Below are 72,089 nucleotides of genomic sequence, written 5' to 3'. Positions count from 1 at the left end.
GTTGGGTTCTGCTTTTACTGGATGAGACACTTGTGCTATGATGCACATAGTGAAGATCTATCTTCCACATACACAGTGCACCAGGGAAAGTGCATTTGGAGACTTTCAATCTGACTGCTTGCATTAATGTGTGGACAGTGGACTTTTGGATTCTAGGAAAACATCACAGGGCTAAATTTAAAAAATGAAAAATTATTTGTAATGTTTAATGCTTTCTTATGTTTATCCCTAGAAACTACTGTGTGTTTGATATTTGAAGTCCTTTTTTCTCTCGCTCTTCTCTGGCCCAACTTCAGATGTTTTAAGGGGGTGGTAAGGAAAAGACTGTCTCCTGTTTAAGCAGCACTAAACAAAGGAATTTATGATAATGCAATCAGTACCTGGTTATACTAGATCCAAAAAGAAAAGTATGAGTTCTACTCACTTTGGACCAGCAGTTTATTTCATATGTGTCCTTCAGAGTCGTGTTTCGGAATAAGCTTTCTTTTCTATAGTCACAATGAACTTGCGTAAAAATTATGTGACCAAGCAGTTTCTCCCTTGAAAAACAGGAATTCCTCTTCTCCCTGGCCTCTGCAGCAATCCTCCCCTCCTTGCCATACTATGTCTTCAAGAATTAAATTAATACTGGTTAATAGTCACTCATTACTAAAATAGTGGAAGTAGAATAGCATCACAACGCTTTTGTGCAGGACTGAACATACATATCTTCAGTCTATACATAGCCTTTGGAAGGCATATGTTTAGCTTTCCACAGATTAGCACTCTCTTCTCCCCACCAGATCATCAAAATTTGAAGGGGGGGAGGGGGAGATATTTTCACTATCATTTACTGCTCTATTATTTTAAGAGGTACTTAGTGTAATGATTAGAGAGTGAATGACTCAGGTTCATTGAAACTGCTGAGGAAAACGTTCAGAGAACACATCTATGTTTCAAAACCAAGACCCTAAATAAGTGTTTTAAGTAAATGTTGATAGATAAACAACAGGTAGATAGACAGACAGACTGAGGTATGGGATCTGTCTGATGCCACAGGTGCCATACATACATAAATATATGTGGGTGTAGATATGTAGATATCTACTTATAACTATATGTAGATATGTAGATATCTAGAGATATAGGCATAGATAAAGAAATAGATAGATAGATAGATAGATAGATAGATAGATAGATAGATAATGACATAAATATATAGGGCCAAATCACACGTCAAGTCAGCTGGCGCATTTATCCTCACAAATTCTCAGAGGTAGAAGAAACATTTTCACTGATGTAGATTTTCATACATTCATGCAAACTGTCAAAGAAGCATGCAAAGTTTTAACATTTCCACTTGCCAAAATGAGCCTATGATTGCAAGGATGCTGCTGCCTTGGAAATCCAGCATACGCTTTGCCCCTAGGTTGCTCTATCAGCCCACAAGTTATATCCTGAGAATTGGGTACCAGTCTCGCCACAGATCAGACTTACAGTGAGACAATTAGCCAAGAGCATAGCCATAAGGCCTGACATATATGGACAATGACTCATTTTAGGTTGAAGGAAAATTTTGTGCTCTACAACGAAGTGCTTTACTTAGTTTCAGACCAGAGCATCAATAAACACTGCAAAGCCTCCCATCTTCTAAAACGCTGACCTTTTTTCAGCTATGTAGATGCACCTTGCTGGCTTTCAAGGTCTTCCGACACACATCCCTGAAAGAAAAGGAGAGCTGTAATTAAGATTTAGTATAAATTTTACTGCAGAGGCATTCAGTCACTTTGAAGGCTTAAAAAAAAGGCTTTACATTTTGAAGGTCGGGAGAACTATCAAGAACCATCGTTCAGTGAGTTTTATATATTTATACAGTGCAAATTGAGAAATAAAATGAAGTGTCTTATTCTCTCTTTGTTCTTGTGAATCTTTCCGTGTGATAGCTCCTCTTTGGTGCATGTTATCCATTCTTGGTAATACAGTGCTTGCACATTAAGCTTCTGAAGGAAGAGAAGGCAGTCAGCAGGCAGTTCTGGAGGGGAGAGATTGATTACACCCTGATAACGACACAAATGATTCAGGGGTCTGAAGTAATGAGAACCTGAGGGCTGATGCCGAGAAAGTATGTGGGGGAACCCTCAAGCAAAGCTTATATTTCATTACTTCCTCACCCACTGATAAAGTAAGCTGAATATCTCTCTTAATCTGGTAGATCAACTCTCCCACTTCATCAACCTAGAGTTTGCTGTAGCTCCAAAGAATGTCACAGGGCAGTTTTATTTTTAAGGCCAAAAAAAAAAAAAATAAAAAGGCAGATTTCAACCTAGAGACTATGCGTGAACTCTTTTGACAAAATGACCTGGGAATTGACCTACGTCTCAAGTGACATACCTCAATAAACTACAGAGAAGAAAATAAAACAGAGCTTGACCATTACTTCTGTGGGTTTTGGTAATTCTGTTGCCACAACTTGTCTTCCATCTCAGTCAATGAGGTATTAAGAGTTATGAGGAAGACAACTGATGAAGAGGCCTATCAATTAATTTCTCACAACCTTTGAAAAGTTACATATTAGGAATTTTCAGGCCATGATTCCTAAAAATGTTTTCTTGGTTACAGCAGTGGAGATTAAGGAGTTACTGGAATGTCTGTCTGTCTGACAGGAGTGTTGGGATGGATCTTGGTACCTCCCCAGTGCACCCGGTCAGTTTGGTATCTTCATACTTATTCTAAGCACAGAATACAAGAAGATGACAGGAACATCATCAGATTGACTGGAAAGATAATTCAAATTACTGAGATAGTATTCTAGATAACAATTAATGAGTCATTGAAATTATTCCACACATCAGCAAATGAGACTATATTCATTGTAGGAAAGTGGTTAATGGGAGGGAATACTTCTTAGATAAATAATTTTATATTCCTCCCCAAATCCATTATGCAGGTTTACCTTTTGAAGCAAATCTTGGTAAAATTGAAGGAAAACACATACGAGTGTGAACAGATGATGGACCAGTTGTGACAGAGGATCGTTTACAGCTGAGTTGGTAGAACGGAAAAGAGATAACAATGTGGGCTGATTATCAGAAAATTCATTTTTATCTCAAATGATGGTTGTTACAGTTGGCTTGTGGTATATCCTATGGGTTTTCTTTTCCAATAACTTGGTCTATACTACAATAGCTGTCCGTATCAAGGGAAAAGTCAGCTAAGAGGGTCATTTATGTTACAAGAGTTCTTGCAAGAGCCAGTGACCTCCTGTCTGCTGATCTCATAGTCAGCATTTGTCTTCTAAAGCAGTTACAATGGCAAATAAGCTCAACTGTAAATACCAAGAAGCAGCTTACTAAAAGTATGTGTTCCTAAATAAATCAAAATATTGGGAAACACTGATGTGTGGTGCCCTAATGCTGTTACCATTTTTCTTGTGTGTTCAAGGCTGATGCTGTTGGCCAGTCATCTCAGTGCTCAAGAAACTTTATCTGAAGACACGAGCATCATGTCTTCCACCATGATTATGGCTTTCCAATATTTCTAGTGTGTGCCTTTTTAAGGCAGCCATGAAAAGATACTTATGACATTTAGTAAATTCAAATACTGTTTGTCAAGCTACTTGTGTGTAAACAAACATACTCAAGTCTTGATCTATGAGTAACTGTTCTCTTTGTTTGTTTGTGGTTTTTTTTTCATTAAGGTTTCTTCATGTGTTTTGGTGTTTGAAGACATTGACTTAAAATACTGAACCTTTCCAGAACACAGGGATTTTCGGCAGTGAAGTTTAGCTGAAAGGACTTATGTCCATAGCCAACATTTTGAGAGCATAAACCCAGATAAACAAACCATTATTCATCCTACTGAGTCAACCAAAGGCCTCCTCTCTGCATATGTTGTGACTAACAGCTACTTAGAATTTCTGTTTCTTGCTTTGCTTCTTGTGTTCCAAAGTCCATAAGTAAGATTTTAATTGTTGACACGTTTTCCTTGTGTGCAGCTGAAATATCCTCAGGATATTTGTTTATGTTTTCCTTTTAATTTTCTGGAAAATATGTTTGCTAATTTAAAAATGTTTTAGCTGGCAATTGTCACTAGTCTTTTTAAATAAAATCTTATAAAAATGGAATAATTTAAAAAAGAATCAGTGCATCATGCTGAAAGCATTTATATTTTTATGTTAATACAGCTCTTCTACGTACTGACAGAAAAAGAGGATCTCCCGCTCAGTCTTTTCTCTGCTTGTAAATACAATTTTATAAATCAACTGGAGCTGTTCTGCTTTATGTTGGGAATAGCATGTTACACCTTTGCCTTTCATTGGATCTTTGCCACTTTATTTTATTTCTTGACACCAAACAATCGCTTTTGTTGTGGTAATGAGGTCATAACTGGGCAAAACTTACTTCACACTCATCCAAAGTTCAGAGGAAAACGTTTTCAGCCCCTATGTCTAGGTGTTTTTAACTGTTGAAGAACTGGAAGTTGAATGCTACTTAAGCTACCACAGGTTACTTTAAGGATAGGTGCATCAGGAGGAGAAACTGTCAGACACAAACTTTCTGATGGAGGACAGCTTCTGTATATTAAGACCTATGTCTCGAAGCTGATCTGCAAAGGCACTTTAGACCTGTGTTTGTTGCTACTCTGAAACATTTCCAGGATGACAAGATACTCTCAGTTGTACCAAACCTTGAGATCTTGTTTGGAGATAATCACCAAGATTAACACTTCCTGTGACTGACTTATCTCAGGCTGGGATGACTAGGATCCTGAATATGATGTTTGCCAATGACTAAACTGGGAATCTACCCAAGTAGTTAACTTCCTTTTACACAGCTGAAGTTGGGTGAGATCAACTCCACCCCTAGTGCAAAGTGTTTGGTCTAAGAAATCCAACCTGCTCATGTTCAGTCCCTATAAAACTGGGCCACAGGTAATTGGGATGCCACTGAGGAGAACTCAATACTAACCCCTGGGGTAGGAGTTGTAAATTATTAGTGCGCTTAAGCCCTATATTAACACATGGTTATGTTGACATATATCCAGGGCTAAGCTAAGGGGAAAACAATACGGTATTAATACAGAGAAAAGACAGACTGGGCAGTAAAATGTAAGTGCTAAAACAGAAAACAGCTGGCATCCTCCCTGAATACCTCAGTGCCTCCTCCTTCATTTATCTTTGCTGTTACGTACAAACTGAATCTGGAGGAGAGAGCGACATCAGTGAAAGTACCATAGCTCAACCTGCAGCCTGCGTTCATCTTTGTGAAAAACAAACTATTTGCCGTAGTTTGACAGAAAACTGGTTTTAACAGTCCAAAATGTTTGATAAGCATCCTATATGATTCTGAGGCCTTATCTGTTGCCAGTTTAACTTAAAGAAAAATTGGATTTAGTGCTATGGATGCAGGTCCTGGCATTTGAGTCAACACAGGGGTTTGTGTCACTGTAGATATTCAGATTCAGTAATTTTCAGTAATAAATGAGCTCATTGTGGGTATCCAAAGGAAAACTTCTTTATTCATTCTGCTAGGTAAGCATGGAGTTAAAGAAATGGTGAGATAATTTTGGACAGTCATTGTGTCTTAGTTGGAACTACTTGTCATAAACCACACCAGCCTTCACTGGCTGATACAAAATTCAAGAGCTGCTTTTTATTGCTGCTGGAAGAAACATTTTTGTTCATAAAGGGAGAAGGCAGATTGTAGTGTTGACTTCAGGGAATCTGTTTGACCCCGCGTTTTTTTCTTTGCAAAGGCCATCTGACTCTTGTTACGTTTACAACTGTTGACATCATTCAGCCTTTGACTTGCTCAGAAAGGTCATCCTTAACTGGACAGCATGAAGAGGTGTCTCTGCGGCCGTAGCGCTTGCTTGCAGGCACAGATGTGGTGTCAGTCATGCTAGGAGGGACTGTGCTGAAAAGATTTTGACAGCAGCTGTCCTTTCTGCAGAGGGCTGATGGCTGTTCCCACACTGCAAAGAGCTGTAAGTCAGACTTACAGGACAGCAGGGCCGCCTACTTTCACAGGCTAGTCTTAAAGAAGTTTGTCATCAAAAAATATCAACACTTGCCACTAGCTAGGTAGAGGGCTGTAAATATCAGAGAGACCTACTTAAAAGGAAAACTAGTTAGACAGTTACTTGCTTGTACTTTGTGAGCTACAAGAAACTCCCAGAGAAGCAATTAAGCACAAATTTCCTAGGGAGTTTGAGGATATGTCCAAGAGACGATGTCTCACGGGCATATCCTTGCAACTGACAGCAATACTGCTCTACCACAGCAAGGCTGATATCTGTTAAAGTTACTATAGAAGTTCCTACACTGAACAGCACAGTTCCCAGCAGAATTTCATCAGAAAGATTTAGCATGTTGCTCTGTTCCACCTTATACTTTTCATGATTTAGCTAGAAAAACTGATGTGCTTGTTTGCGCAAAAAGACCATCCCAACATAGCAGTGAGAGGGGCAAGAGAAAGTAGGTAATGGCATGTGTTCAGGTTGTAATATGAATTAGGGTTTCTCCCTTACAGCTTTAACTCAATATGTGTCATGTATTGAAATATATATAAAAATGAAAACAATAGAGTAAGTATTTCGTAGTGTGTGTATATACATAGTACAAAAAAGGAAAGGGACTTCAAATGAACCTGCTCCTTCCACCGTTCTGGAGAAAATACATTTCCAAGCAAATAAAGAACTTCTTAGTAGAGTCAATGAGACTCTTTAGAAACATATTGATGAACCAAACATATAGATTCCTTTGAAATCGCAAGATATTGATGTATTATATATACCCTGCTCAACTAAGGAAATCTGATTTCATTGCACTGTAGGACACTGATGCTAGGAAACGTCAGCCACAGGTAATATAATTCAGTGTTCTTAACTTCAGGGTTGGAAACACAAAACGTGGTCAAAGTGTAGTTACTTCTTTCAAAGCTGAGAAAATCAGCAAGCATGCTAAAGAGGGTGCAAAAGATGTGTCTTTTTTGGTGAGCCATCTAAACGGGACTTCAGTCTATGCTAAACAACATTATCAAAACACTGACGACAATTATCACAGATCCAGGTAAACTGCTAGATCACATAGCCCACCTCTCCCTCCTGCCAAATTTATAACATTTCCTTATTTACATTTGCAAATTTTTTACTCTTAAGAGTATTAAAATGTCATGTTACGCAGTCTTCCCTTCACATTTAAACCTGGTTTCTTTAACTATAAGGTTGTTGTAATATCACAAATTAACATGAAATTTTTAAATATCTAGTCAAATGTTATTTGAAATGCTTCCACAAATGATCTTCAAGGTTTCATATATAAAGGGATCAAGAATTTTCAGCCCCAAGCTGAAATGCCTTAACTCTTCAGTAAAGAATCACTGCGGATCTGTGCTGGCATACTGCATGATTATGGGACCATTTTCTTACAAAGGTGGCTTACAAAGTACTATACATCAAATAGCAGGTGGACAACAGCACAGATTATTTCATGTGGACAGAACAAATTCAGCTGGAATGGAAAGCACTTGAATAATCATTACTTTTAACAACTTGCTAATCATATCCAGAAAGAGTAAAAAATTCGGGGGGAACCATTTAGAAAATATTCGTCCTTGGTCATATTTTACGAAGGAGCAGCTTACCAAGAGGGTAACAAAAAAAGGACTGAAGGTTAAATGACATCACCCTACGTTGTCCCATCCCCCAGTCTGATCACAAACCCTGACCTATGCTGAATTCAAACCAAGTTACGCTTCTGGGTGAGCATGAAGAGAGTAAACAAAGTCTTCCTGCACTTCCATGAGCAAATTAATTTGGCTATCAGCTGCCACTTCAGCCGTAATGTTGAAAGCCACAGAGATGAGTTAAGTGGAAGGAAGAACAAAAGGAATGTAATGGAAAATACAAGTGTTTGCGCCTAGGGATGTGGGCCACCAAACCATGAATCACTGAAAAGATACTTTAAAACACACCTATTGCTCTAAGGGTCAGAGTTCAATTTTCAACTGAACCAACAATTCAAACCTTTAACAAATTGACAGCATCAGTTTCTGTGTTAAATCCCTTTAAACTTCTTCTAGCACTGGCTTTGGAGGAAATTTAGCGTAAGTCTTCACCTCCATACCGTTTCTGACTGCCAGCCTTCCTGAGAAATGTAGTGGGTAGCTGAGAGGAAAGCGGACACACGGATACACTCCCACTGTAAGTTTATAATCAATATGTAATATATTATGCACACCTACCTATCTGTCTATCTGCCTGTATGTATGCCTGTCTGTCCATCTATCTATAATGCCCTTTAAGAAAAAAGCAAAGAGGAATGTGGCTGCTCCAAATAAAATCAACTCTGAGGGAAGATGTAGCTCATTATATTCTTTTTCTAAGCAGTTCATTCTATGCTGAGCTCCACATTTTCAAAGGAACAGAGATACTATTAATCAGGATATTCCACAACAGATCACCTTCAGATGTTAAATGAACTGTTGGGGGAAAAAAAAGAAAAGAATATAAACTACCATTGCTTAAATGTTTATTGATCATGCACAAACTTTCCACTTTGCCTAGAAGGGATCTAATAAATAGACCTCCAAGACAGCTGAAAAACACTGATAAATGCTAACATTAGCTCTTCTATTTCACCAAACTGAAATCTATATAAATGAGGCCAAACCAGAAAGCAAGGTTGTGTCACTATTGCCAAGAGTTCCAGCATAAATAACACTGCAGAAGACAGAAATACAGAAACATGAGGAACAGAATAACTGTTCTGCATGTACAAAACTCCTACTCCTATATGAACTTCTGCAAAAGTTGCATAATTTAGCACTGAACACGAAACTGTAAGCTAGATAACATCCGTTACTCTGACGATCCTAAAACCAGAATTCTGCATAAAGGGTTAAATGATAAAACTGCAAAACTGCAGTGCAATGTAGACATCCCCTGCATTTTCTTACTATACCTAGCAAACAAACATAACTAGCATACACCTGTGTAACTCACTTCTGAAGCAGATTAAATCAAAAGAATGGATTCCTCAGGGGTCAGTACTGGGACTGGTACTGTTTAACATCTTTGTCAGTGACATGGCCAGTGGGATTGAGTGCACCCTCAGCAAGTTTGCCAATGACACCAAGCTGTGTGGTGCAGTCAACATGCTGGAGGGAAGGGATGCCATCCAGAGGGACCTGTGTGAATCTTATCAAGTTCAACAAGGCCAAGTGCAAGATCCTGCACCTGGGTCATGGCAATCCCAGGCACAAATACAGGTTGGTCGGAGAATGGTGTGAGACCAGTCCTGAGGAGAAGGACTTGGGGGTGCTTGTAGATGAGAAGCTCAACATGAGCAGGCAATGCGCACTTGCAGTCCAGAAAGACAACCGCATCCTGGGCTGCATCAAGAGAAGCGTGGCCAGAAGATAAAGGGAGGTGATTCTACTCCTCTAGTACACTCTGGTGAGACTCCACCTGGAGTACTGCATGTAGCTCTGGAGTCCTCAGCACAAGATGGACATGGACCTGCTGGAACCAGTCCAGTGGAGGGCCACGAGGATGATCAGAGGGGTGGCGCAACTCTGCTATGAGGACAGGCTGAGAGAGTTGGGGTTATTCAGCCTGGAGAAGAGAAGGCTCCAGGGAGATCTTATAGTGGCCTTCCAGTACCTAAAGGGGGCCTACAGGAAAGATGGGGAGGGACTCTTTATCAGGGAGTGTAATGATAGGATGAGGGAGTAACGGTTTTAAACTGAAAGAGGGGAGATTTAGGTTAGATATGAGGAAGAAATTCTTTACTGTGAGGGTGGTGAGGCACTGGAACAGGTTTCCCAGGGAGGCTGTGGATGCCCCTTCCCTGGAAGTGTTCAAGGCCAGGCTGGATGGGGTTTTGGGCAGCCTGGTCTAGTGGGAGGTGTCCCTGCCCATGGCAGGGGGGTTGAACTAGATAATCTTTAAGGTCCCTTCCAACCTGAACCATTCTATGATGTTTGTTTCTTCTCTTTCTCTAACATGGTCAGCATTGTTATTATGCAGTTAAATGCAGTCATAAATATCTCAATGAACCACAATGTTAATTTTGGTTCCAGATGCTTCATTGTCAAAGAGATGCTAGCAGACTGAATCACAACAGAGTGAAGAGAAACACTGGCAAAACTCATTTGAAAGCAAAGGTGGACAGGTTTTTTTATATGTGTCATACTGATCTGAAGAATAAGAAGAACATAAAAGTAGTTACAGATCAAAATCCCCAGCTTAGACTACCCTTTAATTGTCAGAAAACGTAGAAAACCTCCCTCCTGCCACCCCCCGTGGAGCCTTTGCCCCTTCCTCTGCACATCTTCCTGGCAAAATTGGGTCCTTAGAGACAATTAAGTTCCCTGCAGTTATGACTTAGAGTTTGAAGGAAGGGAGAAAAGATTTTATTTTATAGTATTTTCTGCCCCAAAACTACAGAAAAACTCACTTCTATTCAGAAGATTTTCTCTGACCAAATTGCACTTTACATAACTTTAATAGTCTTCCCTTATAGTCTGCTTGTGTTTGGCTGTCAAGGATAGCGACCAATGATAATTTTACATACATCCTGTCAGTGGTGTGCTCTGGTTCTGTATAAGTGTATATGACAGTGGTAAACTGAAACCAGAAAAAAGTGTATCTCAAAAGCACAATAGTTGTGACCTTGCATTTATGTTGCCAGAAGAAAAACTCATTTAGTTTGCAGTGTTAATTTCTGCAGTCTTACTAGGAAATACATCAGCCTTTCATATATAATCCAGGGAAAAAAAAAAAAAGTAAGATTAAATAGTAATGATGTTAATATGGGCAGAATTTAAAGATATGTCTTTATTCTAACTGTCTGGGACTCTTATAACAGACACATATCTACGTCTTCCATGCCTTTGCATTTAGGAAGAGAGAAAATATAAAGTTACATGTGTGTTACCCAAAGAGTAAAGGCGTTTAAATAAGAATATAGCCAGATTCAAACTCTTTCTGGCTTGTTTCCATTTGATGGTCATAAGAAATGGTATTAGAAAGGTATTTTTTTTATTTTTGAAAATAAAATGCCCTCATGTTGACAGTAATATGATTTTCCTAGCTTTCATGTATTTGAATACTTTTTTTTTCTTCTTGGATGTCAGAAATATTTTCAAGGTCATAATGGAAACTCTGTTAGTAGGACTTCAAAAATGTAATTAAAAACATTTTTCAATGAAGTCAAGGTATTGGTAAAAACAAACAGAAACAATGAAACTGGTAATTCTGATGAATATCTGATCACAGAAAACCTATTTCCACAATAAGAAAGGAAGATTATTTCATTAGCCATCTTTGTTAAATGTAAATGACTGAGGAAGCAAAACAAAATCATTTTTAATAGATTCCCTGGGAAGAATGAAACTTTAGCACGTCTAATAATGACAGCTGTAAATATCAGTATAAAAAGTTACTAAGAGCAATTATTGAAGTCCACATAAAGGCCTAAATGTCCTCTAATTATAATATAAAACTGCTGGTGCTCCCATAGCAAATATGTCCACCAAGATGCCCAGCTATCTTCATCTTTCATCATAGTTTTAAAGGGACTGGTAGTTGTCCAAAAGTCTGAACGTTTTCAGCCCCATCGTTTCTCCTCCTCCCTCTCCTAACCCCAAATATAGGACACCTATCCACAAATGCCAAGGACAGGTTGATCTTACCTTGTTATGATCTTTCCAGCGTGCCAAGAACTAAAATGGTTTATGTATCAGCAGCTTGTGAGCAAGTTAATAAGGCAATGACTAGCTCTCAAAAGTTACTGAAGTTTCTTTACACAGAACAAATATTTTTCACAGATTTGATACTGCTTGCCATTTTCCCCAGTGTCATGTAGACACCCTGGGGACTGTGGCCAGCTGAGGAAAACTGCAGGCACTTCACAGCTGCATGGCAGCAAAGTATGCTGGCTTTGTGCAATATGGTGTAGTCATCTACTAAAGAAGAAAATCTCCGAGGATAAAAGGAATGCATTCTGCCAGGCTGAAAGGCTCCCCTACACAACTGCAATTTGCTCGTTTGAAGGACCACTGTGTAATAAAACAGTTCTGAAATCTTCACAGTGTATTGGCATGTGTGTGGTGCATGGGCATGAACAGCGTAATTTCAGCTGCCCCATTTATGAAACTGAAGCAAAATATTAAGTCAGTCCAATTCGGGTGCCCTTATAGTACAAAGAACATCTCTTGTTTTGATCATATATTCCACTTAGCTGCTTGCTCTGCTGCACATCCTTTCTGCTCTGTTTATAGCTTCAGTGATGCACGCTTACCTGGAAAGCATCAACAAAGTACAGAACACATAAAAGGTCAAATATATTGTAGGAGGCCATCAGTGTTTGCAGATTCATTGTCACAGAAAACTGTAATGAGACAAAATGTTAAGAGGAGCTAATCTGTGATGAACTTGCTGACGAGTAAAGCTCTGAATTATTTCATAAAATAAAAATAAGTAGTCACAAGTTTAGGTTACTCCTCAAAAAAGTTTCTCTGAGTATGTGCAGGCATCAGTGCAGTTGAAGGAATCGAATACAATGGCTTCTTGCAACCCAAAATAAATACAATAAACCAGTATCTATTATCATTTGCTAACTGGGTGGTTCCTAATTTCGTAGGTGGTGGTTTTAGTGTGTACCTATTGTGCAAATATCTCTGTACCATAATCTCTATGTTCATTCTTAACAATAAAATCAGAGGTATCTTAACAGGATCATGTATTAAGACTGATACTTTTTTAGTGCTAAAAAAGTATCTTGTATTAGGCCAAGACAGTCTAGAGTGTCATATTAGTTAGTGTGCTTGGACTTGGTGGTTCTGTGGATGAGACAGTACTCCAGATGAATGAAAAATTTCTCACAGAATTTTTTTTTTTTTAAATTACAGCAATCTCTCTGGTTCATGAGGATCTACAGCCTTTAACCAACATTAATGTCTCTACAAGAAGAATGCATAATATAAAATGGAGAGAAACATCTATGTTCAGCAGCATTAAAATTAATTGGTTTTGCGAATAAAGAATCAAGATTTCTTCAAAGATGTTTATCGCGGAGAAACTTTAGAGCTTACTTAGACCTTGCCTCTACCCAGACATTTGTTTCTATGTTTGTCCTTCACTACTGACTCACACGGAGGCAAAGCATTTCATCCACATCAGTGCTCTTTCAGCACAGTAATTGCTGCGTCCTAGATTCTGGTTCTGCTACTTTCAATGAATGCCCCACTTTTTTTTTTTTTTTTTTATTAAGAATGTTAGAAGAAAAGCTCTTTCATAACAGATGTAAAACTATGTCTTTTGCCTTTAGTTTTCCAGCTGTGACAGTTGAATATTCTAATCACTCCAAAGTGGAAACAAGACTCAGGCACATCATCCTTTTTATTCCTTTTAAGTCACTTTTATCCTGACCTCCGTGATTAGTTTTATGCCACTGAACAGTGAATGCTGTGCAGATGAACTGTATATGTAGCTATAATTTTAACTACAATAATTGAAAGTTCTCATAATGGTGTTTGCATTCCTTAAGCCCAGAATAGAAAAGTACATAGGAAAAGTTAGAGAAAACGTTTATGTGTGTGAATATTAGTAAAAGAGTTTTTATTAATGGATATTACTTGTGGAAACTAGAAAGAATCACAAAAGAAGGCAGCTGTATTTTCAAACTGCTGTACAAAGTATGAGGTCACAATGCATGTGACTTACTCAATATATTTATTAGAGGATTAGACGCTTCCCACACATCTTCACCTGAGTTCACCCTAAAGCCTTTCACTTACCAGCTGTCAGGCAGACGAGCATGATTATTGTGCCCTTTGCTGCGACAGAGGGCCAGGACCTCTGTGGCAGCTGCCCAACTGTGTTGCTAGTGCCTCTCCCGCTTCATGCTCTCCAAGCCTGAATAAACCATCCTACACTTTCCCACAACATCATGGTCACTTATCAGCTCCCTAAAGCCATGGCATTTCAGCTCCTCCTTCTTTATTTCTTAAATCAAAGGGTATTTTATTGTTTCATGAGCTTCAGACAACTCTTTCAAGCTCTGGTTTCAGCTCAGTGCAATAACAAAACACCCTGCTGTGTGCAACCACAGACTTAGCTAATTTTTTTAGACAGACAACCTTGAGTGACAAAAATTAAAGTTTCCTTAGCTTACTCCTTTATTTCCTCCTAATGCTTTCCCCTTTCTCAGGCACTGGAGATATTCCCTTCACAGATTTAGACTAGTTTCTGAGCTATCTTGAAAGTTTTCCTCTCTGTTCCAGATTTTCAATAATTAGGGAAACTTGAGACCTCTGGCACATGCTACATTATAAAAAATACTCATAAAATTCAGGCTTCTTTCAAAGTCACGGTGATGGAGAAACCAACTATGTCACATTCACATCATTTACAGGCTGCAAAAACTTCTTCCTACGTGGAAAATTACAGATTTTCCTCTCATGTAAACTGAGGAATCTGAAATTTAATCTGCTCAGGAGACACAGATGTGCCAAAGAACTGGAAAAGAAAAGGGGAAAAAGTGAAAAGGGAAAAGTTAGGAACCTTTCATGGTCTGATTTATTTCACATACATCCCTACAGCTTTGACTGCTGTTTTAAGAAACCTGGCATCAAAATGGTTGTGTTTTCCTTCTATCTGCAAATCTCTTTGACAAACCAGTCAGACAGACACTGTAAAACTCATGATGGATAAGCTTCTTCAGCAGTGGCATTTCTGGTATTTCAATGTTTATATAGAGAGGAGTTTCAGTCCATGTGATTCAACGGGAAGAGTACCGAGGCTGTGTGCTTTTCAGACTTACAGTTTCCTGCAGTGAACTGTGAGTGTTAGGCATCTAAAGTCAGAGTATGAAAATAGAAACAACACATTTATCCTAATGACTCAAGTTTTTTCTCCTGTTACACTATCAAGCCATGAGGCTGGTGCACCTCCAAACAGCTGAACACTGCAATGTTCTAGAGGAGTCCTTGAAGAGACCTTTGGTGAAGATTTACCTTCCTAACACTTGCTCAGTCCTTTCAAATATCATTTGCATCACCACATGTCTTGTGGAACGGTGTGTGGCTGTGCGGAGAAAAAGAGAAGTAAATTTGAAAAAGGTGCATGTGAGAGCTCCTTGAAGTCACCATTTTTGGAATACTTTGTGGTGCAGTGGTAGGCAGATGGGCTTCATGGGGCTGCAAAGGGAAGCTACTTAGGCAGTAGCTTTTTCATGCATAAATTTAAAAGTAGTTTCAAAATGAAAGGAAACTTTGAGTGCTTTATTTTTTCCCTTCAATTATTACTTAGTAATTAAAGGCCACACCTACCAGGCACTTGAAGACTCGAAGATGTATCTAAGTGGATAGTGTCACTTTTTAAAGTGTGCAGCCTGGCTTCATGAAGGGGTTCAAGATTAACTTGATCTTAATGTGGTTCTTAATTTCACTGAAATCTCATAGAAATGCATACCAAGATGCTTCTCAAACTCTGACTGGGGGCCTGTAGGAGTCTTCAAATACCTATATCCATTTTAAATATGGAAATAAGTCTACCTGTCTAAAAATTACCTTCCTTTCTTTCATATTATTAAATGTACCAACCATGTGTCAATGAAGTAATTGAGCAGCAGTAATCCATCTGGATTCCCTGTGCAATGACACCAGCATCTTCTAAGAGAGCCTACAACTATAAGAATCCCATAATCTTTGCCACTGGCTTTTGAAATCAGTGTGGCCAAACCTGAAGAAAACCAGAGAAACAGAAAAGATTGAAAAACATTAATATCAATACTAAAAAAAATTCAGAAGTTTAAAGACTCAGTTTGAATCATAATATGGAAACGAAAACCTTGTCATTTTTATGTACAGACCCATCCTCTATAGGTACAATAATGTTTTCTGAAATAAATAACTGTTTTCATAGGAGCTTATACTATTTTTTTCCTGATTATATATTTGATTCTGAAGGGAATATATCAGTTATTCTTGTCTAGAGGCTTCCTGGATGGGCTGATATGGGACATTGGCAGTGGCAACTGCAAAAGCCACCTAAAAGTTCACAAGTTACTGAGGAAACAAATCGAATTCTGGAGTATTTTAAAGCTAGATATTTTGCTGGAGTTTACATATAAAGGGTCATTTGCATTCAACAAGTATTGTATTTATTAAAAGAGACAAAACACAGTATGCATATAAGGTAATGATTCTTGGCAGGACTAGAAAGGAGTAAAACTGTGTTTGAAACACAGCTAGTGCTTTATAGCATGAGTAGTCAGGACAGTCATCAATTTTCTGTTGCTTTGGCCAGTGTGTTTTCTTCTAGCTCTCCTCCTAGGCATTACTTTCAGAATCATGATTACTTTCTTCATTCCCACCTGTAGTTTATCAGAGTAAAATTTATAATATCTAAACCAACAGGTGAGAGCTATGTTACAAGCAAGTTCAAGGTGTGCCATGCTTTTAAATGAGTATGCTGTTGGTCAGCCATTTCAAAAATTTACTTACTCCGATACTCACTAATCACTAGTGACTGTCCAGATGAGAGAAAACCTGGAAAGTGCTGTACCAAGTTCTGCTACCTCACAGGTGCAGTAATTTAGTTTACTTGACGTTCTGCAGAAAATGCAGCTAACTGGTAACAGGGTCTCCCTTGCAAAAGGCAGAGACTCTTATTTTGAAAAGCAGCAAAATCATCCTCATGCATACTAGCTACCCTTTTTAGATGGAGAAAAAAATGGAAGTGATATTTGACAAACACCAAAGTTCACTGGTTACAAAAGTGAAAATGAGATAGGAATACAACTTGCTGCTTACAAGTTTGAAGTCACAAAATGTCTATTGCTACAAAAAGAAAATAGACATCTTTTGCATGAAAAAACAGCCCAGCAATGTATCCTGGAGATTGAAATTACATTTACAAGAAAGATTCCTGTCCTACACCGGGAGGTTTTTTATCACTCCTGAAATGTAGTCTGTGATTTCTTTTTTAAAGACAGACCACTTGAATCAGACGCACTGCTAAAACACAGGTCAAGGTATTCTTATTCATTCTATAGAGGAGAATTGTGAGGCCACATCTTCATACTACCATTGACTCACTTGACTTCTGAGTCTAGTGACCAGGACTCATGATTTAAGAAACTGCAGATAGCAGAAACTGATAAGAAAGAAGGTTATATAAAAACTTGGTGAACAAGAAAACAACCCTATCTTTCCTTGAGACGGCTGAATAACTCTTACTTACTTTTAAAGTCTTTCATCATGTTATTACATGATTGCCTTATGAAATGTGATGCGAACAGATATGCGTAGGAAGCAGAAGAGACCTGTGGCTGTTGTTATCACCTAAAGAATCTTTTTAGTCTTGTAATTTTTTGTATTTCAAGATTTTGACTCAAGGATCTAGCATCACTGGAATTTCTAACATTGTAAAATTCTTTGTATAAGTAGCAATATATTAGACTTCAGTTGCTATGCTTATACAATAGACCTATCCTTGTGCAGCATTAGAAACCTATACCTTATTTGCCATTTCACAGCACAGAACAAATAAACACAATTTTACAGATGACAGATAGGTGACACATGGGGTTTCAAATATTCAGCCTTCCAGAGTATGATCAAAACATTCTGAGTATTAGGAATGCATTATAAAATGTAAAGTATAATAAAGATGTATTCCACGTGCTCTAAAACCAAAAATCAGTGATAAAAGCAAACCCATTCCTATTTAAAAGTTGCATAGGAAACAAGATTATTCAGGTTCAGTATCACTCAGTTCACAAGGATTTTGTGTTACAGTTCGTTGGTCTACTCAATCTATTTTTAATTAAAAGTCCTTGCTACCCTAGGCTTAAACTAATCCTTGAGAATTATAGATAAACAGATATGTAAACCAGAAGAGAGAAAATAGTTACTGGCAGATAATCATGCAGAACAAATCTGGGCTCTTCAGGTTATCACACGTGAGTTTCGGAAGTGAGGATTAACACACAGGTGGGCATCCAAGATTTTGTTTCAACCTGTAATAAAGCAACTTTGAAGCATAAAGATCTGCAGTTTTTCTCTCGTCTTGATTTAAATAGCCACAGCAAAGCAATACAGGAGAGTTAGGCGGGGTGGGAGGCAGTCGAGGGAGAAGGAAGAAAAAGAGGAAAGGAGGGAAGGACACTCAGCAGCACGTTCTGTCTTTGGCATTCTCTCCACTGAAGATTCCTAAGCATTCTTCCTCAGGGTATAAATAGTCCAATTATTTTTCAGGGGCTGCAAACTACAGGTAGCTTGCATTGAGGCAGGTAAACACACAGTGACCATTCTGGTGGTACATTTAATGAATTTTTAAATAATTATTTCAGATTTGGTGTGTTTCTTGCAGATAAAAACAAAAAAAAAATGTCAGTCTAAATTGCCTTCACTACCTACATCTGTTTAGATGTCATCTGATTGACATGGATCAACAGCAGTCCTTTTAAACAGAATTATGCTAATTCACAGTGTTATGCTGTCTACATTAAAAAGCTTTAGTGACTCAAAAATACAGTAAGGACGATAAAACATTAGGGTGCAAGAAAAGAAGTTGAACAAGGAGCAACTAATAAGGTTAGATACCATTCATTATATATTTTGATATACCCAATCCTATACCAAAAGATAAGATTTATATGACTACATTGCATGACTATCACAATATTTTAATAGCCCTGTCCTGTTTACAAGCGGCTAACAAGTCTTTAACTGAAGTTAAGTGAAAGAATTTGGGAATGGAGGTTGTAACATTCAGGCCAGTGTGTACTTTCTGAGAAACCCAAATACTGTTTCTAAGAAAGATTCAGAACAAGTTTCTTCATAATTTTATTTAAATTCCATCAGGGAAGGCTTCTATTTCCTCAGGAAATGAAGATCTTGTCTTCTAAAATTACTCTTATTGACGGCTCTGTCTTCATTACAAAGTGCACAGCACTCAGGATACTTTCAGGGTGATCTTTCTTTTTTTTTTTATTTTGGGATGGGGAAGGAAAAGATATGTAGCATAATCTCAATCTATGGTTGATTTTAAAATCCTCATGTCACCTAGATATGTACCATGAGAAACCTAAGGTAAGCCGAACCACAGACACGAGTGTAATGTTGACCTCATCTAGAAGTCTACAGTACTTTGCTCTCCAGAGATTCAGATGGTGACAGAGTTAACATGCACAAATCATTTCAGTGTGAAAAGGAAGGGAAGAAAGACCTAAAGTCACACTATTATATAAGAACAGGATCATTTATTAAGGTGAGGCTTTGTTCTTAGTGTTGTGCTAGCATAAAATGAAATGACCATGCAAATTTGTAAAGATCATCTAAAAACTATACCTGTTGCTGCCGGTAGAATGCAGATCATGGAAGAAACCATTTATGAGAGTATGGTTGCATCCTTTCTTCTCTTCTAAAGCTGTTGTTGAAGAAAGGATTGTAGGCAGATAACTGATAAATGGTACAAGAAACAGAGTTGCCCTTGCTCTTGTTATATCTGTAAATAACTTTTGATTCTCCACTGAGTTAAGATGAATGGCTTCCATAAAATGTCCTCTAAAACTAATTCTTTATCTAATCCTAAGTATGTTGATTAAACTTAGAAAAAATTGGCAGCAAAATTTTTGTTATTACTTGCCAATGTGTTGGCAGGAAACAGAAACATTTGTCAATATGGAAGCCAAAAGAGCTGCTAAAATGAAGAATTATTTCTATATTGTTTATCATCTTGCTCTGCATAAGACCTTTTTTTTTTGATAGAGAGAAAGGCAAAGTAAATGTGACATGAAACTAATTAAGAGAAAGAGACAGAAAAGATAAACCTTGAAACAAGGAACAGAACGGCATTAAGTACCTTTATGTCCCCTCCCCAATCTAAAGTAACCTTGCTTACAATCATGACTTTCATAAGATTGAAAAACCTCTGGCTGGGAACCTGGAATGCAATGCACCTGATTTATTTAGCTTCCTCACCAGCCACTAGGATGCCAACTTTTGATAATTATACTTTATTAATTGGAGGAAAGGTCTTCCTTGTTCTCCTTGATAAACAGCTGTGACAGCAGCCTCATGAGACCACTGCTATCTGTCAGTCCTTCCTTTCTGCTGTCTATGTTCTTGTTTGTTGGTAAGGATCTGGTCTACTGACTTGAATAATTGTGCCTTCAATTACACATATCAAAGCAATTTACAAGCAAGCATTCAGTAATAAGGATCAAATGAATAGGGAATTAAGTATTTTAGTTTATTACTTTTTAATGTTCTTATTACCGATTTGGAATACTAAGCCAACCCCAAGCACATCTGAAGCCACAGTCAAACAGAAATACAGTACTCATTCACTATATATGTTATTCATTCATTCACTTTCCACCACATAACTAAAATTATCTATGGACTTAAACCTAACACATTTTAACAGCAATTCAGTAACTCTTCCTTGTTTGGAACATTTTACTGTCTTTTATTGCAAACTGTTACAAAGAGTAAATCTTGCAATATAAACTTACAAAAAAGCATTAGGAATACAAACTTTTAGACAAAGGAAGAGATATAATGATTTTTTTTTCATATGGAATATTGTTTTTCAGAACATTCTTATTTCTTTCAATTGAGTAATTTAGAAAGACCATCTGGAAACAGAAACAAACAAAGAAAAATCTATGTAAAACTGATTTATCAAGATTACTTGTCTAAATGATCTGTATTTGTACAAAACTTCCATGACAGCAGTAGCTGAAGAAAGCTATTACAAAGTAGCATCTTAGTCTTCCCAACGCTTGAGACACATACTTTATGATCTCTAGGCTCTCTACTGATAAACAGAAAATCTCTAACAGGTGACATATGAGTTATTCTTGTAACAACAACGGGAGGTTTTTTAACATCAGAATTGTCTTAATTGTGAAGGAAGGAGTGATAATAAATCCTCCTGGAAACCAGTCAGGAGCCCAAGGCTGTTCAAAAGGTTAAGACATAACAAGAAGCTATGTATTGCTGGGGAAATGAATAGCAGTTTGTGAAGGACACAAACCCCAGGATACAGCGCTACTCCTACTACATAAATCATGTTTTTCAAAGTTCAGAGCAGCTTTTCCACAATTTCACCTCCATTATCTCTGTTTTGGGGAATACAAGATTGAATGACTTGAGAGCTAATTCTTAAGGTTTTCTCGAGTTCAAGAGAGCAAAGCCCATAATAATTTCATATAGCTTGACCAGTCTCCTCTTCTAAAATTAGGATATGCCTACTAGGTAACATGCAATAAGCAAAGTGCCCAGTGTCTATGTCGTATGTCAAGTTTTAGCTTGTAGACAACACAAACAGCACTGTGCATGGCAAAAATGTGTAGGACTTCTGGCCTGTGACATTCTATTTCCTGAAATATGTCACACCAAAAGTAAAGAAATCTCAGCCACAGGTAGTGAACAGGCTGAGCTCTGAAGAACAATCTGAAACTTTCCCAGTCCACATAGGAGACAATAAGTTCTGAGCAACTGCACAACACTGAATAACACTGGTTGTTTTGCACTAAAACTATCATTTCTGTTTGAATTATAGTGTATCTTTTGAAAAGACAGCTTGTATTGATTTAATAGTTTCAGGTAGCACAGAAACCACTCCACTGTTAATACAGCACTTTATTTTCAGTTTGCATTCACCTCCACCAGCTTCCTTCTCTTGATCTCTTTATGCTTTTTTTTTCTGCTAAAATCCATAAATCTCTCCTATGTAGATACTTTGAAAATGATATCAAGTGATGGGCTAACCTCCTGTTGGATTATTTGATGGATTAATACCTTAAATCTTACATGGTAGAACGGTCTTAAATCTTACCCTATATAGTCCATTATTCAGACTTCAGGCCATCTCAGTAGACCTTTTCCAATTTTATATATTACTTTTAAATATGTCTGTCAGACACATTAATAGCTTCACTGATGCTATAAAGGGTAAGAGCATTTTTTTCCTCCTAATATTCTCTGAGTGCTCTGCTCTCAAGCCATATTTGAGATGTGTTTCTCAAGCTTCTTTTTAAATCAAAGGACACCTTTTTTAAAAAAGGTGGAGCTTTTAAGAAAGCGTGCCATCCTTGGATGAAAATTTCCCATTTATCTTTTCAGCTGAGTTTGTCCATTCAATAGAGGCTATACTGACTATATGGTATGTTTTTAAAATCAGAATGCGTGAACTGAGCCAAAAATGTTCTTGGTCTGACTCCCTGTGCAGTGAAGATACCATCCCACTCTGCAGCACTGTTTTAAATATTAAAAAAAAGTGGTCTTCAGTCCATAAAGGATCACAATGTTACTTGGTAGCACTTTCCTTTCAAGCGGTCTATAAATATTTCTGCAACTCCAGACTCATGTGAGCCACAGAAAGGGAGATGCGTTAGTGTTCATGCCAGAGCTTTACAGAATACATAGGGGTCACTCCCATAAGGTGGAAATGAAAACTGTCCAACCAGGCCTCACACTGCTATTGAAACAACCCGGAAAAACGAAACACTGCATGTCAGTAAACATGCCTGGTGCACTTGTTCCCCCAAACTTCTTTTCTCTCTGTGTGCTAAGAGAAGCACAGGAGTTGAAAGCACAAACCACTGGGCCTGAAATTTTGCACACCGCACTGTCATAGTGGAAACACTGTGGAAAAAATTTGCACTTCCCTTTCCTCTGAAAATGAAAGCAGAACAAAACAAACCCGATCTTGCCACATGGGTGGGAAGGGGGGGTTGTGACAGCCGTTGTGCTTGTTCTGTGTTGCTGTATGGGACTGAGTAAGAGCTTCCTCCCTCTGCCTATTGTACAAAAGCTTCTCCTTAAATGCACTGGTATGTTGTATCCTCCAAGAGGCAGTGCCTCGCTGCACACCTAGAACAACGCTGGAACAAGTGCAGGGTGTTTTTTGGAGGCCAAGAAGAGATAAAGCAATGAGGAAACCTGTATAGAAATAGAACAAAAAGTTCATTTTGACTTTTACCTTATGGTGCTTTATAGATATGCACTCTTACACATGGATCACCACGCTGAAGCTCTGGAGATGGAACTACTTATCCGAGATCTGAAAAAAAGTTAAGGGCAGAGATGGTTACACAAGCTTCAGGGCATTCTCTTAGGAGCTATCAGCAGGACTGTAAATTAATCAGATTTAATTCCTTGGGAAAGAGACCATTGCTCTGGGATATTTGAAAAAGCATCTAATGCATTTTGACAAAAGAATCATTGCAATTAGATTCTACAGTAAACACTCTAAAGTCTATGACGTGCAGTACAGCATGCCATTTCTCAAGAACAGTGAAGAACTCAGTAAAATCACTTTGAAAGTTATAGCTCTGATTTAGAGAAGAATAGGTATGAATCTTTCACTGCCGAATTCCTGAACCAATGTCTACCTTCTTTATATTTTTCTGTATGATGTTTGATTTTTGTATGGTGATTCAAGTTCCCCTACTCTACCTCATTTTAGGATCAAATGCACTGAAGTATATTTTAATGTTTATTATTAGCTCTGGTGAAACTTTTTCTCTTTAAAAGTTCTCTTGGAAAAACACTCATTTCTTGAAACTGAAATGTTTTGGTTCTGTGAATTCTTGCTGAGCAAACAGCAGGGCTTCATTTATCTGCTTTCTGAAGTAGACTACAAAGTCACGTTGTTCCCAGATATGTGCCACAGTTGCAGCCCAAAACACGGGGTCCTGCAAAGGAACCGGACAAGATGCCAGAGACTTCTTGTGAAGTTCCTGTGTCTCCATAAGGTTTTGTAGGATTGGTAGATTTTGAAAAACTCTGCTTCCAGACTGTCTTGGGAATGGAATTCCTAAAGTATCTCTTGAAAAAAGAGAACATGTGAGATGATACGATAAAATAATATACAGCAATTTGCTGTCCCATAAGGGAGAACTCAGACTTTTCCACTAAACATGAAGGTGTGGAATACTTTCAACAATATATGTATGTAGTGTGTATGTAATAATATACCAAAATGTAACTGCCTATGAGTAATATCTTTCAAAGAAAGAAGCCTTCACATTCCTGAAGTCTTTTTGACATATTATAGGTTTTGGGCAGTATCCGTGGCACCTTGGATCAAATTTCATGGTAGCAGTTAAGGAAAGGTTTCATAAGTACAGTTTTTAGAGGTATCACTTAAAGTTTCCAAGGCTTTATCTTTTTTTTTTTTTCCTCTTAAAACCAAAACCAAAACAAAACACAAAACACAAAATCCTGTATCCAATAAATCTACACTTCAAAAATTGAACTTTAAAGCATCACCCTTTCTTCTCATTTCCTGATGAAACACTTTTGGTATGTTCTTTGCTGATTAAGTAAACCTCTAAAACATTTGGGGGCACATTTCTCCATCCTATTTGTAATAGAGTCAGATAAAATATCAGTTCCTTTTCAGATCATAGACACCCATCTCATCTGTGGTCCTCCATTAACAAGAAAGTGAAATCCAGACCTGTACTTCATAAAACTGACACCTTTCCACATTCCAAGTAAAACTGTATCAACCATCTCTCATTCCTTAAGAAATAACAAGTCTTTCCACAGTTATTATTCATCTACAAAGTCTTTGCAAGTACTGTTATTAAACTCCTTTTGATGCTTGCTCAGAATAGCTCAGAGAGCGGTGATTTTGCATTGCTCCAGCCTCCTTTTTCAACAACACAGTGATTACAGAGAAAATACTTTGAAGCAAGCCTTGGAATTAATGTTCCTATGGGCAAATTAAATGTTTTTGTAACATTACTGTTCTTTCTACATATGAAAAATTCTCATTGGGAACAATTCTCTATAATAGAATTTGAAGCTTCTTAATTCTTGCATTTTCCAGGATGTTTTTCAACTATTTCGTTATTTGTTTTAATGAAATCATATTATCCATTAATTCCAATGATTTAAATTTCTATAAGAGTTACTTAGGACAAGGACTCCCAGTTCATTAATATGATGTAGTGATTAGGGTCCAAGCATGGCAAACCTAGATTTCCTGTTATTCATAGCTTCAGTCTTTTGTGCTCTAGTCTTGTATTTGCATTAGGACAGTAATAATGACAAGTTAATTAAGTTTGAAGTTCTGAGGTTCTCATATGCAAAAATAATATCTACATAGAAATTATCAAGGTAGACCGCATTGACACAGTTAGGCCTCAAAGTTCCAAAGTCATTCTACTAATTTCTCTTTTTACCAGCTACCACGGGAAAGAAGCTGGGCAAGAGAAAGATATCTGATAGCACATACTCAGACTTTGCTAGGGGTTATAGTAAAAAAATTAATATAAAAATAGTGCTTTAAGTGGCAAGATAGTCAATAACAGAGAGAGGGTGGTGGACCCAAAAGAAATCCACCTTAAATTTTTTCTCATTTAACTTGCTCATGGATGAAGTGAAAACAATGAGAAAGGAATGTAAATGAGATTTACATATTATAAGGTTTGGTGTGGTAACGCTAAAGCCAGAAGAGAAATGAGAAAGGCTAGAAACTTGGGCAGGAAATAAGAAAATGAAGTCCAATCTGGAAAATATGCATGCATTGCATCTAGGGGGAAAACAACCTGAAACACAGATATTTAGCAGCAGAGGGATTCAGCCAAAATCCCTCAGGGTGACACTGTACAGAAAATTAAAAGGGAGCTTGCAAAGGAACTCAGCAACAAAAAATGTCAGTGTAAATTTAGGCTGTACATGTAGAGGCACAATACTGTGGACTAGGGAGAAGATAGCTCCAGTCTGTGTAGTATAAAGGGGACCACACCATAGATACTGCTTATGGTAACAAGCACCTCTGTGCCAAAAAAATTCAGCAAGCTGGAGGGAGTTCAGAGAAGGCAACAGAAATAAACATGTGGTTGTAGGGATTAATTTATGCGGAAAGCTCAAATGAAACAAATACCTTGGTTTGGCTAAATCATTACTAGGAGGGGATACAATTACATTCTTCAAACACTTCAGGACTGTTATCATCAAGGAAGAAGTTAAATAGGATGCATAGAAGATCTGGCTCTACATCTACTTTCATAATGTCCATATCCTTGAAAAAACCTTCTGTGTTGTTTTGCAGATGACCTCTTTCATATTACTTCAAATCCCTCTCAAAAATGTATGTGTTAGTATAGAGGTCAAACTGAAAAAAAAAAAAAAGGTCAAATTACAAATTAAACATTTTATCCATCTTGAAATATTGTTTTAATTTTACTTCCTTTTCAGCTTGGTTTAGAGAAGACATTATGGCAAAGATTAGCTGTTTCACAGAAGAGTCCCCTTAGAAGAAGGTGAGGAGATACTCTGTATGAGTCCTTCAGTTTCTCCTGATGATGTGGTTCCATTTTGTACATATATATGTGTATTAACAGCGGGACTGAAACTCAGATGTGTCAGTTCCCGTGGGACTGGTTTAACCTATACACCATGTCACTCAACAGGAAGTATCTAGAGGCAAAGGAAAAGTGGATCTGAATCAGGATTTTCACATTGGAATGGTAGGCTGAATAACGGGCTTCAAGAAGAAAAAGTCTGTTGGAAGAACTTATAGAATCATAGAATCATAGAATCTTCATGGTTGGAAAGGACCTTTGAGATCATTGAGTCCAACCATACACAAGCCAAAAAAAACCCCAAAAACCCACAAACAAACAACCTACAATCTCTGCCACTAGAGCATGCCCTGAAGTGCCAAACCTAGATGTTTCTTAAATACCTCTAGGGATGGTGACTCAACCACCTCCCTGGGCAGGCTTCTTATTCATTCAGAAGATGAGGTTTTGATCCCCTTTCTAAGGCTGGCTTGGAAACTTGAAAGGGTATGTTCACAAAAAGTCAAAATGAACTTTCTTGAGATCTCCAAAACAATGATTCTTTTAGTTCAACTTAAACCATTAGGTTTAAGGAATTAGGGCTGGATTTATAAATAGCTTTAATGTGGCAAAGTTGGCATTTCTCAGCAAAGACCACTATAAAACAAGCCAGGAAACAAAAATGGATCTCTACCATAGAACTCATTTAGGCTGTAAATGTTTCCTGTGCAGATCTATTTATCTGGGTCATATCCACAGTTTAACTGATGCTCATAAAGTCCAAGTCAATTTTGAATTTGATGGCGTTAAATCATTAATGAAGCTATTCTGTCATGTGCATGGTCAATTAATTAATATGAAGTTAATGGGTGTTCTGAACGTAGCTTCACCACTGGGTACTTAGGGCTGGTAAAATTAATCTTTCTTAATGGAGAGATCTTCAATCTGAGTATGAGTCATGCAACAAGCCAGAGTTAAATAAGTAGCCAGCGTCGTATTGGTAGGACTCATAATGAACACAACTGCGCCAAAATCTTCAAGCTAACTGGAACGAACAGTCATTTTGGCCTGCTTTATAGAATTCCGAAACTTCAGTGCATGCACCTCATTGTGCACTTGCTGCACCTTTCCAGACACATGGAATTTAAGATGTTAGTACCTTTCTTCTATGATGATGGCAATACTTTCTGCTAAGTAAAAAGTGTAACTGTGATGACCATGTAGTTTCACATTGCTGCTCAGTGCTTTGGGAAGCTGGACCACTTCCTTGCATGCCTAAATGTGGATTTATTTGCTGAGGTTTAGACAATACAATTTTAAGCTGTATTTTAGGGCAACTTATTCAAGTCAAAGGTAAACTCTCACTTGATTTAATAAAAGTAGTTCAACTGTATATTGTAAAGAATATAAATATTAATCTATTTCTTTTGACAGAGGAAGTCAAATAACCATATAAGAGATTCACGTTGAAAAATAATTGACTCTCGCTGCACACTGTTTTGAAAGCACCAGGCTACATACTTCCTGTAGGGAAAACATAAACGTGAACCTCACACATACAAATATCTCCGAAAAGCCGTACAAAAATGTCAAGGACACTGCTATGCCAGATTTTTTGGTGAGAGGGTATGATAGCTCTGTTTTCACTTTTTTGGCCAAGCAAATTGTGTTTTGTCTATCTACGCCGATACTGTTTATGATTTAGTCCTACGCTTCTGTGAAGTGCCAGCCCAAAATATTTGTGTGTTCTTCCACAATGATCTGGAAGCCTTTCCTGTGTAATCAGCATGGAATCCCCCGGAGCCATTTTACTACATAGCTTTTCAGAGTGAAGTGAGTATAAATTGATGTTTTTGTCCTAATGTGATTACAGACATTCCCATTCTTGTCAGACTAGATCAGGCCCTTGTAAACATTTAGACAATTTTGAAAAAAATTATGCCACCCGTATTTTTTGCCACAAAAATATTATCATATTTTGACAAGAATAATTGTCCCTGTACAGCTTCTCCCTCTCAGTGAAAGCAACAATCAGATCAGATAATAATCCCAAGGGTTTTTTTTTCTGTTGTTGGGCTCCAGTGCCTAGCCATGCTTCAAAAGCTCGAACACTTGCATGTGCTTATATGCTTATACCCTGAGGATGCAATCTACTGTAATCATTCTTTTTTCAACAGCCATTGATTCCTTCTGCACTGGTCAATACTTATTTAATTCCACAGCCTATTATAAAGTTTTCTTAGTTCTTGCATTGTATTTGGTATAATACATTAAATGTGATCCAGCCAATCATTTATCTGAATGTCCTTGAGCTTCACAGTGAATCAAACAAACATTCCCTAAACGGTCTTGCTTTTCCATGGAAAACAAAGTAGATGCAGGTCCTGGTAAGCATGAATCACCTTTTTAATTAAAGTCTGAATTAGAATAAAGAAATGAGGATTAAATAACTGGAACTTTCCTTGCAAGATAGTTTTCCATTTAAAATAAAACAACTAATGCGTAATAGAAATGGCTTTGATCCGTAAAATGAGGGGTTTGGTCTCCTTTCTCTTTTGTAAGAAGACTGGCAGCTCCAAGTCTACCAGCACCTTCTGGATTTACAGTAACTAGGTGCTTTTGCTCTCTGATTAAGGTTTCATTTCTCCTATCAGGTCTATGGTTTTTAGAGGTCACAACACACATCTGAGAGAAGATAGCATAATAGATAGAAAACAATAAACCACAGTGGTCACACTGTGTGGGACTAAGCTTTGGTATACTGTGTGCTGTTTACTGTCACACACAAGTCATTCTATCACAGTCCCTGGGATTATTTGGATAAATAAACCCGAGCAAGCGTGTAGCTGTTGTCAGAAAGAGGATTGGTCCTCAAGCATTTTTGAAGGTTGTAGTTCATGCTAAGACCTTATTCTCATACATTCCTTTTAAATGCCAGCTACTTCTATACATTTCTGCTTTCTCATCCCTAGAAGTACCAAGTCTACCTATTTTCTGCTTATTTAGGACACATTTGACCTTTTCTCATCTTAAGAGAAAAAAGGAATCTCCTTTTGTTAATCCATACCCAGCTCCAGAGATGCTGTATGAAAAGTGCAATAACATGTCTGAATTTCTTGATCACAAGGCACATATAGTCCTCCACAGTGATACTGCTTCTCTTGTATATCCCTAACTAGGATACCTTCTGCTTCATTTCTCTCCCTTTGTCTCTGATAGTCTCACGACTTCATAGGCTCTTTAAGTCTTTCTCCTATGTCTCCTTAGGAGACCAAAAAAAAAAGTTAAGAGGCTTTTGTTGTTTGTTTTGTGCAGACAGACAACAATGGAACTCCAGCAGTAAAAGAAATGTTATCAAAAAAAACCCAAAACCCCCCCGAAACAAAACCCCATTTTATCTTTGACTACAGTCTGACCTAAGTCACTACCAGTTGACAATTCATGGAATGAAGATGTCAACAAAAATATAATAGGGACCAAGCAGCAGTGCCCATACAGATACATATTTATCCTTCCTTCTCTTGTTCTCACTTTTCTGGATTTTAATAATAAGTGTAATGTCTTCAGGCACAACCCTACACTATGTTAGCACACAATTCACAGGAGTACATACTGGCAATGCGTAGGGACTGCTTTTTAGTGAAAGAACTAAGAAGTGCAATCTTTACTCAGTATGATGAAACAGTTTCCCTTATCCTTCAAAAAAAGAGAAAAAGAAAGCCATTGATAGTTCATTTTTTCACAGACTAATTTGAAGATGTCTGGCAAGCTTACAAAGAAATTAGAAATCGTAAACATCTTAAGCAGGTGCCATGACATAAAGCAGTACCTATTTAGGTATGGCTGAATTATTAGCATTTTCCCCTACTCCTGGCCTGATGCATATTTTCCATTTTTTAAGAAAGACTGGCTGAAGAGTTGGCCTCGATTATGACACCCCTTAGAACAAGTACTGGCTCTTAAAAAAGAAAACTAACTCATACCCTGACTAATAAACCCCCTACTTTTTGACTGAACCCTGGTACGGTCACAATTCCAATGACAGTGTTATCAGAGAATATTGCTACATGATGATCTCTGCAAAGATTAAGAAGGAAACAACTGAAAGTTGAACTATCTTCCAGTAATGCGATGATTACAGAGGCGTTTCAGAGGCAGTGAGAACAATGAACTGCAGATACCAAGTGAAGACTGTTTGGCAAAGTTTCATTTGGAAAGATTCAGTGTCTGCACAGAGTCAGCTCTGTGCAGCCTGAAAGGATAACCAGGAAGATTTAGTTCCTGATTCAGCCAGGCATTTGAGGACATGAATAGTCCTATTGAAGTCAACGAGATTACTCACTTACTTGAAGTTAACCACATACTTAAGTATCTTTCTGAAATGGACGCCTACGCTTGCAGAACAGTAGTAGGAAACTGGTTTGCCAGAGACTGGCTATGAATCAGCTTTATAATGTTTGTTTGGAAAGTCTGTCAGAGCTTTCCCATGAAAAGGTATGTTTCTCCACCCCATTGAACTGCCAGGATAGCTAGGGGCAAGTAGGCAAAACAGATAAAATATTTCTTTGCCTTGTTCTTTAAGAAGATTGTGCTGGGGCATAGAGTAACCTCTTTCCACTTTGCCTTGTGTGTCACGAGAGCCAATTTTTTTCTGGACTTGATTTTCTCATATTTGAATCTTAATGAGTGAGTTTATTACTCTAGCAAATCCTCCTCCTGGGAAGTACTTCTAAAGTGAAATTAAAGAACAAGTGCTGATTGATTTGCAAGATTTGCAAAATGTTATTCATGTTGCTTGTTTCTCAAAAAGGCCAAAATATCCCAACAGAATTACTCCAGCAGTCTGGAAGGAAGTACCCTATCTCTGTCAATGATCACCATTCTCAGCTAAAGAGAAAATGAAGCTGAAAGGGAAGATGGCACTACTATTCCTATTTAACTTCAATCAGAGCAACAAAAGAGAGAAACCAATGTCCATGCTTTAGCTTTATGAAAACAAGATGGTCCAAAAAACCAGATGAGTCATTAATGTAAAATAATTTTAAACACCAAATGGACAATGAGCCTGTACACAGAACAAAAACCTGCCTAATTTCCAAAATGAGGAAATAAATGACTATGACTTGTTCATCTGAAAAAAAAAAAAAAATTCTACACATAAAGGGTAAAATACTTAGAAAACATGAAGATTTATACAGTACATCACATTTTTTCCCTTAGAAGATGAAGGTCATATGCTATGTTAGAAAACGAGATACCTACAGCAGAGAACAGTATTTTGTCAATAGGAAAATGTAATCCTTGATAAAGTTGTATGACTTCAGGTACTCTGGGCTTTATTCCAAACCATACTTTGAACTTTCCTCAGTATCAGGAAAGTGACAAACCTTTGTACCTTATTGCTCCATATCAAAACCACAGATTAGTCTTCTCTCTCTTTTTTTTTAATTTATTCATGGCAAAGCTTAATCTTTCTTACCTGCTATTGTGATGTTTTGTCGCAATAAAGCCCTATTTTCTATACAAGATGCAGAAACATAAACAGAATATGGACTGTTGCTGAATTAAGGAATTACCAAAGCTATAAATTTTGTCCCCTCACCACTACTTTTTGGCTAATAAAACTCTGTTTAATGTACTGGTTAACAGCAGCTGGCAAAGCCTGCAGTGCAGTTCTGAGGAGGGAAGGGGGGTTGAGAAGTGGCCAGTTCTCTCTCTGCCAGGATTCCTTCCCTGAGTGTTAAAAGGTACAGGTTAGGGTTTCTTACAGACTCTCCCCAAGGTGAAAAAGAAAGTGGTTTGGGACAAGAGGTAGAAAAGGCAAGCAAGCTGCAGCATTTTAAGGCGTTCATAAAATTATCCCCTATATGTGTGGAAACAGGCAGTGAAAAGGAATGATGGCTTGTGATTGCCTTATGTGTACATAACCATGACATCTGCAACAGTGGAAAGGAGACTGGACAAATGAGATGCAATTCTTTTGCTGGTTCCTTCTTTCACAGCCGATTCTGCGTTGTGGTCTTGGTTCTCAACCACTGTCTGTAACCCACACAGCACCAGCATCTTTTGTCACTGGCTGTTATAATCCTTTTCCCCTCTCTCTCCAACTCCTAGCCTTCCTCACTAAACTGTTCTCTTCAGTATCATACGCATGCCAACGGCCTCTGAAGTTTGCATCAAATAATCTAGCACTGAGGGAAACGTGTTTTCCTTTTCCAGGCCTGTTTGTGAGAAAACCCAGCAAAGAAAGCCGTGAGTTTATATCTGAGAACATGGCTTCCATCCAATAACATGTCAAGTTTGTCAAAAGTGTCTGACTGAAGCCCTTTATTATCACACACTGGTGAAATTATTTGCCTGAAGGGGAAACAGAGCATTAATAAATTGAATGAATTGCACTTTGTTCGTGACAGACTGTAATGATACAGTCTTCTGTGTACTGTACATTCCAGATACCACCCCAGGTCCTATCTGATTAATATTCATCTGTATAAAAGCATAAGAATCAAGTTGGGATTGGTAGCACAAATCAGCCATTCCTAGGATGCCTCACTGAAAGCGTTTCCCAGGCTAGATCATATGCCACTTAGTCTTAAACCATGGCAATATATCATGTTTACATTGTCAATGATTCATCAGCCTGACGACACGGCAAAACTGGCAGTTCAGGCTTTAAACATTCCTGTCATAATATCAAGATTAACATCCATTTAGAAATGTGGAGTATACTAAACTTGTACTTTCTATTGACCTAATTGCCATGGTAAAGGATGTGAGGACATGGGTGTTGCCTTGTAAGACCTATGCAATTTTTGAACCCCTTGAGAAAAAACACAGTAAACACAGTTGGCCCAAATGGCCCAAAGGCCCAAAGGCAGGGGGAAAAAAGCTCTATGATTTCTTGTATTAGGGATTTATTACATTTTGGAAAAGAGAGCTACAAAAATCAAAGAATTCACATTGTGCAGAAATGTAAGGAAACCTTGCTACAAGAATGACTTCCTCAGTTAATCTGCTTCAAGTTGATTTTCTTCTGAGGAAATTCGAATATATACTAAATTGTTTCATGTATGCTTATTTAAAGGTATGGACATGTCAGCATTTTAACAGAAAATCCAACTCCAGACTTGATATTACAGATTAGCATTATTCAGTCAAAGCCTTATTGGCTCTGATAGCCAAGCCCTTGAAAATACAGAGAGAAAAAGGGAAGATATTTGATTTCTTAAACCATAGATTGGTAGGAATGTAAGGTTTTTACCTTATCATTCAGTAAGGAAAAAAAATAACAAAAAAACCCCACAACAAAAGAACCAAAAACCATCCAACCCAAAACCCAAACCCCACAGCCACCAAAACTTTTATTCAGAAGGGAATGTCCACAAATACTGTATCACATTCCCTGTCCTTTCTAAGGTTCACCTCTGGAAATCCACTCAGATTTTAATTGGCTTCCAGGGCCATTGCTAGTGCATAGTTTACTAGGATCAGTGGCCTACTGTGTTCACTCAAATTATTCTCTTCATAGTCACTCACTCCCTCATCTGTTTGTTCCAGTTCACCAAGAAAATACACTGCCTGGAGAGCTTATGTTCTCTCTCTAGCTCAAAAAAAAAAAAAAAGAAGTAAGTATATCGCCCTTCAGCAAATACAAGATTACATTCTAAATTTGAATTCATTTCAGAGCAAAAAGTATCATGATAGTATTTTCATAACATTTTTGGTGGTATCTTTCCTTTTTACTTATGCTTCCGCATAAAGGGTCATCAATAAATCAGTTTTGCTGTCACAACCTGAAACTCACCTTTCAGCTTTCTTCAGTTGCCAGAGTAATTTAAGCTACAGTATGACAAGTGGAATGATAAGACTGAAAGGCTTACATTAATTCTTTTAAAAAAATAATTATTATCTAAAAGCCTTTCTCAACTCTACCTTTTCTGATGATGGTGTTCTGGAGAAGCAATTCGTTCTATGTGAAGTTTAAAATAAGTTGGTAGCTTCCCATACAGCACTATGACTCATTTTGGAAATCTCTGCACTGATATCAACGTGTTGAATACCAGAAAGAAAGTGACCCAGCAATGACTTTGGGTAGCTTCATGGACTGAAGCAAATATTTACATTACTTCAGGCAACGGGGAGGTGGGGTGGCACAATGAAAGCCATATTTGTCCTAAGGATTATGTCACTGTTCCAAACACAGCCTCTCTGTGCAAAAAGCAAGGAGCATTTTAGTTGCCCTTCTCCTCCTTCATCATCAAAATATTTTTAGGATTACTTGACTGTACAAACTGTGTGATAAGCCAGTTGTCAGGAAACAAAGGGCACTGTATTCCTGGGGGAAAGAGATGGTCTTCTAAGCAATCAAAATTCTCAGAGATGCACAAAAGGTGAATAGGTTCTCCCTAATTTGATGATTTCTGATATCAACTGGGCACTTAATGACTTTGACTAAAGAATTTGATTGCAAAATATATAAATATTGGGAAAATCCTCCCTTGTTCACAGGAAAAACATGACTTTTAGAAAATATGGTACCAACTACGTGTAAGATATGGCTCTCAAAAAATGCATAGGGAAAAAATAAATATCAATTACTCCTGTTAAATAGTTTTTTCATATTCAGGAACTACTTTGAGAGAACTGTAGCACTTTGAGCACTCTGTCTTCAAACATTTGAGCAGTCCCCTGGAAAACATTGTGTCTTAGGGATAGAGTGAGCAATCGAGGAATTCAGACTACCAAGTGCTAAGCACACTTTTTTTTTCCTTAGTTTAACAAACAATTCTATGTAGAGTTCAGAAAATGATTTCCAATGGAAAATACAGAGGAGGCATTCAGATTTATTTTCTATTTGTAAAATATTTACGCTGCCTCCTGCAAGCTTGGCCATAGGGTCAGATCTGTCCTTACTATGTTAAGATCCACTATCATTTGGATGCACACAGGACTGGGTGCATTGATAACTACTCTGTTATTATCTGTCCTCCTTCACTTCACAGAGAAATGTGGGTTGGGGTTTTTTTTTGTTTTGTTTTTTGTTGTTTGTTTTTTTTTCTAAAAAGGCAGCACAATAACTTTATTACAAGTACCACTTTATGCTGTATTGCTTAATTCTGATTTGCCTGATAAGTCATACACTATTGTTTAGACACTCATCCGGTAAGATAATAGGAACATTGCTGACAGTAAGACTTGAAGAAAGAATTAACTAAGTCATTTTCTACAAATATTCTCACATATAGTATTTGTTGTTCTCTTTCTGTAGTGCTGGTTCTTGGAATTTGACTTGGAATGCACATAAAAATGAACTTGAGAGTCAAAAAAGAGATTTTTTTTTTCTTTAAAATAAAATTATTAGTTACAGCCATATTGCCCAACAATAAATAGTTAGTTTTCAATTAAAATTTCTAAAGTTTTAACTCAGTATTTTAGTGCATTCTTTTAAATAAGAGACTACAACTGTTTGGTCTTACAACTTCAAACAGTTGTGACAAAATGTTGTGACAAAATCTTACATAATGCCATCTGAAAAAAAGAAAACTTTTTTATTTTTAAGTGGTGTAACAAACATTGAAGAGAAACACTGTATCCAACATGGAAGAGAAACAGTCTACTACAAGACAGACATAACACAAAAGATTTTTAATTTTTCCTTTGAGTTCATAATTTATCGACCAAAATATAAGTTGTTCTAACAATAACATTTTCCTTCACCAAATCAAAGCAGTATCCTTTCTAAATTAACAAGGTTTCAGTGGTCTCACAGGTTTCCAGAAGATGATCAATACAGTGATCATATGAAAGAGTTTTAATGTATTATGATGTTATAGCTGTTAGCTATAAAATTTTGGACCCAGCAATGCTGACAAGTTTGTACTGAGGATAGATGTGCTCTATGGTCCCCAGGTAAAAGCTTGATTTCAGACCTTGGGCTCTGCTGCTTTATCTCCATATGGATGTCAGACAAAAATGGGGTAAAAAAAAAAAAAAATTGTTCAGGAATATTAACATAGTTTCTGCAGCCATTTTTTTTTTTTTAAGAAAAAAAAGATAAATTGTGTTACTGATATTTATTGTCAGACATTTGTATGATGTGCTTCCCCTAACAGTAACTAAAAGACATATCTTTTCAAACATGTTATTTTCCGGCCTGAGACAACAAAACTGAACAAGACTATAGGGAAATGTCAGTCCTGAGGACAAGACATATTTGCTGGAAGATCATGCTTTTAAAAAGACTTCATGAAGATTGTTTGTCTTCTTAGCAGTATGCTGTAGCATAGAAAATTCCATGGGAGAAAAAAAAATGTTTTATTTTCACTCTAGATATACTTACTAGGGAAATTTAATGTCTGAGCAATTGAAAGGTCAAGTGCTGGCAGCATTAATCTCTTTTTAATTTATGTATGGGAAAAGCTTCCATTTGTTTCAGGGCAGGATGCTCTTTTGCTGTTTCTATAGTAAATTCTTAGCTATTCTGAGAAAGACAAACTTGCTGTAACAGAGCACATTTAAAGTGAAACAAAGTGTCCTTTGCTGTAAGGTGATGGATGTTTTCTAGTGATCTCATGTTTACTGGGTATATGCTAATCTTTATATCAAAGACACATCTTTTAGGCTTGGTTCAGAAGAAGTGTTGGTAACATGAAAAATACTAGCACAGGCTTTTTAGACAGCTTGCTTACTGCTTAAGATTACTAAACAAAACCCCCACAGTTTCTCAGTGGAGTATATAGGGTTGTATGAGATCTAGCTACATCATGAACCAGACATTATTTCAGACTGCCCTTCACACACTTTGACTAATCAGTTCTCTTTTTCAGAGAGAAATGTGGAGAAAGATTTTTGAAACGTAAAGCTTTCAAACATTTCAACAGTACTTCTAGCATTTTAGGACTTGCTTCAAAAGTCAGGGCTCATTTAACAAGATACACCAGATTTCTACCTTTTTTTATCATCCTGTCTCAATTCTCAGGATAATGGTAGAGTGTCTTCCAAAGGCAGAGGTGCTGTCCTGTCTTCAGTGTTCAAGTACAGTATTTCTAGCCTACTGATGGATCCAAGGGCTCCTGCTTGGTTCTTCATCCTCTTGTAGCATTTGTGGAGACACACACAGTCACGCAACCTTGAGATCAATAATAGGCCTGGCAGCTGGCAGAGAGATTTCAAAGAATTTTAATTGCTCTTTTGAAAGTGCAACAAAACTTCACAGCTAGATTTTCTTGGCAGAATCTTTAAAGCACCACGGTTTTCAGATGTGAAAGTTTGAGCCTTTTTTTCCCCTCCCCCCTTCACCTCTCCTTCAGTGGTTTGTTTGTGAACCAGAGCACATCCATTTACTAGCTGGTTCCTATTATTAGCAGGAAACAGTTATTTTAAAACAGAAAGCATACTGAAACTATCTTTTTTGATTGTCCCTTATTGTCTCTGAATTTCACAGCTTACATAGTGGAATGTCTTTCAAAGATAAAACTTCAACAATATGGAAATAAGAATTGACTGGGTGTTGCTCATTGTCTGTGATTTCACAAATTATCTTGAAATTGTTTGTCATGCCTAGAAGCAAGCTAAGTGACAGAAGAACCAAGATGACAGAAAATGACAGAGGATAAATAAATTATATTTGCTATTTTTCCACTTTTTTTTTTTTAATTCTATTGCTTTTATCTATTTGAAACTGACATAGCTTTATAAAGTGCTTTCAGGTACTCTGCACTCTACTGCTGAATATTGTTTTTTAGTTCTGTAAATCAGAAAAAAAATTACAAGGAAACTCAAGGGAAAAAAGAACCCATCTCTGAAAAGTGCTAGAAGTAAAATGCTCTTTTTTAACTGGACAAAGATTTTGCAAGACTAAGGTCAACCAAGTCAAGAGGAAGCTGGAAGAGATATGTAAACTGTTTAAAGGCAAAATTAATTACCCAATGGAAGTATTTTTTTAAGGAGCATTGAACATTTTCTGTTGTCTAAATAGTGAAGTTGTAGTTCAATTGTAAGTTATTGGATTCATTTTAGGAGATAATAAAATTTCGTGTTCTGTAATAAGCGGGAAGTCAGAGTAAATCACTATGTTTTGTCTATGGAGTCCTATTAATGCAATAAAGGAATCTAAGTCAAACCTAAATCTTTGAAGTTTTTATCCTTCAAAAATAAAACCCTAGGTGTTTGTATTCCTGGATATGAGAAACAAAACAGCTGGAAATTCTTGTTTCTTTCTAACAGTCTCCTGGCACCTCTATTTTGTCATTTGTACTCTTTCTCCACTTCCAGTCAAGAGACATACAGGATCAAAAGCTTGCAACCACATACCATTTTTATTTTGGCACTTCTAGTAGTAGGCTTTTTTTCTGTGAGCTTTGATTCCCATTTAAATGAACTTTTTAATCGTAATATGATAAATCTATCACTGATGTAATTACTCTTTATCCAGTTTTACAGCTGTGAGTGGGTGGGTGACAGCTACAGCCTGTATTTTCCTTGAAGTAATTTCAGCATAACTCTAGGGGATATTTGAGAAGGTATGTTAAGAATATTTTTGAATTTCCTGCATAGTAGAAAAATTTTATGTGCATCTTGGTCTACTGCCCCAAATCTCAGTTGCAGAAGAAAAAGCTGTATATGTTGCACATTCATTACCTTCAGAGGGAGAATACATCCTCATGTTTAACTTCCACACCAAAGGCAGAAAAATTTTCAAGAGAGTCACAGTTTGACACCACAGAGATAGTTCTGTTCTCCAGATGCAAATAATTTAAAGTAAAGAAATAAAAACTATTTTGAATTCACCCTTGATGTTGTATTTAATGATACACTGAGAAGTAAGTTTTTTTCTTCAAACTATGTTCAGGAGTCATAAGCTGGGGAAGGAATTAAAAAAACTAAAAATATTAAGTCAGCACATCATTGTCATTTGAAAGCTTGCCTCTCTTTTCCTTCAAGCTATCTGCAATACCCTGGTTGCAATACCCCTGAGAAGCTTCATTCTTGGCAACATACATTTCTTTACTCTCATTCTATTTGAACAAATCACTAAGTCCAAAGCAGAATACACATATCTTGTTTTTTAATTTTGAGAGACACAGAAATCTACTGTATTGAAAAATAACGGAGCAAACCACAAAGCGCAAATTGCTACTAAAAGAAGAGTTTTTACTTCTTCTCCACATTTGATGTTGACCAAGGCTGGACAAGACAGATCCAGTTCAATTCCATGTCTTCTATTCTTATTTATTCTTTACTGCAGAAGGATAAAATCTCGTTTCTTTATGATATTGAAGCAATTAAAAGTAAAATCTGTCTCCTAATCTTCTGCACAAAACCATGGGCCAGGGGACTCACAAAGCCAGGGGCACACCACACAGCAGCTGGTTCTTGTTTTTCTTCTTAGATGCTTCCAATCTGAGTGAGTAGCCATAGCTCTCAACTGTACCAGTGGGCACAAAAATATTAAAGCATACTCTTACTTATAAAACAGGAAACAAAAAGACAGCAGAGCAACACTTTCTCTTAGTAATAATATTTGGTAAAACCAAAGTAAATGTTAAGGATGAGGGTGTGCATACACAAGCAAAACAGGACACGCCTCCTAGCACGTTGTCTCCTGTAAATTGTTTCATCAGTGTCCTCTAAATCCCTCAAAAATTCAAGATAAAAATTGTCAGGACTTTAAATTAAATTTTTGAAATAACTGCTGAGGAATTTTGTCTCAGTATCCGAACTATTAGAACTGGATGCCTCTCTCATTTTTTTACAGATACAGACTGTGTCTATAAAACACCAGGTTCAATAAAATTGAATGGAATGAAGCACAAAAATGAAATATACTCTTATGCAGAATATTGGAATGCATCACTGCAAGACACCAATGAAGACCAGAATTTAAAATCATAATTAGACAAGAAGGATGAGAACGTTCAAGAAGAAAGAAACTTCACACAGAAAGGTTTATGATACTTTATATTCCAAGTGAAGACAGCTTAACAGAATTGAGTATCGTTGCTTACAAAAGGAAAAATATTTTGAGGTATTTTCAAGATTCAGATTTAAGGCTCAATAAGAACAGTGTCTTTGGAAAGGCCAAACCTGGTAGTCAAGAAAATTTACCACAACATATATTTATCAGAAGAAATTTTATTGCCAACAAATACAAAATTTTTGCTCTTGTTCCCTGATGTCTCATTATAAAGATAAAGCTTTTCCTTCACCACTTTTAAAGACCTGTAAATACAGCATTGTAAAAAATTAAAACAAACAAACAAACAAAAATTGCAACAATAAATTAAGAAAAAGAAAAGGTAAGGAGGAAAGCACAACCCACCAAGCAAAAAAGGTATTAGAAGCAAAAGAAAAGTTATCAAGTGGAATCAAAGTATCATATTATGTTTTCCTTCCAAGAGAAGTTTGGGGGGTTTGCACACGAACTAAAATAGCAGCAAAGAAAAAGGATAAGTACAAGTGCATTTGTGTCCCACTGGAACTTGTTTTTGTTAACCAAAACAGTAGTACTCATCAGAATCAATTTTGGGATGCTTATGCAGAGGCTGTGAGTCCTCCATAATAGAAGAATCACTGAACTGGTCCATATCTGAAGGGGTTTGGTGACCAGGGACATCATCCACTAAGGTGTCCAAGTAACTCCCCACTGATATTCCATCCAGTCCATCACTACAGTCTTGTAAACTGTTACAGCTGCCGTGGAGGGATGTCTCCTGACTTTCCAGCAAGCTGCACAGGCTGCCACTCAAACTGCTACCTCTGCTTGCAATGGCCTTCTCTTCAATCATCCACTTGATTGATTCAATACTTTCATTGATGATGAGTAGCTGACGCATAAGCTTCACATCAGTGGCTCGGAGATTAACCTACAAGGCAAAAGTGATTAAAAACATTATTCATTTTCTTCGAAATCAAACTCTAAATAGCAGGCTGGAAGCCACGAGTGGATTAAAAAATCCACACAAAATCCCCATCTTTCACATCTAGGACAAACCTATTTAAATAATTAGAAAAAATAAAAAAGTTTAAGTATTGAGATACTAATACTTTCAATGAAGTTCAAGTGAGAACCTTATCAGGCTACGTAAGCAGTTCATTAAAAGGAATGCTAGTCAATGACAAGACTTGTACATGCACTGGTACAATGGTATTTAGATGAGAAACATAGCTGCTGTGACAATTCTTGGGGATAGCTTTTCATTATGCAGAGAAGCAAGACACAAACCCATTTCCATTTACAATTACTGTAAACTGCTTAGCACATCCAGGCAACTAAGCACTTCTCCCAAATTATGCTTATTATGGCTACTTGGGTAACCTAAAATTTTCAGATGTGCACCATTTGGAAAAAGACTTACGGACTTCTAAATTTTATTCACACTACACGAGTTTTTGTTGCAAGCTGTTGTATAAATGCCTGAGAGTTGAATATTGAATTTACTGAAACTGTAAATTTCAAATTATTTAAACCCAGATTAGATGATGAGTTCACAGTCAACCACTTATTATAGATTAACATAAAGAAAAAAATTTGCAAAAAATAACTAAAAAATACACACTCAGCACAAAGTCCTACTTTCCAATTTAGTTGTGGTGGCTGGCGCTTACACACAGGAGTGTTAATGGTAAAGCACAGTGGAATATTACAGTGCCGCATTTCAAAGATATATTTAAGTTAACTGACTTCATGTTTTCCTTAACGGACGAACTTTATAAGCCACTGTTTTACTCAGATTTCCACAATGAGATGACACATAAATGTGAGGCCTAAGGCTTTTATTTGTTCCTTCTTTCTTTTCACCTGACACATCACAAATGTTGGCAAAAAAATATCTATGTGACCCCCTATTCATCACAATACACAAGTAAAAATGCTGAAAAGGCAGTCTGACAAATGAGTTGACCATAATATGAAAAGTGGAGAGCCAGAAGCTACTTCTACCCATACTGTGAGAAGATAATGCTAGTTTGTGACCTAATCGACTCTCCAGCCCTTTCCAACAGCACCTCACGACTACTGAATGTTTGACATCACAACAGACACACTTCCAGAGTCATCACTTCCACAGTAAGTCCTCCGCCTAGATGAACTTTTGCCATAGTGCCAGCACAGGGCATGCATGCTTAAAACCACTGGAAAAAAGGCGCCAGTCATTGCAGATTAACTCATAGGGATACCATGTCTAGCATGTAATTTGTGTCATATTTTATCACATGTTCTTACATCCTTTAATTGTACTAAACAAGCATTCTACAGGCAGATATGTCACTGCTTTAATACGTGCATTTGGAAAACACTTTGTATATAATTTGAGTGTACTTCTCTACAAAAATACGCGTGCCATTATGTTTGATATATACACATGTATTACATGCTTTTCTTTCACGGTGTACTAAAATCTTAACTTTCAGGTCAGTAATTCGTAAAAGATAATACATTATATTGAAAATTTGAATGTCTTCACTCAGATGAGAAATACGGAAGAAAACATGTAAGATCTGTTATGCCAGACAATAGACATTTTCTGCTATTCTCCAAGTCCACAGTTATTATACAGAAATACAGCAGCTGTATTGTTCATCCACAATGGACTGGAATGGAATCACTATTCTCAGGAAGCAAAGACTGTATCTTGTTTTGCCAAGAGTGCAATCTGGACACAGTTCTTTCCACACTCAGATGCCATCTTCTCAATATACTAAATTACACTTGCCTGGTACAGTTGTTCAGAAAGTTATTTTAATGTATTTTTATTCTGTTAGATACTGCAGAAGATTGTACTGGCTCTGGCTGGGATGCCTCATAGCAGCCAGTATGGTGCTGTGTTCGATATCTGTGACTAAAACAAGTGTTGGCAGCACACCAGTGTTTCAGCTGCTGCTGAACAGTGACTGCACAGCATCAAGGCCTTTTCTGTTTTTCACTCTGCACCCTCAGTGAGTAGGTTGGGGCTGAAAAAGATGTTTGGAGAGGACAGAGCTAAGACAGCTGACTAGACCAATGGCATATTCCCTGACCTATAATGTTGTGCTCAGCAATAAAACCTGTGAGTTTGGTTTTTCCAATGTAGCTGTTGCTTGGGGACTGTCTGGGCATTGGTCTACTGGAGGGAGATTGTGATGACTTTGCATCACTTGGTTTTTTTCTTTCTTTCCTTCACTTACGAAACTGTCTTTATTACAAGTCATGAGTTTTTCTCACTTTTATTCTTCCAGTTTTCTCCCCCATGCCAGGAGGGGAAGAGGGAAGTGAGTGAGCAGCTGGTGGGCACTTATTTACTGGCCAGGGTCAACCCAACACAAAGACATTTTAAGGTTTGCTAGTAACAGACTGTCGATGTAACTCTCATGTGTATTCCCAGTCTCCTTCCCCAGTTCCCAGAATGACTTGTGAATTATCCTCAGTGCCATGTCACAGAAGTTAACACAGCTAACCTGGTACTGTGCAAAATATCTTTACTATTCACAGTTTTAACAATACTGCCCATCTATCATTGTTCAGATGTGAGGATCTGTAAACAGATTGACCATTTTGTAGCCCTCCCGCTCAAGGCAGTTCCTCTGCTCCTACCCATAAATCACTATAAACCATTTGCTCAGCAACTAGGCTGTCATGAAAGCAGTAAATTACCCGACTTCCCCCATGCAACTACAGACTTCAGCAACTTGCTGAATATAAGCAAGCTTGGAGACAGGAAATTTCCCAAGAGGCTGATTAAGGAAATGTTTAGCAGAGCTAGCACCAATACACCCCTAATGAAACAGTCCCTTTTAGATAGAGATCTCATGTATTTCAGATTCAGTTCACAATAAATCATTTTTTTTCTCTAAATACACACACAGCTTCAGCATTTCCGTGGAACAGCCTTACTTGGAGTAATTCTTTGCATTCCTGCGTACTTGAGTCCTCTTCCTCCAAGCTAAAACATCACCCCAACTCTCCCATACCAAGAGTGTGCTTGTCCTAAAGCAAACATTAAAAAGTAGTCCACCAAATGTCATCTTTCTTTAACATGTTTTCCTTCATCATTTGCTTGATAACACAAAAATGTCACTACGACATTTCTTGCCTCTTATCTGCTTTAGCCCAGACACAATCTCGTTCGTTCGTACTCACTTATGTAGCTGTACCCCATGTAACTCTCGGAGCAAACAAGTCAGTTCTGAGATGGTTCAACTATAGGGACTAAGGGACTAAACACAATAAAATTGCAGTATGTTTGACTGCTCCATTCCTTATGCACAGCAGCAGGTGCACTTCAGATATACTCTAAACAGAGTGTATTATAGCTAATGTAGATATTCCAGAATGGTTTCTACATCTGCTTTTTGAGTCAAAGGCAGAGCACAGCACCACCATAGGGTAGGTGTGTTTGTGCATCTATCAGTCCTCAGCACAAACGTGTGGTCTACAGAGGAAATGAATTGTGACAAGAGAGCAAAGGAAATTCTGGTTATAAGCCAGCTTTTGTATCTTTTGCGTAGTTTGTATAATCACAGGAAGAACTGTAAATGTTGAACATTAAACAGCTAGTCATGGCAAGAGAAAATAATGAAATTGAAGTCACAGTGAGTATCTTTCAATCTGGTAGCACTGGCATTCAGACACAACCAGATCTTCAGTCTGGAAGGGATAAATGGCCTAAACACCTCTCTATGCCTCCCTCCCTCTCATACTGGTTGTTCTAACAAGATATTTTTTCCTTACACAACTAGCCTTGCTTGTGGTCTTCCACATGTGCAACATTGCCATAATTTATTGAAGAGAATTTATATATATATATATACAAACAGATGGACATCTGTGTATATATATGTATACACATTTATATCCAAATATGCATGTTACTTTAACATATACGGTGTTTTTAAAAGAGGACTTGACTCGGTTATTGGTTTTAGAATAGAACTCTTAATGATCAGGGCTGTTAACAAAGACAATTTTCACTTTCCTGGCAGTCACCCAAAATAGTGCATTAGCTGTCCCTAGCCTGGTCACTTTGCTTTTGGATCAAAGTCACACTTGCACTCTGACTACGGGCAGAATGGACTTCTGTTTTGCTGCTGCATGTTCTGAAGACTTAGCTTCCAGTCACCTTCAAACGCAGTGGATCCCTTTCCCCCAGAAAATGACAAAGCTAAAAATTCTGTTCAATATATCCTTTTAATCTATCAAAGCTGTCTGGAACTCTAGTTCCTTTCTGATAATCTAAAAGAAAGCGATCTGTTTCTTTTAGATTTCTGGGGACATGAGCTGCTGCTGCTTCTTTCAACTACAGGAAGTCTGCAGGGATATTAATGGTAACCATAAAATCTGAAGAAAAGATACTCCTAAGTTTATTTAAAAGATAGTTTCATTTTTCCTCAACACCTTTATATTGCGTGCTGTGAAGAGCTCAGCACAGTAAAAGGAAAGGAAGTGAGAGAGCATGAATAACAAGATACTTCCTTCAAGACAAATCTTTTAGCCAGAGCACGGTGAAATAAGTCACTACAAGACCCAGAATCTTAAACTTACAAGTTAATGGATTCAGGGAGCTATTTAAGTCACTCAGCTCAAAAGCTCTGCCCTCTACAGGATCTCGAGCTAGTCTCAAACACTGATCTAGGGTTGGCTACTATGGAATCCATGTTTCTAAAGCAGTATAATTTTGGACAGATATTGCACAATAAATTAATGTTGGGTGGAAACAGTAGCAAAATACAGTACCTGACTGAAAGCAGCTCAGAGGTTCAGCACGCGAACAGTCTTGCAGGAGAGAATTAGCACACGAAGAGGTCAGACGAAATGGGCACTGGAGCCAATTCCATCTGTTGTTAAACACTGCCACAGCCAACTCTATTGCCCATTTTACAAACAGAATTTCAAACCAGTAGAATCTTTCCATGCCCACCAGGTATGCGTGACCAGTATGGTTTAGGAGTATTAATGCTACTGCTGTTTTCCCTTTTCTAGGGTGTGTCAGAGACAGCTTTCCACTTTCCCGTTAAGTTTCTTCTGTTTCCCGTGTCATTCAGGATAAACAGTTTTATGGTTACCCAGGCATGCCTATCTCCTCTTTCTATTTTTAAAGGCAGATTACCTCAGTTTTCCATGGAGTAATGAATTCTACAAATTCATTTGAGATTTAACAAAAAAACAACAACAAAAAAGTAAAAAACCTAACAATCAATGTCCAAATAATAATTTGTTTTGAATTCTGATAAATCTTTTTCTTCAGAAAAGCTAAGCTTACTCCACTTTCTTCTGGTGTTACTTTTGCTATTACAAACACTGAGTAACATTTCTTAAAGTAACTAAGAAAATTAATTCCTGAGGAGAAAGGTGAGAGTGTGAAAAATGAAATAAACACTGGTTGTCACTGTCGAATTATTTGAGTCTTAAGAAGATACAAATTTAGTAAGCACATATAGAAGGATATAAAACCCATCAATAAAGCCTCACCAACCAATTCCGTAAGAGAATATGCATAACAAGCTAAAAGACCATAAGCAACCTATTCAAAGTCCAAAATTCAGAATATATGAATGCAAGCATTATTTAATTGGAGTTGCTGAGCTAACACATTTATAACAGGGACAAGTATGGTTACACACAGAGGCTTTGTTTGTTAAGCAACCACCATAAAGCATGAAGTATGCCACTTGAAGGTTAGCAAGCTCAGAATGATATTACACTAGCTTCTCAACACCAGTGAGTAAAATAAATGCTCTTTTTTTTGCCCATTTAACATCTCTAAAATAAACCCACAAATGACAGATAAGGGACAAATGTCTGCTCCTAAAACATGCAGGATGCTTAACAGCCTGTGCATGAGCTCCGTCCTACTTTAATTAATACGTATGCATGTGCATGACTTTAAACCTCTTGCCTACTTCAAAACTGTCCCACTGATTCAGGATGTTTGCATTGGTTTCTTCATATAATTAAGCCACTTTGGGCAATGGCATTTCAGGATCAAGATGAAAAAGCAGAATGCCTAGAGTGACTTCTGAATTTGAACACAATCTGTAGCATCACCCATCAAAACACCAGAGAGCTTTTATGTGACAGAGTATAAGAACACAGGTTTACTATCCTTAGCTGGAAAGGGATCATCTATGCACAGGTGGAACCATAACTGCTTATGGGAATGCTCCACATCCACTCCACCACAAAGTCAACTGGCTTAGATTAGTTCAGGCACTACAATAATCCAAGCTAACCCAATCAACCTGACACTATATGTGAACACTCTCATTTCTTCAATTTCTTCATATGCATAAGCAATGCAGGTGGTGTCCAAAGCCTGGCAGAGATAAGACTGTCAGTGAGCTGACGTAGGTCCTCCAGTGTTCATCATTATGCCATGTGTGTCTGACTGTGATTTACCACACTGATTTAGGGAAATTAAATTTCAGTCAACAATGATATATGTAGATCAACAGCTTTTTGTGCATCTGGTTTCCTTCAGCATGGATTTGTGTTATAATGTATTGCTGAAACATTTTCCCATTTATTTCCTCATATTTTTTTTAGGCTTGTGGTAATCTCCAGACAACAAAGGAGCACATAAAAAAGCTACATATACAAAAGCTAAATTTATGTGACCCATCATTGATTTGCAGTTTGCTGATCTAGTTTATTTCTGCAAATTGAACAAGTTTCAGTGTCACTTCCACAACGAGTCGCAGTAAAAGCATTGTGGCAGTTTACAGAAGCAGTCTTGATGGCTTACTTTTTGCCTTCTTTTGCGAAAGAGATCATTTATACTGTTGTTTCTCTTGGAGACTCCAAAATTGTTAAAATCCTCATAGCAGATTTTTAGTCATAATTCATTACAATCTCTGAAGTCCCAGCTGTTCAGAAAGTGAGCAGTCATTAAGTCTTCAGTTTCTATTTGTGCCCTTGACCTTGCTAGTTTAAAAAGAAGCCCTAGCCTAATCATAGAATCATAGGGTTGGAAGGGACCTCTGGAGATCACCTAGTCCAACCCCCCTGCCAGAGCAGGGTCACCCAGAGCAGGTTGCACAGGAACGCGTCCAGGTGGGTTCTGAATGCCTCCGGAGTTGGAAACTCCACCACCTCCCGGGGCAGAGAGATCCTGATACTGTTCCAGCCTGCTGCAGTTCCCGTGCTATCCTGCACAAAATGCTTACCGTAAATATTTCTACAGGTCCTTCTGTAAAATTTGGCAGGAACGTAACATAGCTTTGTGAACAGTGTTTTTTTAACTAGGAAGGAGAGACAGTGTGATTTGGCATCAGCCAGAAAAGGATTCTCCTTCTGCAAGCAGAGCTTACCAAACACCCATTAGCTACAGCAAGGAAGTGGGCAGGTCAGATCTGAGCCACCATCGGAATAATCAAGAGGCAGAGCAAGTCCATGAGGGAGCAAGTTAGCTCAGTAAGCAATGTGTCTAAGTAAGCTAATGAACAGGTTTCAAGGACATTCCTTGCAAATATATGAACAAAACATTATGCTAGTATGGTTATCAACTGGTATAGGAAATTACAGTATTGGTGATTTACATTTCTCTTACAACACAGTATTTTAATATGTTAATTTTATACATACTAATTGATCCCCCTCAGACTTGACAGGAAAATACATACCGCCAAGTTGTGCAATTGTTTAATTACATTATCTCTGTAATAAAAAAAAAAAGTGGATGTCAAGGCCTTTCTCTACCTCCCTGAAATGTGGGTGATCCTTTTCTGTGGAGTACCTGTGGGCAGCCTGCCATTTGGATTAATACCTAGTAAAATATCAATGATTTGGATGAATCATTCACTCAGTAGGGTACATTTTTTATTTCTTTTTTAACATTATACTATTTAAGGTGTCTTGTATGCTTAAGTGTAACACAAAATTCTCAGGGAAAAATCCTTTCCTGTTTGTTTGTTTGTTTTAGTTTTTTGGCCATGGTTTTATTTTACTGAAAAAAAGAAGAAACAATTTAAATACCTACTACGTAGATATTATGATGATTATCAGAGAGAAACATGCTATGGTCAGAGACCAAGTAGCAGGAAAAAAATAAAGGTTAGTTAGTTAAGTCCCTATTTCATCACCTCCTGCCCAAATGAAATAACTGCTAAAATCATCTCTTCAAATACGGAAGCACCACAGAATTCAGGGAGGGAAACATCCAGCCTCAGAAGGATGACTGAATATAAAAGGAAGGTCTTGATTATTTTAAAACTTAGTTGAATGAACATGAAAGAGACCAGTGAGGAAATACTGGGGTCTGAGAAGAGTAAAAAGCTTCTAATACTATGGGAAGTTTTTACTGAATATTTCAAAATATCCCATACTGTTGTCATAAAAACAGCATCTGACCTTAGAAATCTATCTACTATGACAGAGGTGAAAACGTCCAGAAAAATCCATACTATGGACCCACATATGTTGACAGACAAGATAATACCACTGCAAACATCCAGGTCAATACACAGCGGTAACAATCAGCTGCGGGTGTCAGAAAGTGTTACAGCAGATGGACGATCCCAGCATCATTATAACGTGTTCTGGATGCCAGCCACCACACAGGACTGTATGTGTCTTACCCATCAACGTGAGACAACACTGAGGCTCAACAGCATTTCTAGATCTTTTTTCCATTGGATTTCACTCTCTGCCTTATTTATGGTTGTCTTGACCAAAACATGCTCTTAAAAAAAAAAAAGAAAATTGGATAGAATATCTGTTCATTTCTGAATTAGATTTGGTTAATGAGCACTCCAGACCTGCTCATCCCTTTAAAATTAATCAGTTCTAATGCTGGCACTGTGTAAGTATTCTCAAAAGCATAGAACTAAAATAAAAGTGAAATAAGATCATGGGTTTTGCTTACAGGTAAATCCAAAGTTTGAAAATGTTGCTTTTACTGAGACAACAGTGATCCTCACCTCATTATTTTTAAAAGGAAAAAAAAAAAAGAAAAAACCAAAAAACCCCGACTTGTTTCATTAAGTCAGAACTGAGACATGACAATATTACTACTGGAGACAAATCTGAACTTTCTTGAAATTCAAGTCTGCTTTTGCAATACCACTGGAGAGACATGTAAGATTTGCAAAAAAATTAAAATCTTTGTCTGAATCTCCCCAGAATTTAAAATGGGATTCTGTTTGTAATAATTCTGTGGCCATGGAGATGGGCTAGATGGTCATGTTAAAAGCATATGCTTAATCTAACAAAAAAATCTTTGCTAACGGCAAACTCACGTCCTATTTACTGAAGATTTATCTGAGTAAGAATAAAAGAAACTTCAAGGCAGCCTTCCAATTTTAAGTGATCCCATGTCCTCTTAGAACTGCTTTACTAGAGTTAGAAAGTGATAGGCTGATCATGGGGTGTTTTTTCCCTATGAAAAAGTTATGAACATCATGTTTTAGTGATAAATCTTTTCAAACTTACTCAATAAAAATGAGTCAACACATCTTATCAAATAAGGTTTGGGGTTTTTTTCCTTAAATTTAATCTGTGCACTATTTGAAATTGCATGTCTTTCAGATTCAGCCTTATTTTTAAGTGGAAAACTTCATCCAAATCTCCCCACTAGTGTAATCACCATCCCGCTAAAATATGGTTCATACACAGTCTTTGTGCCCAGATCAGGAAAAGTCATCTGAAAATTATTGCTCTGGTTTCATGTTTGCTCCTCTCATAACTGTATAGTTTTGAAAAGACTAGAACAGTAGTCTAAAATCAGAGTTTACAATGACTACTTGAATGAACAATCACAGAATGGTTCGGGCTGGAAGGGACCTTAAAGATCATCTAGTTCCAACCCCCCTGCCATGGGCAGGGACACCTCCCATTAGACCAGGCTGCTCAAAGCCCCATCCAGCCTGGCCTTGAACACTTCCAGGGAAGGGGCATCCACAACTTCTCTGGGCAACCTGTTCCAGTGCCTCCCACCCTCACAGTACAGAATTTCTTCCTAACATCTAATCTAAATCCACCCTCTTTCAGTTTGAAACCGTTACCCTTCATCCTATCACTACACTCCCTGATAAATAGTCCCTCCCCATCCTTCCTGTAGGCCCCCTTTAGGTACTGGAAGGCTGCTAAAAGGGTTCCCTGGAGCCTTCTCTTCTCCAGGCTGAACAACCCCAACTCTCTCAGCCTGTCCTCATAGCAGAGTTGCTCCCGCCCTCTGATCATCTTTGTGGCCCTCCGCTGGACTCATTACAACAGATCCATGTGCTTTTTATGTTGGAGGCTCCAGAGCTGGACGCAGTACTCCAGGTAGGGTCTCATGAGAGCGCAGTAAAGGGGCAGAATCACCTCCCTCGACCTGCTGGCCAGCTTCTTGAAGTTGTCATGTTATTTTGCAGACCCATCCAAATTCTGTTAGTCAGAAAAACCTTCCTGCCCATAGAAAGGATTCTTCAGTACCAAACTATATAAAAAGACACTGTTCACCCCATACTTGACTCTAAACACACATCATTCAGCTTTGCTCAGCAGAGATAATGGTCTGTATTAGCGTTAGAGAACAAATTTAGGCTTGTGATGTGGCTGGAACAGGCCTTCTCCAGTCACCCTTCCAAACTGATGTGTTAGTCTCATCCCAGGAAGGACGATGGATGTTCACTAGTTTTCTGGAGAGGTGGCAAACCAATGCAGATCCTATTTCTTCTTACATAGAAATGCTTCACAGCTTCCTCCTTGCTGTCAGGACTGTTTTTCCTAATCATTTATAATTATTGGAAGGGTAAAGGTCAGAATCTGAAGCTTTGTAAATTAAAAAATTCTTTTCAGCAAACACTCAGTATTAAGAATCGTGTCCAATGTTTACTATGTCTCATAAGCACTTAACTGAGTTACAAAAATCAGTGCAACCATTCTTTTAACCAGTGGAGATTCTGTAGGAAGACAGAAAAAAATAATATTCAGGAAAATGCAAAGCAACAGAGCTGTTCTACCTTTGTTTCTACCTTGGGGTAAAAATGTGGGAGCTTGGAAACACTCAGCATATTTGTTACATTATAATTTTTGGATGTGCGCTTCCTTCTGTACCTAGAGAGAGGTAGGTTTCATGTCCAAAGCAGCAATGCAGTAAAATGACTCTCCTTCTGGAAACATTTTAGTCATGAATGCAGCTGGTACTTAACAACAGTGAATGAAATTACAAATTAAGCCAGTAAAGCGTTTATAAAATCTGAAACTCCCAGTAGTTAAATAGCAATCTAGCATTGCTTTACAGGCACTAAATGCTTTCACTTCACCTGGCACTACACCCAGCATGGGTATACAATATTGCAAGTAGTTTATTTTACAGCATGGCAAGTGAAACATTCAAATAACTTCTAGCAGCTTAGCTAGTTTGTGTTTCCTGTTAATTAACAAATGTGCCATACCATTCCCTTGACAAAACATAAGTATTAAGAAATGCCAGGTTGGTGGGGAGGGAGAAGGATTAGATTGTTGAGAACAGGATTTGCATAGCTGTGCCAGGACTGCTCTTCTCCATGTTATGGAACCTCTGGGAGAGGTTGCATATTCTGATAAAATAAGAGTGGCTAACTTTAACACCTGACATATATATACGCTCCAGTGTCTTCTCCTTATCTGCTCTTTTGGAAGGAGGGAAACCTCCTTTGGAACAACTTTGAGGAGGGGATCCTCAAACACATTTTATTCCACATGCTCATCTGCAGGTAGGCAGCCAGAGGAACTCACTGCTGGAACACAGGACAGGATATTTCTGAAATAACTGACCATCCGAATATACTTCTAGATCTGAAAAAAACTTGAGCTGTATTGTTTATACCTTCCAAAGCTGTAATACAAGGTGGCTTACAGATCCTCTGGATGTATTTTGGTCACCTACTTTGGTCACCCTCCAGGCTAAGGTTTCTTCTAGTTGATTATCATGAACACTTCCCTGACACAGTCAAGCACCTCTTGAAGCTTGAAAACTGCTCAGGTATGTGGCTGAACAGCTTTTCAGAACCCATTGAAGAGAATACCTCAGAATGTACTTACCAGGCCCACTGGTCACTTTGGACACAACCCAGCTCTCACTAGAGACACAGACAGACAAGGAAAGACATTCACTGACACCTAATCTGTAAATGACTGATGACAAAGAGAGAGCATGTTTAAATCTGTGCAAAAGAAGGAAGATTACTTCAATAAGCGTACTTAAAATCTTTCTCCAAACCACATCCTCCAATACTGGTACTTGACAAAATGGAGTTTAGACATGTTACACACACAATCCTTAATCATGTTTTAATTTGACATAATTCACTGTATAGCTGTGAATTCAACTACTACTGAATTAAGTATCCTAGTCGGACACCTATCTACAGGAAAACAAATAGCAATACCATGTGGATTACAGTGCAACAGTTTCAATGGACTCATATAAAAATATTGTCTCTGTCATTCTAGGTTTTACTCCTAGCACAGCTATAGCTTGCTGTAGACTAAAAATAAGAGCATACTTGGCTCTAGGGATACCAAGACCATTTGTATACTCACATGGCTCTGTGCATCATGGTGCAGAGTAAAACGAAGCTCAGAAAGCAACTTATCCTTGCGGCAAGGCTTACTACTTTACAATCAGCATCACTATGGTGAGCGCAGGCACAGAATGTTTCCCAGCTAGATCTGGTTTATAGTCATTCAGCTGATAAAGGAGGACCCCTCACAGTCATACCCTTAACCACAAAGTACAGACGTGCAGGAATGTTTTGTCGTCTACATTAAAGAAACATCATTATTTTAATTATTGATCTCCTTCTTGGCTTCTATGGCAGCCACACATTTCAGAAGAAGTGTTTCAGCCTCTTCCTCAAACTCCGTTGCAGTCAGTCCTATCCAGTTCTCTCTCCAATCCTTCTCCAGTCCTTGAACAACTTATCCTATCTGCCACAAAAAAGTTCATATTTTTCTTAAGTGGCTGAAAAGACCAAGATTCACAGGTATAAAATTCTTAGTGCTATGATTCCCTTTTGGCAGTAACTGAAGTTATCCAACAACAAGGATGATATTTCAAAACTGTGCTTGAAAACAACTACAGTACTTACAAGGCCACAGGACAGCCAGCTAGAACAGCTTAAGTGACCAAAATACATCCAGACTTTCCTAACAAGAAAACCAAACATATGAAAGTCTTACAGAGTTTGGGGTTGGGGTTTTCTTTTGTTTTTGTTTCCCCATCCCCCTCAGCATTCAGTAAACCAAACGGCCAAAACTGGGTATTCTTACTTTTCAGAACTGCTGTGCTGATGGACACCCTCACGCTTCAGTCCAAATTCAAGCTTCTCCTGCCTCCTCCTTTACTTGCTTTGAACAGTTGCAATTAATAGTTTCTTCAGCATTGTAAATAATGTAATAGCTTTCTGACAAGTCTGCAAAAAACTGTTTTTGTTGCAGTTATTTTAGAGCAATATTTGGTCAAGCTACTTCCGAGTCATCACAGCTTACAAAGTCATCACTTTCCAGTGATCCAGAGATATATATCTCCAAGTACAGAAGGTTTGCATTCACAAAAACCGTGCTGAAGTTTCAAGCACTGCCTGTTACCTGCGTTTTAGAAAGAATTTAAAAATAACTACACAGAAGATTACAGACCGCATAGGGTACAGATGCTCTGATCTGAGGTAGCCTTAGCATTGCTATCCAAATAGTTACAGACTTCTCAAATTAAGAAACTAAATGATACACTGATGCCATCTCAGGCTCCAGTTGCCCTACTAGATACCAGCTCCCATTCCACACCAGTAAGGATAAGCGAGTGGTTTAAGCCACAATTCCACACAGCGAACAACTGGCATGAAGGCAAAAATGCTCTAACAAGCAGCCCCACTTCTGAGAGTGAGGGCTGGGAAACAAAAGCCACAAGTCTGCCTTCCTATCAAAAATGTTCCCCTTTTATTATGAGATTGCCCATAATATTCTGTTCAGAGCTCTTCATCTTTAAAAAACAGTAACCTGAGAAACATCTTTTGCTTCTCAGTTTTTGGAACTCTCAAAGCAGTTTTTGGAACTGCTTAAATGTAAGATTCCCAACTTCCATGGTTATAAATGCAGGTGAAAATCCAAGAGAAAAACTGCACTCAATTTAATTAAATTCCAATTGCTTTTCAAGACCTCAGATCCTCTGTCTTTTTACTCCTGTAACTTCATCCTCATTTGCTCCAGATTCCAGTTTCTAGCCTCTCTTCCAGGACACGGACAGAAATGAAACACATAGGAAATGAACATGTCCACTGTGGAAGGCTTACCAGGTTTTCAGCCTAAAGGCAGAGAACAGACAAAGGATCTTATAACCTTTAAAAAAATGAATTGAAAATGTGTTCTTTAACTATTTACTGTTAGAAAAAAAAAAAAAAAGAAAGTACTGAACAGTAGAAATGCACTTGTTGGCCATCATCTCTGCTCAATATATGTATTTGGTATTATGCATTTCAAGTTTTTCCTGCTCACACACAAAAGGTACTTTACAGTTACTGTTAGCTATAAGTATCCCCCCCAAAAAAAAGTATCTACACAAAATGATGATGATCAAAGGGCTGGAGAACCTGCCTTATAAGGAAAGACTGAAGGAGTCAGACCTTTTTTCCCTGGAGAAGTCAAGTCTCGGGAGGGGCCTTATCACAGTATTCCAATACTTAAAGGGCTGCTGCAAAGAGGACAGAGGCTCTCTCTTCATGAGGAGCCACGTGGAGAAGACAAGGGGCAACAGGTACAAGTTGCACCAGGAGAGGTTTCATCTTGATATAAGAAATAATTTTTAATAGTGAGGCCAATCAATCACTGGAACAACCTCCCCATGGACGTGGTAAAGTCCCCACTGCTGGAGGTTTTCAAGATGTGGTTGGACAGAGTGCTCAAGAATCATATCCAGGCTCCATGAAAGGTTGAACCAGATGATCCTTTGACGTACCTTCCAGCCCAGGCTATTCTATGAAAATCATACCGTTCTCCTGATTTTATCAGAAAGTTTGTAATCTGTTTGCTAAAAGCTATTAGAAGTCACTTAAACTGTAGAGCTCTGTGCAGAAGGTGCTTAGTCTTTATGTCTTTCATTACAAATTGTCAGCAATCAGACTTCAAAAAGCAACTTCAAAGCCAAAATGTTTCCTCTACCCTTGAAACACAGCAATGAGGAACGAAACATCACGAAATGATAATATATATTCTTTGAAATAAGGGCTGCCAAAAGTGTCAGTATACAGGGGCAGTCTGACTGGAAGTCTCGAGTGAAGTATCCCTGACACTTGCCGTGATGATCCATACATGAGACAAAATCACTTTCACTGAAGTATTTCACCGTAAGGCTAGGTAAGGCATCAGCAATGTTTCAGAGACCCTTGGTCAAGCAGTAGCTATGTCAGCAATGTAACCACATATTCACCTGTACTTCCTGGGGACTTAAACCCTTCAGCGGCTACTGTAGCTGAACGAGAACAGCCATAAGCACCAACTGCAACATGCAAATGTTCCACAATTTAAATCCTTTTGCCAGGCACTAGCTGAGATTTGCCAGTCAAAAGATATGTTTAAATATGCACTAATTTAAAGAACCTTGCTCACCTCATCCTTACAAAGATGGTCTGAAAAGATGGAAAACTTGGCAAAGTTCTGGTACTATAATTAGGTTGCAAATTTTTCTTGCTGGATTTGATCGTTTTCCCTAAAATCAATCTACAAATCCCTTTTAACCCAAGTATTGTAGTATCACTGCCCAATCTGCACAACATGTGAAAATTACAAACTCCTCTACCACATCTTGCAAATCAGAGGCTACAAAGGAGAGAACTTGTTAGCAAGATCCAAGATTCGCAGCTTTTTCAATGAAATTCAGGAGAACTTCAGGGGAAATAAGTTCATTTCTATTTCTGTATGCCTTCTTTCTACTTCTTAGAAGAGCCTCACTTTAGGAATTCACTGAATAACTGCTCACTAACAAACCAAGGTTAATCAAACGCTCCTACACAGGCTTGAGGCTTAGCCACTAGTAATTTTATATTTAAGATTTTATCTTCAATCAAGTTTTTAAGCAAAAATTCCAATTAATCTAATAGAAAACCAGCATCTGATACACAGCTTTGCGCTGCTGACTAGACACACTGAACCAGATTTTGGCTTCAATTAAGTCAATTGATGTTATCATACAAAACAGTGAATGTAGCAGCCTGTACCTACAACGTGTGTTAAAGAGATGTTTCAAGTCACAGTTGTTGACTTTTTTAAAAAGGTCCTTTAAAGAAACTAATAAAGGCAGACCCCCCACAACTGTGGATCTAACAAATCTAAGCAAATCTGAAGTTGTTCAAACTCTTAAGAGCTGGTAGAACAGTTACACCAGCTCTGCCCTCCAACCTGCACCTTCACTTACAGGTGAAAAAAAAAGATAGAATAAGTAAAAAAGAAAAAAAGAAAAGAAAAGAATAAGAGAAGGACTGCCATTGTAATGATCATATTTGCCTTAATTCCAATCAGTAAAAAGTACTCTTATTTCTGCTTCATTTTGTCAGGGCTCCATGTTAATTAACCTTTTAAAAATAGTTAATAAAATAGAACTAAGAGAGCAAAAGGGGAGAAAACTCAACTACCGAGAGAGCACAGGAATATCCCTCTATGTCAAATAGCCTTAGCTTAAATCTGACACACTCAGCTTCTTGGCAATAGGATTGTTTCCATTTCTGTATCCCTTTACCCTAAAAGCTGCTGCACTCAGAATATCCAGTTTGGCCTTCAGATTCATTAACAATATTTGATCCTCAGCAGTGTTCACTGGAAGGAATCTCATCTACAAGTCCCAGCACTGCCATTTACCCCATTACTTCCAAGACAGAGTTTACCTTTTCTGCCTGAAATATTTTTATGCAAAGAATGCTACTTTTTTTATTACATGTAATGTAGACTATACTCTGTTTAACTTTTTTAGCTTTCAAAGAGGCAATAAAAAGTTGATTTGGAAAACTTTTGAACAAAAATAAAAAAAAGCCCTCACATTCTCTTTCCTCAGGTGTTTATGAAAATCTCCCTTTGAATAAGCCCAGAACTTGTGAAGGAGAAATGAGTCTTTTGAAGCAGTACCATTTCAGGCTGCAGAACGAACCTCACTGATTAGCTACTGCAGTGTGTAGCTGCTGAAGTCGTATGTATCAAATAGTGACCTCAGGAGCATGATACACCAGAAACAGGGCTGCAGCTATAAAGGGTTATTATTAATACACCAGTGGAAATTTCCATGTAAAATACCACAGGAGGAAAGAGTTTAACATTAACATTGTGACAAAATTCCATACTGAATCGAGGGCACATTGGCTAGTAGGAAGTACTCATCACATCCTTGGATGACCAGAGCATGGCATTTTGCCTCACACTGGCAGTTACGTCTTGCTTCTCCTGTTACTTGATGGCTTTACGCCTCAAAGGTTTTCAGGATCCAACACAGTCTCCATCGTGGCCTTGATGTGGAAAACTGAAGGTAAAAGAGGGGAAAGAAGGCCTAGACAAGCAGGCCCGTATTTCAAAAATGCACCACTCCGTGGTGCTTTGTGTGTGATTCCAGAGACTACCAGCAAAATCGGGCTTGAGGGGAAAAGATACATCCAGCGGGAACTGCAAAAAGATCTGTAGCAGCAAGATGCAAGCCTCAAGGCCTTTGGCCAGCAGATGTACAGTTGCCACACACACACCCCGCCACCACCAGGTGCTTTAAATCCCAGTCAAAACCAGCATTTCCAAGTCAAATACTGACATGATAATATGCTTATCTCTTAACATTCCCCTGCAGCAGATGACACAGGAGAGGTAATCACTTCTACCAGTTCATTCATGCTCTTCCAGCCCAAGGACACGGCAACTCGATCAGAGCTCTCAAAGCTTCCACCTCTCTTCCTCAGACTTATCCAGTCCAACAGATATCGTTACTTCGTTCAAAAGCAAGATAAGCATTAGCTTCTAATGCACAAGATGGACAGAAGAACAGAAAATCAGTTTCTTTGGAAGGACAACATGTGCATTGACAGGAAAGGAGATGGCCCTCCAGTTTAAAATGAACAAAAACTTCCACCAACTTCCACTCCTGTACGTTTGAATTTACTCTGGTCACTGGAAGGATTATATGCTGCCTGAGCTAAGGCTTGGTGTCTACTCCCAAGCATTACAAACAGGTTCAGGCATGCTTCCCTTATTCTTTACTATCAGGGGGCAAACAATAGGATGTCGGGGGAACACAGAGGTATTTTATAGAAGCTATGGGCTGGACAGAGATGAAAAAATGTAGTTAACAGTAAAATATAACCATAGCACAGTCAAGAGCTTTGGGATCACCATGATTTAAACATGATGATAAATCAAAACATACCAAGGCAGTATCTATAAAATCAATTTGTTTGTCAGATTTAGTTCAGGTTTTTCAGCACAGGCGCAGTCACTGTGACAAACAATAGCTGTGGGAAAAGACAGAAGTTGAGCTGCATAACTGCCCAATTTTGTATAAAGCCAAGTTATCAAGTTAAGAAAAAAACAACACAGAAAATAGCCACATCTGTCCAAAGTATCTTCATCGACAAAAACAAGAATACAAGGAGATAATGAAGACAGTACTGCTCAGCATTAGAGATCAAGATGTCAGCACAGTAACAAGTGTCAAGTTTTTTGTATGTGACTAGAAAAGAAGAGCCTGAATAATGTTGCTTTGTAAACACTTAAAAAAAGGTTTGTCTCAAGTCTGAAGTAAGCAAAAAAAGCACAGATGTGTCTATCCAAAGTTCAGTGAGTGGGCTGCAGAAGCTGCGATCATAGCACAACTAGAAAAAGATAGCTTGATGGATGACACTTGGTTTTCTAAACTTCTAATCTTTTCCGTTTTTTTCGCCTGTTTACTACTGCAGCAGCTACAAACTACTTTCTACGTGTTCATGGCGTCTTTGGCCTTGCAGGGAAGCCAAAGAATAACATGTTACAAAGAGGTGTGAAGTAAGAAGCTAGATAGAAGTTTTGGCTCTGTTCTAGGAATGATGTGCAGAAAAAGGAGAAAAAAATATAGAAAGAAATAGCATGGTTTTTACGCTGTTTAATTGTTCTTAAGTTGATTGGATCTGTACAAGGTCACAAAGAAAACTGCAGCGGGGAAAGTGACAGATTAAGAACCTGAAGAAACCTTAAGGATAGAGGAAAATCCTTAGGTTGCTAATGAGAGTAGAAGAAAACCCTGGGAGGACAGTTCACTTTCATTCTCTGCATTACAGAAGACGGCCAGGAGCACGAAGAAGATGCAGACAGAGTATCAATACTTCACCTTTTTAAAATAGTCATTATATTGGTGGTTTAATGGGCATACCCAGACCAGAAGTCAAACAGGAAGAGGTGTGTGACAGAACTGCCCTTTCTTAGCATGAGCAATGAGTTCAGATGTGAAGGTCAGTCAGTCATTGAAGTGACAAGGAACAGGAGAGGTCCAGGATGTTGGGACTAAAACACATTCACACTGAGGATGGGGAGAAAAAATAGGGAAACTGGGTGGCAGAAAGAAGAGGAGGCAAACTAAAGACTGCGACATGAAACTTGCAAGTGTAAAGTAGGTGAAGAGAACAACTCAAAAGGTAATGAGGCCAAGCCACCTCTCCCCTTAATAGGCCTAAATGTCATGACATGTCTAGAAAGTCATGTCAAGAACTCTGGCTACCTTATCTGTTTCCTTTGCAGTCTGACCTCCCTAACCGTTTTACACTATAAGCTACCTGCAAGTCACTCTACAACCATTGTGCAAGCTTAAAATTCAAAATTAAACATGAGATATGCTCACAATGTGGAACTTACTGTTAAAACTGAAATTCACAGAGATCATCACATTAAAATACATTGTCAGTTTGATTTATGAGGATCTCTTAAATCGTATGAAGTCATACAATAGCAAGCGTGACTTATAAACAACCTTCCAAGATTAGGGTCATCATCTTGGCTATTAAATCTCAGAATATTCTTTTTTTACCTTTCCCCTAGCAATCTTATTCTTTAAAAACTCTTACAACCCCACCCACCTTTCACTTGTAAGGTTACACAGGGACTGATGGTTTGGCACTATACTTTTTCAAATAGGATGAGATTGCTTTGTTTGCTGTAAACGGCTGAGTTCCAAGATAGTTGCATAAAGTCATCTCAACACATTGCCAGCAAAATCCTCATCCCAACAAGATCAAACTCCATACTGTTTTCAAATAAGCTTAGTGGCGAGAACTATGGAAAGAACTGCTACTAAAAAGAGTCTTTTGGGACCTCACATAACAATTACACCCTAATAAAAATAGAAGCCAACTACGCTTGCACATCTGAAGTACTCTGCATTGTCATAATCATATCTGCTGAGTGTTCACTAGTTGCTTGCTCACTTGCTTCCAAGGAGTGTTTGGTTTTTTTTTTTTGTTTGCCTTAAAGAAGAAAGAAGCCAGTTTTATGGCATCATCAAAAAATAAATTTATTGAGATGGTGATATACAAAGTACGACAAGCACCTGCATTAAGACAGTAAACAAAAGTTCTAAACTAAATACAGCACAGTCCCATCACACACCACTGGCAAAAAAAACCCAACCTCTTGGCCAAATTATAAATAGCTGCTTGTTCAAGAGTTACTGTGCATCTTCTGCACCATCTGTTCAGAACTAAATAAGTCTCTGAAGACCAGTGTCCAGAAATTGAGATTACCAGGCCAAATTTTCAGCCCCAAACCATCCAGTGTCGCTTTAGGTATTATTCACCAGCAGGAAACAGGTGTGATGCAGAAGATGTATTCACATCAGAGGAAGACCAGTGCATTGCTTTGTTTATTGGTACACCAGCTTCCACTACTTTTAACCAGCTGACAGAGGAACCAGAAGCCAGCCGTGAGCCGCTGGCGACCTGCCACCCGGCGAGAAAAAAAAAGAGCCGGCAAGTGACAGGCGCTTCTGGCCACTGGGCCAACAACCTCCTGCTCACCTGGTCGGCGGCACAGAGGTCGCAGCCCCCCTGCTGCCACCTCGGGAGGCAGAACCATCTCCCCGCGGCCGGGCGGCGGGAAAGCGGCTCCACGTCCCCGGCCGACCCCGCAGGGGAGCGCTGCCCGCGGCGGGACGGTGCCGCCGGGGTGGTGGGGGGAAAGGGCTGCAAAGGCGCCGGAGGCGCTGCCGCAGGGCCCCTCGGCCGGCGCCCGGCTACTCACCATCTCCTGCTTCAGGAGGTGAAGTTTCGTCTCCAGCCTGGCCAGGGAGGCGGCGGGGCGGCGGCGGGGGCCGGGGGCCGCGGCGGCAGCAGGGGGGCGTCCCGGCAGCTCCTCCCCGCGCAAGGGCCGCGCCAGGCTCTCGGGGACTTTGCGCCCCATTTTTTGCTCGACGTCGCGGAGGTCCGGCGGGGAGCCGGGCTCCATGGCTGGCCCCGCGGCGGCGGCGCCGGGCACTACCCGCGGCCGCCCGGGCGCTGCAGGAGCGCGGAGACGCGGTAATCCGCGGCAGCGCCGGGGCCGGCGGCCGAGCCGCGCAGGTGACCCGCCGCAGACATAGGGATTTCCCGGGCGAACCAGCGCCTCCCCCCCCCCCGCGCCCTCCGCCCTTCCCCGGCCCTCCTTTGCCACCGGGTGGAAAGACAAAAGTAGGCAGGCGGGGACGAGGGAGAAAAACTCGTCCTAAGCCAAGGAAAGCGGGGGGGGCGCGCCCTCCGGCCCCGCTCCGGCGGGACGGCGATGCGCCCCGACAGCTGCCGCCTGCCGGCCCCGGGCACCAGGACCCGAGTCATCGCGCGTCTGGGCCGGACGCAACTTTAAAGGCCGCTGGCAGGTGGAAGAGGCGCGGCGCGGCCCGCCTACCGTAATGCCTGGAGAAGAGGCGCGGCACGGCGGCGGGAGCGGTGGGGCGCCCCCGCACGGCGGGGAGTGCTCCCCCCCGCTTCCCCCCCGGCCTGGCCCGGGAGCTGCCGGGCAGGGCTTGGGAACCCTGCGGGGAGAGGGAGAGGGAGAGGGAGAGGGAGAGAAGAGGGAAAGGGGGAGGAGGGAGAGAAAAAGGGAGAAGGAGAGGAGAGGGAGGGACAAGAGGGAGAGGGAGAGGAAAAGGGAGAAGGAGAGGAGAGGGAAGGGAGAGGGAGAAGAGGGAAGGGAGAGGGAGAAGAGGGAGAGGAAAAGGGAGAAGAGGAAAGGTAGAGAGAGAAGAGGGAGAGGGAGAAGAGAGGAGAAGAAAGGGAGAGGAGAGGAAAAGAAAAGGAAAAATGAACACGAATAGGTGCAAAAAAGAGAAAAGAAGAAGAAAAAATAAAACTACTATCCAGAGCTCTGTGACCCTAGATCACTTTCTAACAGGGATAGGAGTATACATACAGTGTGAATGTTTCTCCCACTCATCAAACGGGTTTCATTGCAGGCAGGCTGCTTCTCCTTCCCCCCACTCCCCCCGCCGCATTATTATTATTTTTGTACCCCTTTCCTCCCCCTGAAAAGGCACGGTTTGCTAGCTGAGACAGTTACTGTAACTCTGATAGCCAGGCACATGCTGTCTGTGCCGATAGCAACGCTGGCAGCGCCCTGTCGCTCCTTGGCCCGGGATGTGGCTGCACACACCTGTCGCAGCACTGAAAAACCTTTCAGGCATGAAAACTTGGGGTATGAATAGCCCCATCCATGGAGCTGCAGCTGACGCATGTCAGGGGGGTTGATAGAGTGAGACCAGGCACTCTCTTTGTGTGCCAGGTCCTTTATAGCAACTAGGATCACAAAAAGTGGTGTGGTGAGCTTGGGAAACAAAATATTGTTACAAACTGGATGTTCTCTGTGAAATATTTTCATCAGTACTTTAAAATCTAGGAGTTATTTATCAGAGCACTTTGCAACGGTTTAGCACAGTTAAGCAAAAAACCCACAGACACAGGTGCATTGATTTTAGGCCAGGACCCTTATTGTATCAATATAATCAGACTATCTGTAAATCCTTTGCTTAGAGACATATACAAAGACATTTATGTCTCCCATTCGTGCCAGGACAGTTTAGTTCAGATGGCCAAAAAAAAATCAATATTCTTCTCAGAAAAGAAGGCCAAAAGCAGCCACACACACAAAATCAGAATCCTCTTTCTTAATGCCACCATCCCCAAATGTGTCCTACAGTTCTATTTTAATTTATGGATATTTGCAGCACAGCTTCCGTATAACCTCAAATTAATATTGATTTGTGCCATTCTATAAAATAGCAAGGATCATTTTGAAGTTCTTCCTATGTGAACTATGAACATCTTGTCAAGTAAAAGTTTATATTACTGTTGCAACAATATTGAACTATACAAGGGGGGTTCTTTGCTATACAAGAAGGTCATGATTCAGTTGTTTTCAAGCTTGTTTTTTGAAGAGATTTTTTACAAACAAGATACGAAAGATTATTTTTTTAAATGATTTCAAGTTACCTCAATTATGAAGCTTTTTCAAACGGGAATGTAAGAAGAAATAGTCCAAAGTTTCATGTTAGTTTAAAAAAAGTGTTCCTATTGATAAAAAAGTTCCCTGAATCCTACTGTAAATAATCTGAAAATAAAGAAAATAACCTATTTCTGTTGTTCCAGATGAACAACATTCAGAAAGTAAACTATATAATGTACTCTATGCATTCATGAATTTATGCTTTACTATCTGACGGCCTGATTCTCACCTCCCACAGGCTTTGCATCAGTATAACAGCTTGCAAGTCAATGGGTTTACTCTTGAATTACAAAGATAAAAAGATACGTCTATGTTAAAGCCACCCTGTTAAATCTTCCAGGTTATGAGATTTAATAAACTAATCTGCATTTCAAGGAAATAGGTTTCTCTTTAAGTAAACAAAAACATGTACATCAAACGGTATCTAAATTGTATTTCTTTCCTGTGGGACAGATACTCTGTCTTCATTTCAGAATCATAGAATATCTCAAGTTGGAAGGGACCCATAAGGATCATTGAGTCCAAATCCCTGCTCCTCACAGGACTACCTAAAACTAAACCATATGACTAAAAGCGTCATCCAGATGCATCTTTGAACTCTGACAAGGTTGGTGCCATGACCACTTCCCTCGGGAGCCTGTTGCAGTGACCAGCTACCCTCTTAGTGAAGAACGTTTTCCTAATGCCCAATCTGAACTTCCCCTGATGCAGTTTCATTCCATCTCCTCATGTGCTATTGCTGGTCACAAGAGAGGAGATCAGCACTTCCTACTCCGCTGCCCGCCTTGGGGAAGTTGTAGACTGCGATGAGGGCACCCCTTGGCATTCTCTTCTTCAAGCTGAACAAACCAACTGACCTCAGCTGCTCCTCATAAGTCTTGCCCTTGAGAACTTTCACCATCTTGGTCACCCTCCTTTGGACACACTCTTATAGTCTGATTTCCTTCTTATATTGAGGAACCCAAAACTGCACACAGTACTCAAGGTGGGGTCACACCAGCGTAGTGTATAGTGATACAATCACCCCCCTCGACCAGCTAGTGATGCTTTTCTTGACGCGCTCCAGGACTTGGTTGGCCCTTTTGGCTGCCAAGGGCACACTGTTGACTCATATTCAACTTGCCATCAACTCAAACCCTTTCAATCTGTTTCTTTGGTGCTTTTCTCCACCCTCTTGTCCCTCAGATTGTACGTATAACCAGTATTACCCAGTCCTAGGTGGAGAACCCTGCACTTGCCCTTGTTAAATTTCATACAGTTGGTGATTGCCCAGCCCTCTCGTCTACCCAGATGTCTCTGTAAGACCTCTCTACCCTTGAGGGAGTCCTAGTTTAGTATCATTGGCAAACCTGGTTAATGAAAATTGATTCCTGCGTCCCGATCATTTATCAAAACATTAAAGAACACTGGCCCTAAAATTGAGCCCTGGGGGACCCCACTGATGACTGGCTGCCAGCCTGATGTAACCCTCATTTATTACAATACTTTGAGCCCGACCCATCAGTCAATTGCTCACCCATCGTATTATGGACTTGTTTAGCTGTGTGCTGAACATTTTATCCAGAAGGATACTGTGAGAGACGGTATCAAAGGCTTTGCTAAAATCAAAACCCACCACATCTACTGGCTTCCCTTGGTCAACTAGATGGGTGACCTTGTCATAAAATGAAATTAAGTTAGTTAAGCAGGACTTTCCCCTCGTAAACCAATGCTGGCTATGGTTGTCTCTCAAGTGTTTTTCAATAACTCCCAGAATAACCATCTCTGTAATTTTACCAGGCACTGAGATGAGATTGATAGGCCTGTCTTCCTTCTTAGCATTCTTGAAAACTGGAACAACATTTGACAGCTTCCAGTTGACTGGGACCTCTCCAGACTCCCAAGACTGTTGAAAAATAATGGAGAGTGGTCCCGTGATGACATCAGTCAGCTCTTTTAGTAACCTGGGATGAATCCCATTGGGCCCCATAGATTTGCGCATGTCTAGCTGGAGCAGCAAGTCTCGAACAAGTTCAGAGTCAGCTGGGAGCTTTATCATTTCCCCAGTCACAGTCTTTCAAGATGGGACTCCCAGAGCCCATCATTGGTGTTAAAGACAGAGGCAAAAAAAGGCACTAAACATCTCTACTTTGTCTACGTCCCTATTTGTGAGGTGACTGACCTCATCAAGTAATGGACCAATGTTATCTCTAGTCCTCCTTTTGCTATTAACATATTAAAAAAGCTGGCCAGCTTGAACTCTAATTGAGCTTTGGCCACATAGATTTTCTCCCTACAACAGCCAACAGGATCTCTGTAGTCCTCCAGTATTGCCCTTTTCTTTTCTACCCTGTGATGTCCAGTCTTTGGGTGAGATTCAGAACTTTTTGAATCTCTTACTTCGAATCTCTAAATAAGGGCATTTGCATCAGTCTTTGATAGCATTTTTTTTTTTTAAAGTCCAGATAGACATATTCAGTGATTTTAATGCCTTGTTAAATCCTCCTATCAACCACTTCTTTCTTTCTTTCTGTAGCTGGAAGTCTTGATAGTTTAGTCCAGGAAAGTGTGGATGCTTGTGTAGACAAGAAATGGCTGTTTAGTCTCTTGTTGGATAGGCTTTCTATCGTCACACCATCTCATCTGCATCTCCTACTGGGTGTAAGAGCCAAGGAATATAAGTTTCTTCACGTGACTGTACTGAGCACTGCCGTAGACTTGCCTTAGGTCAAACCATGATTTTACATAAGAAATTGGAGAATGGATGTTATGCTAAACATTTTGAGATAAGGTGGTGTTGCTAAAATGATTTCACTGTGAAGTTTTTCTTGGCGCCTTAAGCCTGTGGAGTCTGTAACATGGTACTGTCTTTGTCCAGAAGGGTGAAAATACTGTGAACAAAACCATAGTGCCATCATGAAACACACTTGCATTTTCCAAAGATCATGTTCTCAGCTTGATTTTGTGAACTTAGGGCATGTAGTTTAACCAGGTAACTACTTTCCAGCCTGTAAGATAGAATCCTTATTTTAATGGCAGTTCTTTGCAGATTTAGCTCTTGAATGATTGCTGAGGCTATTCACATGGGAGATCAGAGGACAAAAGTCATTAAACAGGACAACAAAGGGGAGCTTGAGGAGGAAGAGGCCTGTTTTCAGTTTATGCTTTTTTTGCTTTCCATAAAAGATGGTGCGTCTTGGTAAGTGCTAGAATTCAAAATGGAAAGAAACAGCAAAGTGCAGGCAAATTTGTTTTTAGGGATACTATACTCAACGGATGAGACACAGCAGCTCAGGTTATTTATAACATTGATTTTAATAATAAAGTAACTTTATAATACATTTATTTTCAATTTCTGTTAAATAAAGTCTTTCAGGTGTCTTAGAGATCAAAAGTAGCTGCAATATGATCTGGCAGTGTAGGATTTTTCCTGAAGCCAGATCCAAAAGGGGCAGGCCCTCCCTCAGCTGGAGTGCAGTCCAAGATAAATTTAACTCGATGTTGGAAATACTAGCCCAGTCCAGAGACTGCTCAAGGTTTCCACTGAACCGAGCGAGCAATCAGACAGATCTCTACCTTTGGACAACATAAAATATTTGGCCATACTGAGCCAACTGCTCAGATGTTGTCATCGCTGGTTCGTCTTTATAAAAATTATGCTGGAAGAACACCTTGGAAAGTAGCTAGCAGGTACCTAGGTCCATGTGAGTTCTCTATTTCCTTAATCTGTTGACAGTGTCAGACACATTCCTACAGTACAGCAAAAAGTGTGGTTGATATTTAACCTGGAGTTATGTCATATCAAACTGCGGGTGAGTAAGCGTTTAAAAAAAAAATTCCTGGAGGGCAGCCAGTTTCGTGGGGGTTATTTTTCATGATGTAATAAACCAGCCTTTTTTTAATGAGGAAACTATTCCCAATAATAAAGTATACTTCTTCTTAAGTATTGGTAAAAGACAATGCAATATATAATGAGGAGAAAATATTCCTTGCATTGCTTATGCCAAGGAACTGGGGGGGGGTCTGATGAATAAACTGTAAGAGATGAGGTTTTCGTAATCTGGGTCCTGAAGAAATCCCACAGTCTCACTGAAGTAAATAAGACTTATATAAATAATTGCTCTAAGTGGACCTTCCCTTGGAAGTATGGGCTACAGAAGTGGGACCTTTGTTTTGTCTTCAAAGGCTGCAGGAGCATTAAAAGAGTTCCAGGTACATGACAACACAGGGTGTGGTAGAGAGGAGTCCTGCCTTTCCTGCTTTCAGCTAGTTACCTCAATAATGACAATATTCTTTGTAAGAAGCTTCTAGGAAGCAATCATTATTTGTTTATCCAAACTAACATGCAGAGGAGGGTGAGGCGGTTTGAGCTGGATGTTCATTGGCCATGTTTCTGTGTCACATTGCATGACTCCTACTGGGGCAGGATAACGCTGAACTTCTTAAGTAGGTCACTTAGGAGGAATGAAGATACTCTAGAACTGAAGAACTACTGCAGATGGGTAAGGTCAGGTAGACTAACAGAAGCCATTAATAATCATCATCAAGGTGACTATCACTCAAATCCACTAACAAAATAAAGCCCGGTGCATGCATACTGACCAAGAGAAGTTTGGGTCATATCAATCAAAGTCAGAACTTTCATCCAGAACAATGCAGTGTATAGGTAGTTCACCCCAAAAAAGGCTTTCCCAAAATTTAAGACTGTATCCAGCTGTAAGAAAAAGCACTGTGAAAGTCTGAAAGGTCTATCAAGGGCACCTTGCACTGACAAACTCTTACCTCAGCAGCAGCTGGAGTATCACTGCGATGCATTGTCCTGTGCCCAAAGGCCAGTGAAAAGTGGAACATGAACATGGTGGTGGAGAAAGGAGCAGGGCATTTTCTTTCTGTCAGTTTTGACACATTTTCTCTGCAATGCCTTCTAAAAGTGATTAATCCCCCTTTCCTGAGCTCCTTGCCATGGGCTGTGAAAAGAGCATGAAAAGGAACACAGGAACAGCATTTAGGAACACAGATTAGGATTTTCTTGGCTTTGTTTAAAGGGAGGAGATGAGACTGCTGCACTTGCCATTTCACAGGCTTGTACAAGAACCCAGATGAATCAGAACTGAAGGCGTACAGAGAGGGCCCGGTTTTTCAATCTGTTCACAGCACCTTCTACTAATGCACTCTACTGACTTCAGAGGCATTAATCATTGCACATAGAGAACATAGAAGCATATCTAAAACATTATTATTCTTCCTCTGCTGCTTTGCCCATGTATGTACATGATTTCATTAGCCATTACCTCCACTGGGCAAAGATTGTAGATACCGTTTGTAAAACTCAGCCTTTGCTTTAAAAGTACATGGAACAATGAACTGCACCTATGGGTCAAGCTTAACGTAAAAGCCTTAAAGGCTGTGGTAAGCATCGCTTTCAGAGCTACAGTCGTAACTGTAATGATTTATATAAGGCAGTAAGCAACAGTGGGGACTGTGGAATTCTGGGCAACACCCAAGAGCATGCAGCCATCTCAGCAACATCCAAGTCCAGTGGTTTAATCTTTTTCCCCAATTGCAATAATATTTTCCTGCAGAAAGATACATTGCTGTACAATAGCTTTAAATCTACCGACAGTAGTTTTTACAGACTCCTTAGCAAAACAAGCCTAACAAAGAAACAACCTCTCAAGGTTTGTGAGCCACTTATTGAAAAACTACTTTAATGAACTGTGTTCCCATCGCACTAAAATAAGAGTCCTTTAGCTGCTGTGAAATTTATAATGTGTATCAGTTTTACAAATAAAATAAACAAGAAAACTCTAGTCAATGCAACAGTCTAGACTGAAGCCTTTTTTCCTGGGACAAAGAACCTCCAACCACCCTGTTTCCCCTAGAGTTGTGCCAAAATGCTCACATCAGGCCCAAGCATTGGGTTGAATCGCATCTACAGCAGAAAGCACACTAAACTTCTAGAAGCAGTCAGATCTGACACATAAGGAAGCAGCAGAATAACAACAGCCTATGAATCATGCTCATCTTTTGCTGTTTTGACACGTTACAGGAGGAAATGTGAGAGTTGCTTAGGGGAATTTCTAAATCCTTCAATTGTCTTTCCTTCTAATATCAGAGATGCATCATAATGCAAAGCTTGAGTATGGGGATTGCTTTTGCTGTGAAATTGAATGTTATTATTTTATAGCAACAGCATTTCCAGACATGACACGATCACTTTGCTGGAGCCATTTTCATTTTTACTGCTGACAGAGTTGGACACACACACAAGCACCAGTAGTTTTATTTTGTTAACTATCCTGGCCTGTGTGGTGACAAAACAGCATCCAGCTGCTCTCAATGCCTTCATCCCCCAGCCTGTGTTGATACTGGGACTTGCCCCAACCCACGTGCAGAAGCTTGCACTTGGCCTTGTTGAACTTCATGAGGTTCACATGGGCCCACTTCTCAATACTGTCCAGGTCCCTCTGGATGGTATCCTGTCCCTCAGGCATGTCAACCACACCACTCAGCTTGGTGTCATCTGCAATCTTGCTGAGGGTGTACTCGGTCCCACTGTCTCTGTCATTGATGAAGATATTAAATGCTATTGGTCCCAATATGAATCCCTGAGGGACATCACTTGTAACTGATCTCCATCTGGACATTGAGCTACATTATGTAGCTTGACATCTAGTAAAACAGTAGAACAGCAAAAGTTGGTTGCATCAGCATAGCACAAAAAGTCAAATAATACTGAATTAGAATTTAAGACACCTTAGTTCAGAGTTCAAGCGTTGTGAGGCCTTCAGAACTATTCTATGATTCTGTGATTCTATAAACTTGCCCAAGGTTGCTGCAGGTGGATTGTGCTCAGCAGGCCAAAATGGCATGTCAGTGCCATGACTGACTCTCCCTGGCCAGCCCAGAAGTCCCATCATATTACCTCTTGCAGGTGCCTCCTCTTTGGTGACGTCAATATTATTCCAGGTTTCAGCCTTGCTATTGGAAATGGCCAGACATCTGGTGATCTCATCATTTTAGTACTGTGAAACAGTTTGGAGTTTGTAATAGATTTATAGAAATAAAAACCATTCTGTGGCTTTAGGATTCATGGTTTGACCCTGGAAAGAATTAAAAATAAAAGGCTGAAGTCACGCCTCTGGGATACAGTGGATTACTGAGAGGTTAAACCAACTAGTTTTCTTAAGTACTAGCCATTTTTACCAAATGTAAATGTTTGCATGTTAATTTGCAGGTATTTGTCCAAGATGGACAGAGGTGAAGAAAGACTGTAGTTTAAGAAAGGGCTGTCACTACTGCTTGGCACAGAACTGGACTGCAGACAATGTGAAACTACTCAGGGCTTCAAGAATTGCTAAAAGGAGTTCATATGGCCAGTAAACTGCTCCTGGGAACACAGCCATTGCAATACTGTTG

The 72,089-nt window shown here is 39.0% G+C and overlaps 1 protein-coding gene across 1 annotated transcript; it reads right to left on the bottom strand.

The window, feature by feature from the left end:
- Nucleotides 1-39,348: 39,348 nt before the first annotated feature.
- Nucleotides 39,349-63,026, bottom strand: LURAP1L (leucine rich adaptor protein 1 like). Its single transcript, XM_074569655.1, has 2 exons — nt 62,460-63,026; nt 39,349-41,163 (listed from the first exon to the last, which is right to left on the bottom strand). The coding sequence occupies exons 1-2, from the start codon at nt 62,661-62,663 to the stop codon at nt 40,789-40,791; spliced, it is 579 nt and encodes a 192-aa protein (XP_074425756.1). The 5' UTR covers nt 62,664-63,026; the 3' UTR covers nt 39,349-40,788.
- Between the last annotated feature and the right edge of the window lie 9,063 nt (nt 63,027-72,089).

This window comes from Larus michahellis, chromosome Z (assembly GCF_964199755.1).
Source record: "Larus michahellis chromosome Z, bLarMic1.1, whole genome shotgun sequence".
NCBI classification, from domain to species: Eukaryota; Metazoa; Chordata; class Aves; order Charadriiformes; family Laridae; genus Larus; species Larus michahellis.
This window is presented reverse-complemented; position numbering and strand designations above follow the sequence as displayed.

Bases quoted from the DNA above. Each gene is read 5' to 3' on its own strand.
- LURAP1L (XM_074569655.1), bottom strand. From the start codon at position 62,663: ATGGAGCCCGGCTCCCCGCCGGACCTCCGCGACGTCGAGCAAAAAATG. The intron at 41,164-62,459 runs GTGAGTAGCCGG...TTTGCCTTGTAG, and splicing joins ACCTCCTGAAGCAGGAGATG to GTTAATCTCCGAGCCACTGA.